Source organism: Zophobas morio, unplaced genomic scaffold (assembly GCF_036711695.1).
Source record: "Zophobas morio isolate AGI-343-1 ecotype UQ-CSIRO unplaced genomic scaffold, CSIRO_AGI_Zmor_V1 ptg000087l, whole genome shotgun sequence".
In the NCBI taxonomy this organism is placed as follows: Eukaryota; Metazoa; Arthropoda; class Insecta; order Coleoptera; family Tenebrionidae; genus Zophobas; species Zophobas morio.
In genome coordinates this window covers 117,369-178,316 of record NW_026972192.1, presented here as the reverse complement: position 1 = coordinate 178,316, position 60,948 = coordinate 117,369, and the positions used below count along the sequence as shown (strand labels likewise).

General features: G+C 35.1%; 2 protein-coding genes across 5 annotated transcripts; one reads left to right on the top strand and one right to left on the bottom strand.

Moving 5' to 3' along the window:
• Positions 1-2,128: 2,128 nt before the first annotated feature.
• LOC135144250 (uncharacterized) lies at positions 2,129-27,513 on the bottom strand. 4 transcript variants are annotated; one of them, XM_064076231.1, is made up of 10 exons: positions 27,365-27,513; positions 9,488-9,820; positions 8,589-8,777; positions 7,669-7,950; positions 4,968-5,240; positions 3,042-4,694; positions 2,904-2,981; positions 2,671-2,860; positions 2,427-2,611; positions 2,129-2,369 (listed from the first exon to the last, which is right to left on the bottom strand). In XM_064076231.1, the coding sequence occupies exons 2-10, from the start codon at positions 9,498-9,500 to the stop codon at positions 2,173-2,175; spliced, it is 3,060 nt and encodes a 1,019-aa protein (XP_063932301.1). In that variant the 5' UTR covers positions 9,501-9,820; positions 27,365-27,513; the 3' UTR covers positions 2,129-2,172. The 4 variants fall into 4 exon arrangements, with proteins under 4 accessions (XP_063932301.1, XP_063932298.1, XP_063932299.1 ...); XM_064076228.1 differs by lacking the exon at positions 9,488-9,820; XM_064076229.1 differs by lacking the exon at positions 9,488-9,820 and having other exon boundaries at positions 2,427-2,627; positions 2,702-2,860.
• A 19,637-nt stretch (positions 27,514-47,150) lies between these two features.
• On the top strand, positions 47,151-50,200 carry LOC135144233 (uncharacterized). The gene is made up of 4 exons (XM_064076214.1): positions 47,151-48,593; positions 48,654-49,732; positions 49,782-49,839; positions 49,891-50,200. Exons 1-4 carry the CDS (start codon positions 48,491-48,493, stop codon positions 50,145-50,147), a joined length of 1,497 nt encoding a protein of 498 aa, XP_063932284.1. The 5' UTR covers positions 47,151-48,490; the 3' UTR covers positions 50,148-50,200.
• Positions 50,201-60,948: the final 10,748 nt, after the last annotated feature.

Sequence of the window (60,948 nt, the reverse complement as noted above, 5' to 3'; positions counted from 1 at the left end):
CCATTAATGCAGGATGGCCGACTGTTAGAGTTCTTGTCGAATTGCTCTAATTGACGCCCACATTCATCTATCCCCTGGCGACGATCTGCGAAATATGATCCATGTGTCGAAGGCCAAGTTGGCGGATATGCGCGATATATGCATAATGAGTCAGTCTTATGTTTGGTCTTTTCGGGTGTATGACACTGTCTTAAGTTGTTCCTTATATTAAAGTGTTTAGTTACTGAACTGTTTTTATTTGACTATTTACGAAATCTAACAGAGGTATGGTTCATATTTTCGTTTAAAATGGGCATGTAAGCTAATAAGCTGTTCTGTGCTAATAATAAAAACTTATTACAGGTTATGTGGATACGCATGGGATATGCATTGGTCGCTGCACTTCACGAAAACCGCTGTTGCCATGCAAGGTTGCGACGTTGCGAGATTACGAGCAAATTTAGTTAATAAATTATATTTATAAAAATAATAAACCGGATGTATTTCTAATAACTAATAAAAATGGTTAACAAAGCATATAGAATTACTACTAAACCGAAAAACAATTTATTACCTTGTTAAATGTAATTGTGGAGGTAGATAATACTAATATGACAACACCGCATTTACTTCTATGCTTAGACATGGAAAACGAATTTCTATGCCGATTTTTGAACATAGAAACAGCACATTATTGTGCGATTTCGAAAAAAAAAACTACTATTTTATAGCAGCTTTTAACCTCTCTTTTTATATTTCTCCAAGAAACGCGTACATGTCAAATTTGAAATACCAGTTTAAGTTGGAGTAATAAATGTATTTTTATGGTTGCGTGTACACACTTCTACAATTAGCAGTACAAGATTTTGTTAATCTCTTAAATTATTTTTCTGCTTATGAAGACAATCTGGATATTTGCTTGAGGGTGTGCTTTAAATTTTAGGAATTAATATCGTGGAACGTCATGCATCGTTTCCATACAATTTTGAGCTTCTGTTTTATCTTCTAATCACTTGGAATTTCATTTCCAAAAACAAAAATTGTACTTGAAATGATAGATATGAAAGTCATTATTCCGAAACATGTAATAAGGTCAAATGTTACTATGCATGTATTATTTGATATAAAGTAGCTTTTGACATCAGATTCTTTAGATTTTTTTCATGGGTACTTTACAGTTAATAGCATAATCATGAAAATAATTACTTATACCCTTATATAATAATTAATTACATTTATAGCATATCCAAAAAACAAGCGAAAGTTGAAAAACCAGTGTAAAATTTTAATAATAATTATGAGCCCAAATGTTGCTATGAAAATTATTATTTGACTTAAAGTAACTTTTGGCATCACAGTCTTTAGATTTTTTTCATAGGTACTTCACAGAAAATGACAATGATAAATATGTTTTCTTAATTTCTTATATTATTTTTCTACTTATGAAGACGATTTGAATGTGTGCCTTAAATTTTACGAATCCATATCGTGAAATAATACACCACATGAATTTCAGGGGCTTGTTTTCACTAAATTTTGTGTTTCCAGTTTTAATGATAGATTAATTACGTGTTTTCAGATATACGAATCGCACGAGTCCGAAAGTTATCCAACATGCAATCATGAGGCCAAATGTTGCTATGGATGAAAACTATTATTTGATTTAAAATAACTTTTGGCATTAGTCTTTAAATTTTTATCCTAGGTGGTTCATACGTAACATCATTATGAATTTATCTTAGATTTATTTCTCAATCCGACGATATTTGAATCACGATTTGGTATTCTTATTAAAACGAAGGCTACAAATGTAATTATTTCTTGGACTGTGAGCCTGAAAGTTGTTTTGTATGAATCCATATGAGGCCAAAGTGTACTAAAGATGAAAATAATTACTTCATTTGTAGTAACTTTCAGTCCCCTGTATTTTATTCTGTAAGTAGCAAGTACTTTAAATTAATTTGAATTAAATTATCGCTTTAACTGCGACTAATAAATTTATTTTAGTGAATGCGTGTACAGATTTTTTTAATATCATAGAAAATTTTTCTAAATACAGAGAAAACCTGATTCTTTGCTTTGGAATGTATCCAAATTTTAGACATTCATAAAGTTATTACTCTGGTAAGTAAAAAGTAAAAAACAAATACTGACAATTATTCGATTTATTGAAGCAAGAGAATAACACTGAAATTAATGTTTGGTAGCTGCATGCTGTAAAAAACTTTTTATCTGAGGTACTGTTCTGCCTTGTAATTCTGGATTTAGTTCTAAGACTCTTCTACACTCTTCACTCGAAGGATAAGTTTTCTGGTTGATGTAATTTGAAAAAACATTTCTTACAATGGCTTTCTCCGGCGTAGTCCATCGCTTTCGTTGTTGGGGTCCCTCTAAAAAAATTTATGAGAATACATTACAACTATATTGTACCCTGAAAGGTGACTTACTTCGATAGTAAACGTTTTTAATTTGATTGTAGGCCCATGCTTTTAACTGTAGTGGCGTTCGATTCTTGAGACAGGGTTCTTGAAGTAGAATATTTCGACATTCTTCTTCTGAAGGAGCTGTGTGGTTTTTAATGAAATTACCTAATACACGTCTAGCTGTTTGACGTTCCGGGGTTGACCACATCCTTTTACGTTTGTAAGCTTCGCAATAAATAAATATTAATAATTTCGTGTTATCGCTTACCTATAGTTCATTCCAATGTACATATACCTACATGCTTTAATTCTATTTCTTCGTTGCTTATTTCCCTTTCTTATTTGTTCAGAATCATTTGAAATTTCGCTAGCAATCTTGTAACTACTACTGCTGTCTAGATCAGATTCCGGTTGGGAATTATTACTTTCATTTATAATATTTAAATTCGCATTTGTCACTAAAACATCCTATGAGGTTTGTCAAAAAAATATATAATTTACCTTTTGTGCTACTGACGTGTTTTAATGTCTGTGACATTTCCGATGAACAGGATTTTTCATGTGAAACCCCCGGTTGTTCTGTGGATGATGAACAAAATCAATGTTTATGAATTTTGTTAGTATAAAAAAAATACATACTGTTTTCATCAACAGCAATTTTTGTAGTCAAATTCTCATGCAACATTAAGTCTTGTGTTACAATTTCTTGACGATAATACTTTTTATGAGTCTGTTCTTGATCATCCATGAAGTCCATCACTGTTTTTTGTTTCGCATCTTCTAAATTCATAGCTGACACTTGCGTCGCTAAATGTTTTCGTAAGAGTGTAGTTCTAATAGTTTCTGGATGTTGAAGGTGTGCAAGTTTTGTGTATTTTCGCATCAACGTACAAGTTTCTAATATTTTGAATCTTTCTCCAGACATCATTCCGGGAATTCCAAACAAGTACGGATTATCATTTGAAACACCTGCATCTTCTCTATGGTCATGAACGTAATCTAAATACAACTTAACTTTGTTTGGTATCAGTGCAGTTACAACAGAATCCAGTTTGCCTCTGAGTGTTAATTTATAGATGTCATTTTTCAAACTTTTTTCTTCTGGGCTTAAGTTCTCGTAGGTCTCAGGCAAAGAAGTGTTACTTAGTTTTATCATGCTTAAAAAGTCGTCCACCAATACTTTGTGAGTCTCCCTACTTTGCTTTCTGTTGAAAACAGCTATGTATAACACTAACACTTCGGCCAAACTTTTCCAATTGTCAAAATTAAATCCGTTAAAAATTAGTGATTTATAAAATTTGTCTGCTTCCTCTATCAAATATTCTTTGAATTTAGTTACGTCTTCTGTTAATGGAATTTTTGTTTGACGTAAGTTTATTTGTTTTCGTTTATTTTCTAATTCTCGTTTCAGAGCAGGTTTGTTAATCCTTGTCGGGGCTTCAGTATTTAAAAGTTTTAAAAATTCTTTTACACGCTTTTGAAATTCAACTTTATCTTCTTTTATGTATCGACAGTGTAGTACATTGCAACAAACTTTCAGCATATGCACTAACTGTAGCGCTGATTTTGGACTTCTATATACTCCATCGGAAGATGCTAATAATTTTAGAATGGCGTCAATGGCAATATCAAAATATGTTGGTCTGAATAATGTAGAGAAGTACAGTATTTTGGGACATAACGATTTAACTGTTGTGAAATATTTTGTAATAAATCTTAAATGATTTCTAACCCTGTATTCTTGATGCCCTGTATATTTTGATGACAAATAATTGCCGTATAAAATTATTAATTTGTCTTTAATTAACGTATTAAAAATAGTATCTCTTCTCATTGGTGGAAGTATCTTTTTCTTAAGAACGTGATTCGTGAGATGGTGCACCTTAGTAATAGTCATTCTCGAATTTCTTTTTATAGATCTAGTTCCTTGATTTTTCCGTACACTACATTTTCGATGATGTCTTGCCAACGCTTGGTGTGAAAAAAAACCAAAGCAGGTGGAGCATGGCAAATAGTACTCACTTGGATTTTGTACTGGCTGTAATGCGTGTCTTTTCCTAATTAAAATAGGTTGTTCAGTATTTTCAATATTATACTCAAAATTGCCTTTCTTCCGTAAGGCTGAAATCAATCCTAGTCTTGTTGAGGATTGTTTTGGCAGTTGTAGAAATTGTTGTACTTCCTCTCTATCTTCATGAACTAATTCAAAATGTCGGGCAATATTCGTTTTCAAGGTTTTACAAAAAATACAAAAATTCCTTTTTTTGGGATACTTGTTACATGTTTTCTTACCTTAAAAGAACATGTACAGGGTCAATTATCAATAAAATTATTGAAAATAGAAAAAAAGGTCAAGGACTAAAGTTGAGCGGTTCTTTTACATTAAAATTATGTTCAACCATATAGAATATGCGGTTTTGAGACATAACACACAACTTAGTTTATAACCTTGGACGAATTTTTTTCTATTGTGAATGAAATGGCGTACCGCGTGCTTGGTGACTCACCTGTATATACATACACTCGACTTTATTTTTTGTTTAGTGTCAGTATAAAAAAACTTACCGTCAGTTTCATATTTCTCTATAACTTCGTATTTTATCGTTATTTCATCATCATCGTGTTCATAATCTTGTTTAATTTCAGCACTGTTATTAGTTTCACTTCCAACTTCAGAATTTTCGTTAACAACATTTGGGTTGTTTATTATATCGGTGATATTATCTCGTATGTGGTTTTCCACCACAATTTCGTATTCATCCTCTCCAACTTTATCCAAAGAAACGTCATCGATATGAACATCATTACTGTCAAGTGAGTTTTCAAAATTTTGTGTTTCTAAAAGTAGAAATATGAGATATATACATTACATAAGTTTATGTTTATACATAGACTACTCAAACAACCTTGATTTTGGTAAATAACTTTCATTATGCTACTTATTTTAAAATTTTGTTTGTTTCATTTTTATATTATTGCACTTGTTCCTATTATAAGAACTGTAAAAAATGACCTAATGAATGCTTCTAGCAATCAACCTAGCAACCAAACTACGGCTCCACCGTCACTGTCAAGTTTCTTAAAAGATTTTAGTGTAATAGAGCAGTCGGATGTATTTCGATTTAGTATTTTATCAAAAAAACTGCCACGACTCTGTTAATGTCCGTTGTGTGTTTTTCGTAGATGTAAACAAGTAAAAATAAAAAAAATAACGTGGGTTGAGCTGCCTGTGGGTTGAGCTACCTAGGAGGCGCGTCCCCAGGGTTGCGGATAGGAGGAGACCGGCATTGTCTGGGGAAGGGAGGTCTGGGGAGCCTGGTACGACGCCTCAATGATCTTGGCTACCACACAATTGGATACGCAGACAATCTAGTCATTCTGCTAACAGGAAAAAACGCAGATACATTATGTGAAATAATGCAACCTGTTTACTAAGAAAAGGAAAATTGGCACACTACAGATGCCAAAAATATTTAACACAACGCTTCAACTTTCGGACGAAGTCAAATACCTGGGAGTTGTATTGGACTGGCGACTGAATTGGAAGAAGCATGTAGATGATAAAGTGGAAAAAGCACGCTCGGCTCTGTAGCAATGTCGTAGGGTGATGGGAAGGTCGTGAAGTTTAAACCCCAAGATCGCCCTCTGGATCCACACGGCAATAGTCAGACCGATGCTGTGCTATGGAGCTTTAGTTTGGTGACCCAGAGCCAGACAAAAAACACAGCCCTGCAACTTGAACACGTTCAGAGAATGGCGTGTCTCAGTGTTACAGAAGCAATGGGAACCACTCCCACAGCGACTCTGGAGACTCTTCTTTGCTTAGCACCTCTTAACCTTTACATAGAGGAAGCGGCAATGAGGACGGCTCTAAGACTTCACTCTCTGGGAGTATGGATCAAACAAGGCCGCATAACGAAGCACACTCGTATTTTAACGGAGGCGTTCAACAGAATACTCTTGTTAAGGATGGGTTGTGACCGAATGGGCACAAAATTAATATATAAAAAGACATATAGAATATCAATGAATAATAATTCAGAAGGAAGAGCCGACATCGATATCTATGTCGATGGTGCCAAAACAGGTAGTGGTTCAGGAGCCGGCATTTACTCCGAATAACTGAACGCACAAATCAGTGTACCTCTCGGCACCCACACGTCTGTCTTACAAACAGAACTGATGGGAATAATGCTGGGAGCTAGAATCGTTGCTGAACGTGAAATCAGCAACAAATCAATACGCATACTTACCGACAGTAAGTCTGCACTACTTACCCTGGACAGCTGTATGGTTCGATCCGGGCTAGTTTGGGAGTGCAGACAAACGCTTGGGTATGTAACGCAGAGGAATAGTGTAGAACTTTGTTGGATCAAAGGAACGAGCCGCGCGCATGCCCTTCTGGGGACCCGAACCGGCAATCACGCCTTCGGTCACCCTCTCGAACGAACTCGTAAAGCAATATACCCATGGACGCCATGAGCAAATATGGGCGACCTTAAGCAGCTGTCAGCAAAGTAGAGCTTGTATGGCGACACGAGACCGTAAGTTGACGAAATTTTATCTCTCACTTTCAAGGGACAAATTGCGTAAACCGGTAGGATGCCTTAAGGACATTACCAGTTTAACAAACATCTACATACGATAGGGGTGGTAACAGACCCAATCTGTCGTAGATGCAATGAAGAAGAGGGAACAGCTGAGCACATTCTTCGTGAATGTCCAGCCCTAGCCTCCTACAGGGAATCCATACTTGGGGACATCTGGCCTAGTATGGCAAAAATCAGGGAGTTTCCACCCTCTGCATTACTCAAGTAGATTCAAGTAGTTGGGTAGCTTGACGAGTAGAGGAGCGGGAAAACACCCTGAGATGAACTTGGGGAAGGTAAAATGGGCCCAAAGGCGAGAACTAAGTGCCGGCTGGCTACGGTCAGCCCCCATAAATTAAGAATCCAGAATCCAGAATCCATGTACAGGATCAGTTATCAAGCGCGCGTTCCGCGTTGTCAATAAAATTATTGAAAATAGAAAAAAAGGTCAAGGACTAAAGTTGAGCAGTTCTTTAAGTATAATACATTAAAATTATTTTCAACCATACAGAATATGCTGTTTTGAGACATAACACACAACTTAGTTTATAACCTTCGACGAATTTTTTTCTAGTATGAATGAAATGGTGTACCGCGCGCTTGGTGACTCACCTGTATATTACATATGTATATACTCGACTTTATTTTTTGTTTAGTGTCAGTATAAAAAAACTTACCGTCAGTTTCATATTTCTCTATAACTTCGTATTTTATCGTTATTTCATCATCATCGTGTTCATAATCTTGTTTAATTTCAGCACTGTTATTAGTTTCACTTCCACATCCAGAATTTTCGTTAACAACATTTACGTTGTTTATTATATCGGTGATATTATCTCGTATGTGGTTTTCAACCACAATTTCGTATTCATCCTCTCCAAATTTATCCAAAGAAACGTCATCGATATGCACATCATTACTGTCATTGGCAATAAGTGAGTTTTCAAAATTTTGTGTTTCTGAAAGTAGAAATATGAGATATATACATTAAATAAATTTATGTTTATGCATAGACTACTCAAAAAACCTTGATTTTGCTAAATAACTTTCATTATGCTACTAAAATTTTGTTTGTTTCATTTTTATATTATTGCACTTGTTCCTATTTTAAGAACTGTAAAAAATGACCTAATGAATGCTTCTAGCAATCAAACCCCGGCTCCACCGTCACTGTCAAGTTTCTTAAAACATTTTAGTGTAATAGAGCAGTCGGATGTATTTTGATTTAGTATTTTATCAAAAAAACTGCCACTACTCTGTTAATGTATGTTGTGTGTTTTTTCGTAGATGTAAACAAGTAAAAATAATAAAAAAATAATTATTACATAAGTAAAATGAAGACATTTTATCTCTTTTCATTCAATGTTATATTTTTTCAAAACGATTTTACGTTAAGATTTGCAAATGTATTATCTCTGTAAAAAACACAGACTGAAAAACAACCAAACCGACTATTGGACCCTTACATATCCAATACTCTATTGTGACTAAAATATGGAAAGCAAAATTTTTACACAATAGTTTATTTTTCAAACTTTTTCAGTAAGTTTGCGTTACGCAGCAAAATTGGTTTGGAAGTTTGAAATTATATACATACTTTTGTGTTGTGCCATGACAACGTCGATTTTATCCAGCTGCACGTTGCAGTCTTTAAACCGTTGTCGGCGGACCGGAAATGATGATGCAGCCAAAACATCAAATGAGCTACTGCTTCCGGCATCGCTGCAATGAGTTTCTGAAATCACACTGGCACTTGCACTTTTCACCTTTTTCTTTGTTTTTCTTTCTGAAAACAACAATAAAAAAAAAATGATAACATCTGCAACTGCATCGCTGATGGAAAAAACAATTTGAAATTGAAAATGCAGTTGCATAGTTCGTCAATAAACAAAGTTGTAACTTAAAAAGATCTATTACTTATCTACTGTAAAGAGGCTGCGTTAATTTAGCGAAAAATAATTATATATCTATTTTTGACACTGGTGAAATTATTTATTGGTTATGCTTTTCTAAAATCTTCTTTATCCTTCGGTTAGCTGTGGTGTTATAACGTTTTTTCCCCAACACCGAAAAGCGGAAAAAATATTTTTGCTGGCAATTTTCTCCGATCACGTCAGCATTATCTATTAGACAAAGCTAAACTGATTTCAAGTTTCTAGTACTGTAACAAAACAATATTTTCAAACCGATGGATTTTAACTGCTGCTTTGAGTCATGTTTAAATTGAAATAAAGTGCCAAACTTACACAAAAAAATGAAATATAGCCCAGAATATTACGTTATAACCTTATACTGCCTTTGCCATTTCTATTGAAACACCACTTGTTGATTTTGCTTAAAATTTAGCGATTGGTAACAGCTTTCGGTTGATTGACAACGGCTTTTAGTTAGAAAATTACCTGAACATGATCGTTGCCAAATTTACAATTAACAAGTGGTGTTTCAATAGAAATGGCAAAGACTTTAACATATATTATTAAATGTTGTATTACTTACTTGCGTTCCTCATTTTACTTTCACAAACACGATCACATATTTGGTGGTGAGGGTGTGTTAACACACAGCCTTATGCAGCGCCGACTACTGAGACTGACACAGCGAGACTCAACCGCTCAATCCCGATTCCACTGTATTTGTGACTTTGAGAACATGAAGAGTAAAGATACATCTCACAGATAGAGATCCGACGCAGGCGACTGTGATCCTTAATTCAAGAAACGGAAAGGGCTAATATTCGATTCGGTTGACAGTGCACCCACCAAAATGATGACGGTTGAAATGGTTGAATGGTTTAAAAATTTAACAAGATACCATCGTGACCATGTTCAACTGAAATCAAATAATCGTGCAATTTCAAATAATAAAACATGCGTATCCTTACAAATATGTTTTAATAATTAATTTTTTTTTCAGCCGTTTCGACCACGACCACGTATTATTTTTTAAGATTATAGTGAAAGCACCCCTACCCAACCCCAACACATACTCTCGTTTCATTTAGGATATACCTCATCAAATTATACAGACTCCATGTTACAAGCTGCTAATCCTGGATTAACAACCAGGTAGATTAAAGCGACACTGTCATCAGAAGTTCAATATAATCATAAAATTTTATGAGGTATATTCTAAACGAAACAAGTATACAAACACAAATAGGCTAAACGAAATTCGAACTGGTGGCTCAAGCGCGAATCCTCACGTCTGTACTGGGGTCTTCGAATCGAATGAGTGCTAAATGCCTAAAATAACTTTTAGCATCACATTCTTTGCATTTTTTCACTTAACAAATATCAACATAATTATGAATTTCTATCTGAAATTTATTTTTATTTGTCTCCAAAAGACAGGTTTTACAAAATATAAATGATCACTTTAACTTAAACTAACAGATGAATTTAGTTTTGTAGTTGCGTGTATAGATACTTCTACAATTAACAGTACAATTTTTTCTTAATCTTGTAAATTATTTTTTTTATTTTATGAATGTAAAGTTCGAAGATGCGAATATGAGGCCAAATGTTACTACATGGATGAAAGCTATTATGTGGTTTAAAGTAACTTTTCGCATCACATGCTTTAGATTTTTTTCACAGTTACTTCACAGTTAATAACATAATAATGACTTTGTCTTTTAGGTTTATTTCTCTCATCTGCCCACATTTGTATAACAATTTGATGTTATTAATTTGATAATCTTAAAATAACGGCTATTAATATGCAAACAAACATATGAAAATAATTAGCTCATTTATAACAACTTTTAACCTGTCGTATTTTATATTTGTCTAAGTGGCAAATACTTAAAAAATTTACATTATCACTTTAACTTTGAATAAAAAAATATTTTTATGAATGCGTCTACAGATACTTCTACTATTCACAGTTTAATTTTGTCTTAACCTCATACAAAAAGTGTCGTCTTATGGAAAAAATCTGAATCTTTACACTTGGGGGTGTGCCTGAATCTATAGCGCCAAATATTGCTCCACATGCATTTTACTGCCTCGATTTGACCGAATTTTGAGTTTTCGATTTTAGGTTTATCCATGAAGTACTTACTTTCAGATATGTGAAGCGCATGAGTCCGAAAGTTATTCATCATGTAATTATGAGGCCAAAAGTTTCTATGGATGAAAGCTATTCTTTTATTTAAAGTTACTTTTGGTATCATATTGTTTAGATTTTTTCATAGGTACCTCACAGTTAATAATATAATTATGGATTTCTGTCTTATATTTTTTTCTCTATTTGCCAATATCTTTTCTCAAACCAAAATTGTTAAAATTACTGTTAAAAGATGTCACTAGATGCGTGTGAGTCTGAATATTACGTTGAATGTGTGTCATTTCGGCCTCATAAGTCACGGCGAGGCCGAAACTTCCAATTTGAGCCCAAAAGTATATGTATATATATATATATCATTGTTGCACTGGTTTATCACTATGTGTTTCTCATACCTACAGTGATTTTTAGTTACCATAAATTAGTTAATGAATTTTAGAAGAATAAGCTTCCCCTCCTTTCATTTCATCAACTGTAAACCCTGATTAGAATTTCATTATTTCGCTCCTGCAATTCCCAATTCCACACTTTTCCTATCATTACCTTATCCTGCAGATTTCGCCCCGTACTGGAAGACAAAAAAAACAGATTGGACATCTCTGAAAGCGAAAAGGAAGGCATGGGATCAAGCAGTCGAAGAGTTCAACACCATGTCGTCATCTGGACCCAGAACCACCCAGCAGGTCAAATTTTTAGGGTCAAACATGAAAAGAGTGGGCAAGAAGACAGTTGATGCCGTGAATGTATGTATGAGTATGTATGAATGAAAGCTGGCATTACGTTCACACTTTAATGATATGTTCAGAAAAGGAGATAATTAGATGAAGAATGCGACGAGGAAGTAGATGTGCAACAATTAATGAAAAAAAGAAGAGAGGAGAAGGTGTATTTCACAAAATTGTTTTAAATATAAATTTGTTTTTATTATTTTAGAAGCACATAACAAAAACAGATGGAGGAAAATATCAGCCATCCGAGTTTTTGATAAAAACGGTAAAGAGCATCAGTTAAGGGCAGTGCTTGATAGCGCATCAACTTCGCACTTTATTAGCGAAAACGCAGCGCGAAAGTTAGGTCTACAAACAAACAACATTACGTTACCTGTGGTCAGAATTGGAAAAAATTCGACAAATATTAGGAAATCTACTTCTCTTAAAATACATTCATATTATTATAACTGATTCAGTGACACTTTATCGTGTCTAATAATTTCACGAATAACATCAGACTTGCCTGCCATTACATTCGATAAAACTGCTCTCAGTGTTCCAAAAAATATTAAATTAGGGGATCCTCAGTTCAATGTTTCATGTGAAATTGATATATTAATCGGTGCATCTCTATTCTGGAAATTATTATCCATAGGGCAAATCCAAAATTCTGACAATGGGCCAGTTTTTCAGAAAACTTACTTGGGGTGGGTAATCTCGGGAAATATTCCAGTAATCCAACCACCCACAACCGTTTTCAATTTCTCAGTCGCTGCTTTTGACGAATTTGATAACAGGGAGAATAAATGTTTATTGCAGGAGCATGTTGAATGTGAACGGTTATTTAAACAATCAGTAACTAGAAATTCAAGTGATTTGTTTGTCGTAAAATTAACATTTAAAAGTGATCCACCTTCAGTGGGTTTCACAAAACACGCTGCAATAAGCCGTTTAAAAAGTATAGAGCGCAAATTCTTCAGAGATCCCCAACTTAAATCCGATTACACTGCATTTATGCGGGAATATTTAGAAATGGGTCACATGCAAAAATTAGAGGAAGATGATGATGGAACACAGGTTTGTTGTTACCACACCATCATGTTGTGAAGCCAGACTCTGACACCTCGAAAATACGAATTATATTTGACGCATCAGTCAAATCCTCAAACGGGAAATCGCTAAATGACAACTTATATGTGGGAGAATCATTACAGCAAATGTTATTTTCAATTTTAGTTAGGTTTAGAGTTCATCAATTTATCTTGAGTGCAGATTGCGCTAAAATCTGGAACACTGCAAAAGATTTCAAGAGATTTCATTCAACAGAAAAAAATTAAACCTATCAGCTTAATACTCTTACTTACGCGTTTGCATCTTCACCATTTTTAGCTACACGATGTTTGCAAGAATTAGCTAAAACGGAAGCCGTTAATTTTCCAGATTCGTATAAAATCATTTTAAGAGACTTTTATGTTGACGATTTATTAACTGGTTGTGACTCTATGGAGAGTGCATACAAAATTCGCGACGAAGTAACTGAAATTCTCAGAAAAGGTGAATGATGAAGATGAAGCAGATGATGATATAGTTGGATTAGCTGAGATCAACGATACCCTTGGTGAAATGGAATTACAATATACAACTATTACAAACAACACACTCAATGAAGTAATTCCAGATGAACCCTCAACTTCACGTGGTCCTAATAGAAGTAATGTTACTAAAAAGAGAAAACTGTCAGATATTGGTAGTACATGGCAAAAAACTCAACCAACTCAGTTATTATTTTTTGATTCGATACCAATGGTGAAATATTGTGCCTAAAGTGGATTGACAATAAATGTGTAAATGAGACAACAAACCACGACACAATTGAACCATTATCTCAAGCTTCAAGTTGGGATAGAAAAACCAAACAAAAAAAGCAGATTCCACAACCACTTGTAGTGAAAAATTACAACACAACATGGGTGTGGTAGACCAACATGACTGGGATGTGGAAAAATATCCCATCAAGATTAGAGGCAAAAAGTGGTATTGGCCACTGTTTATTCGGATGGTCGACATGGCACTTGTTAATGCTTGGATTGTATACCGAACTGTAAACAAATCTGACATGCCATTGTTGACAATTCGAAGAGCTGTAACAGTTATTTACCTAAAGTTGGGTGCCAGAACTGCCATTGGACGACCAATTACATCAAAGACCAAGACGTTTGACGATGTGAGGTATGATAAGTATGGTCACTTTATGGAAACTCGTACGAAGATATCAACAGCAACAATGCGAAGCAAAACCATTGACCTATTATACAAAATGTAATGTGACCCTAACTGAAATTCTCAGAAAAGGTGAATGATGAAGATGAAGCAGATGATGATATAGTTGGATTAGCTGAGATCAACGATACCCTTGGTGAAATGGAATTACAATATACAACTATTACAAACAACACACTCAATGAAGTAATTCCAGATGAACCCTCAACTTCACGTGGTCCTAATAGAAGTAATGTTACTAAAAAGAGAAAACTGTTTTACATAGAGGAAGCGGCAATGACGACGTCTCTAAGACTTCACTCTCTGGGAGTATGGAACAAGCAAGGCCGCACAACGAAGCACACTCGGATCTTAACGGAGGCGTTCAACAGAATACCCTTGTTGAGGATGGGTTGTGACCGAATGGGCACAAAATTAATATATGAGAAGACATATAGAATATCAATGAGTGATAATTCAGAAGGACGAGCCGACATAGATATCTATGTCGATGGTGCCAAAACAGATAGTGGTTCAGGAGCCGGCATCTACTCCGAACAACTGAACGCACAAATCAGTGTACCTCTCGGCACCCACACGTCTGTCTTACAAACAGAATTGATGGGAATAATGCTGGGAGCTAGAATCATTGCTGAACGTGAAATCGGCAACAAATCAATACGCATACTTACTGACAGCAAGTCTGCACTACTAGCCCTGGACAGCTGTATGGTTCGATCCGGGCTGGTTTGGGAGTGCAGACAAACGCTAAAGTATGTAACGCAGAGGAATAGAGTGGTACTTTGTTGGATCAAAGGACACAGTGGCAACGAAGGAAACGAGAGGGCAGATGAGATGGCGAAGCGAGCCGCGCGTATGCCCTTCTGGGGACCCGAACCGGCAATCACGCCTTCGGTCGCCCTCTCGAACGAACTCGTAAAGCAATATACCCATAGACGCCATGAGCAGATATGGGCGACGTTGAGCAGCTGTCGGCATAGTAGAGCTTGTATGGCGACACCAGACCGTAAGTTGACAAAATTTTATCTCTCACTTTCAAGGGACAAACTGCGTAAACTGGTAGGATTCCTTACGGGACATTACCAGTTTAACAAACATCTACATACGATAGGGGTAGCAACAGACCCAATCTGTCGTGGATGCAATGAAGAAGAGGAAACAGCTGAGCACATTCTTCGTGAGTGTCCAGCCCTAGCCTCCTACAGGGAATCCATACTAGGGGACATCTGGCCTAGTATGGCAAATATCAGGGAGTTTCCACCCTCTGCATTACTCAAGTACATTCAAGCAGTTGGATGGCTTGACGAGTAGAGGAGCGGGAAAACACCCTGATATGGACTTGGGGAAGGTACAATGGGCCCAAAGGCGAGGCCTAAGTGCCGGCTGGCTACGGTCAGCCCCCATAAATTAAGAATCCAGAATCCAGAAGAGAAAACTGTCAGATATTGGTAGTACATGGCAAAAAACTCAACCAACTCAGTTATTATTTTTTGATTCGATACCAATGGTGAAATATTGTGCCTAAAGTGGATTGACAATAAATGTGTAAATGAGACAACAAACCACGACACAATTGAACCATTATCTCAAGCTTCAAGTTGGGATAGAAAAACCAAACAAAAAAAGCAGATTCCACAACCACTTGTAGTGAAAAATTACAACACAACATGGGTGTGGTAGACCAACATGACTGGGATGTGGAAAAATATCCCATCAAGATTAGAGGCAAAAAGTGGTATTGGCCACTGTTTATTCGGATGGTCGACATGGCACTTGTTAATGCTTGGATTGTATACCGAACTGTAAACAAATCTGACATGCCATTGTTGACAATTCGAAGAGCTGTAACAGTTATTTACCTAAAGTTGGGTGCCAGAACTGCCATTGGACGACCAATTACATCAAAGACCAAGACGTTTGACGATGTGAGGTATGATAAGTATGGTCACTTTATGGAAACTCGTACGAAGATATCAACAGCAACAATGCGAAGCAAAACCATTGACCTATTATACAAAATGTAATGTGACCCTACGCAAAAAATGTTTTGTACCATATCATTCAAAATAAGTTTACAGTTTGTTTACTAGATAATTGTATTAGATTGAAAATAGAACTTACATTGTGATCTATTGAACTTCAATTACATTTCTTAAAAATGATCTCAGTAAGTACCAGCGTTCTATTTCTATAAGAAAAAAATTACAAAAACGTGCTTTTTGCATTAACACACGCACATTTGAAAGGTTTATTAAAAAAATGATCACATTTTTAAATTTAAAAAAGTTGGTACTTAACCCTCCTACTACCAGGTATTTTCGTACCCCATGCTCTGTTTTTTGTTTCTAACTTTTTTTGTTTTCAACCCTCAAGTTTGTCAATTTTATTTATTGTTCCTAACACTATACGCTATGTTTTCCACCAGTAACACCTTTTCCAAAATTTATAGTTAGAGAATTAAAAATTACTAAACTCGGTTGGGGCAGTTTTCTACCCCATACGGTAGGATATGTCACAATTTCTGTGCAGTGTAAGAACGTATTATAACCTCAAATTTCGTGACAGTTAGTTGACAGTTCTCTCGTAACACATTTCCAACATGAATAAAACATTTAGAGATCCAAACAATTTAACGTATGAGGAGATGAAAAGAGAGTTGTATAATGACGATGAAGAAGAAATAGCAAACGCGGTATGTTCGCTTCAATGTGACGATGAATTAAGTGATGCAGAATCTGAAATTGTCGAAAGGGTCGATGACGTAATTGAAGCTATTGATTCTAATCATGAAAACATGTAAGTACATTTAAATTTACTAAAGATAATAATAATAATAAGAATGAATTATAAATAATCTGATCAGAATACAAGAAGATTTGCCCAATCTGACTGCATCAACTTCCACTCCGTCTGACTGTTATATGTCAAAGTCGGGATTGTTGTGGGACAAACGTCCTATACGTAAGTCACGAAGAAAGCTCCATAACATCATAAAGACAAAAGCTGGTCCTAACAGGAATGTCAGTTCCGAAGAAGAAGCTTTTCGCTTGTTCATTACAGATGACATCATAAATATCGTTGTGACGGAAACAAATCGTAAAGCAAAAGAATTTTTCCGTATCTGGAACGTTAATCATCCGGACAAATTGAAAGCTTGGTTACCTACCAATTTTGATGAAATTAGAGCATACATAGGCCTGCTTCTAATATTTGGTGCAATGAAAGCTTCAAAAGAGCCAGTCGAACTTTTATGGACTTCTGATGCAGCTTTTCAATTGCCAATAACTGCTGCCACAATGAGTAGAACGCGCTTCCAGCTTTTGACGTCTTTTCTTCGATTTGACAATTTTTTGACTAGAGCAGAGCGTAAAGCTACTGAAAAATTGGCGCCCATTAGAGAGGTTTTTGATATATTTGTAAAACAATGTAAAACCTGTTATACACCTGGAACACATGTGACAATAGACGAACAATTGGTTGGATATCGTGGTCGCTGTTCCTTCCGCGTTTACATGAAGAGTAAACCAGACAGATATGGCATAAAAATCTGGGCTATGGCAGATGCTTCTAATGCCTACACGCTAAATATGCAAGTCTATCTTGGCAAAGTAGGCAATGTTTCGGAAAAAAACCAAGGCGAGCGAGTTGTTCTTGATTTGGTGCAAGACTTACAACCGGGTCGAGGAGTGACTTGTGACAACTTTTTTACTAGTGTATCATTAGTGGAAAAATTGTTACAAAAAAATGTTTCATTCTGCGGAACACTCAGAAAAAATAAACCCTGCATTCCATCAGAATTATTACCAAAAAACTATAAACCTGTGAATTCAAGCATGTTTTGTTTTCGACCTGATTACACCTTAGTGTCATACGTCCCAAAAAAAAAAAAAACAAGCTGTGGTACTTTTGTCTTCGGAACATTTTGAAGATGATGTTGCAGGAGAAGCAGAGAACTATAAGCCTGACATAATCCTTCATTATAATCACACCAAAGGTGGTGTCGATTGCACAGATAAAATGGCTAAAGAATATTCAACAATTCGTGGAACCAATCGATGGCCTATGGTCTTGTTTGGACATTTGCTGGATATAGCAGGAATCAACGCCTTTAGAATATGGGAAGATAAAAAAGGCACTGTATCAAACAAAGTTCTCGATGCCAGAAGATAATTTCTACTGTCACTAGGAAAGAAGATGGTTCGAGAAAACATTATTCAACGATATAGAAACAGCACAAGAATTGCGACAGAGATAAGATTCACAATGGCCAAATTGGTGCCAGAGCTTATGGCAAATGAGAACAACGCACCAGAACAATTGCAGGCATCTAGATGCTCATTTTGCCCAAGAAAACGAGACAGGAAGACAACACGAGCAAAGACCACTCAGCTAAAATCTTTTTGTGTCACATTTGCAAACAATACTTTTTTTTTCTAATTGTCAAATCTTATTTTTATATTCTTAGCACTTTAAATAAAAAAAAATAAATAACGCACAAAACACCAGCCAAAACTTGATGGGGTAATTTTTTACCCCAATGGTAGGATTTGATTGTAAAATGACCCGGTAGTAGGAGGGTTAATGGGTTAAGACACGGTTGCGTATATCTGGTCTGCATGTGGTGAAAATTCTAAGCATTACCTGCAGCAAAATTAGGGAAGGCAAACAAGTTAATATTTTCAATTCTCGATCAGATTTAATCAGATCACGAACTGTTATTAAATCCCCAGTATCTACTTGGATACCAACATCTTTAAACGGAAATTCAACATGTGTTGCGCAGTCATAGAAGCTTTTTGATTTAACAGCAATAAACCTTCAGCAGCTTCATATTCTATTATACTACTTGATCTTTGCACTGCTTTCAGTGCTGTCGTTGTTTCAAAAGTGCTTTCTTGTTTTTTTAATCGTCTTTCACAAAGTTTATCAAATCTTATTTGTAAAATTCGGTTGTTAATTGTTCACCAGTTAGTCGCTGACCATCATAGAGTTCGGACGCTTGTCGGTACATCAAAGGCTTTACCTACTTCCGGCTAGCCGTTTGTGTTTAGCCACCGGACAATAATTATAAGAAAAAGTTAAGAATAAGAGAAGAGTTATGATGGCGGATGCGAACGGTGGTACTGATAAAGTGCTCTGCTGAGTATGCAATAATCCAGCTGTAAGAAAGAAAATCTATTGTGGTGATTCTGGGGTTTGGTCGCACTTAAGTTGTGCGGAAAAGAAAAAATGTTGTGATTTTGGTAGTGCCGCCCAAACTTCAGATATTGAAGATGTAAATTCAGTGAAAAACCTAGTCGCTACAATCAATTCGTTGACCATGATGCTACCGGACGTTAAAAAAGTGGTTGGTGACCTCGTCGAAGAGAACAAGAAATTGAGACAAGAAATCGAACTGTTGAAAGATGAAAAATCCCATGAGCCCTGCGTCCTTTCGGATGGAAAAATTCTCGAAGAAGTTGAAGAAAGGCAGTTTCGGTCTCACAACATCATAATTAGTAATTTACCGGAGTCTCAAGAAGAATCCAATGAAATAAAGGCTGCTGACGATCGCAACAAAGTAGTCAACTTAATTTCAGCTACAGGCATTGGTGAAACTGAGATATTGAAGACTGTAAGAATAGGAAAGATCTCTAATAAACCGCGACTGATAAAAGTGACACTCTCTTCATCGGTTATTGTCCGAGAAATTGAACGGCATCTATGTTAACCGGGATTTGACGAAAATGCAACAAGATGTGGCGTATAAGACACGTAAAGAGTTTAAAGAGAGGGTCAACAAGGGGGAAAAAAACATTTCACTTAAATATTATAATGGTGTTCCTAAAATCGTGACAAAAAACAACCACTAATCCTACAGACAAACACAAACAGTCAATTTTTCAAAACTCTTAAAGGTATATATCAAAATGTCCGTGGACTTAACACAAAAACTACTGATTTTTATTTAAATGTATGTTTAAATCGTCGACGATCTGACAAACAAACGTAAGCGCCAAAATTTAAAAATTGAGTTTTTACCGTCATTTTATTCCTTAACGTAAGCGTCAACGATCTGTGCGTCTAACGTACCCCCAAAAATTCTCGTTTTAATGTTATTTCGATTTAAAATATCCGTAAGCGAAAAATTTCAACTGCGCAGGCTTAAAGAGCGATCAGCTGGTCGGTTACGGTAACGTAAGCGCCAGTTTTCACGAGTGAGTTTGCTCCACTCTTAAAAGGTTTTCTTGTGTGTTGTTGTGTAAGGTAAATGCTCTCAACTACTATTTACAATCATTTTATATGCTAAAGTTTAGTAAAATATTCTGGATGCGTGTTTATTTTAAAGTATCCATTATAAAATTGCATGCTTCTTTTTTGGGGGGATACGTTTGTTGGCAAATATAATGTACCAGCAACGTAACCAGCATTCTCTTATGGACGGCTAATGTAAATTTAAAATTCATTTCTTATCGTTTATACGAGATTATCTAATTTGTTTTTTTTGGTTGGGATGACTGATGTACAAGAGAGAAATGGAATTACATTATAGTTATTCACATATAATTATTATAGAAGTCGATTTTGCAGTAATAATTTCCATTCAGATTGTCGCTTACGCTTTATATAATTTTGTTACAGATTATAATTATAATTATGAACTCCAGAACCGCTAAAATTCTACAATTAGCAGAAAAAAACGTTTTAGAAGAGGCAATGCAACATGATATTTTGCTTCTTCCTGAAAGAATATCAACAGAAATTGAGACAGAGTGTAGCCTTGAAACTAATTTGCTTCTGCTGCCACAGTTATTGGATTTGGACAATGTAGAACCCATGGAAACTGTCACTGATCATGATCAAAGTGACGAAAAGTCTAGACAAGAACAAATAGTAAATGATAAGAAATCTGAACAAAATGCAGAAATAGAAGAGGAAGGATATAGCGAGGACGAAGAAGTAGAACCTGTAAGAGAAGACGAGGATGAAGAAATAGAAGCAGCAAGAGAAGACGAGGATGAAGAAATAGAAGCAGCAAGAGAAGACGAGGATGAGGGAATAGAAGCAGCAGGAGAAAACAAGGACGATGAGATAAAAGCAGCAGGAGAAGACGATAATGATGATGAAGGAAGAGTACGCAGTTTAATAGTATCCAAAAGGTCCAGAAGAGTACAAAAACGAAACTCACGTGAACGAAAATTACTGCCAAATCCGTGCAAAAAGAAAACATGTAAAAACGGGTGCAACAATTTAGAGAAGAAGGGAGACAAAACCTTTTCAAAAATTTTTGGATGCTAGATAGTGCTGCGAAACAAAGAGCCTTCATAAATGGATTGGTCAATGTAGGAGCAGTTAAACGAAAGCGAACGAACAATGAAATTTCAAGAAGATCTCTAACTTATGAACATTTTCTAATGAAAGATGGGATTCAAGTCAGAGTGTGTCAGCAGTTTTTTGTATCCATTCTGGGTATCTCGCAAATGACAATACGCACTGCCATAAGAGGCAAAACAGAGGAATTGCAAGAACTAAGGGGCAAACATAAACCTGCTCACAAAGTGAAAGCTGATCAAAAGCAAAAACTAACTGATTTTGTAAAAGCTTTACCCTTGGTTCCTTCGCACTACTGTAGATCATCAACTAAAAAGCTCTACGTGCCAGCAGATATTATAACTATAACAAATCTCTTCAGGTTGTACCGGAATTCATCGGCAAGGATAATCCTCCTCTCAGCATTGCGACATTCAAACGAATACTAAAAGAAGATTACAATATAGGGATTCATCTACCCCGAAAAGATAAATGCTTCAAATGTACCAGATATGAAAATTTACCTGGAGATCTTAAAACTGAGGAAGAAGAACTAAGTTACCAAAACCATTTTAGAGAAAGAAGCAACTAAAAAATATTTTTTGAAAAAGCAGGGTGAGTCGCAAAAAAATGGATGTCTTATAATAGCCTCATTCGACTTAGAAAAAGTTCTAACAAGTCCTCACGGAAATTCCATGCTCATTGGATTTTCAAGAAAGTACGCTACTTACAACTTTACGGTCTACGAGAGTGGTTTTCAGAATGGTTACTGTTATGTGTGGGCTGAGAAAGATGCTAAACGAGGAGCAAATGAAATCTGTTCGAATTTATATTTATATCTGAAGGAAGTAGATAGACGAGAACGTGCAGAAGATTTGTACTTATTCTGTGCCAATTGCCCTGGCCAAAATAAGAATAACCACATGATTGCCATGTTAAAGTATTTTATTAATGAATCAACGCATATTAAAACAGTAACTTTAACGTATTTGGTAGCAGGGCATACCTACATGCCTGTGGATAGCATGCACTCTGCAATTGAGAAAAAAAGTAAGAACACGGAAATTCAAGCTCCATTAGAATGGATAACCGTGATCAGAAATGCTCGTCTTAAACCAAAACCATACGAAGTAACTCAAGTGGATTTCTCATATTTCTATGACTGGAAAGAACTTGTACAAGTGCGAAATTTCCGTACTGAGGACAATGTAGAAGTTAAATTGACTGATATAAAAACAATTCACTTTGAAAAAAATACTCAAAACATTAAGGTAAAAACCAATTATGACGAAAATGCAGATTACATGAAAGTTTGTTTCAAAATCAAAATTCCCAAAAACGGTTTGAACAAAATATATAAGTCCGAACAACCAATAAATAAAAGAAAACTCGAAAATTTGATGGATTTATGTAACAAATTAGTGATTAAACCCCAATACCATCATGAATACAAATATTTAAAATCTAGTGCTAACGTGGCAGACGTTCTAGAAGAAAGTGACATAGATGATGCCTTGTAAAGCAATGTTGTTTTCCTTTTGACTTACATAATTAAAAAAATAAATCCTTAGTTAATTTTGCATGAAAAATAATTTTGTCCGTTTTTGATAACCACCTTCCTTTTTATTCACACAATTAAAATAGGAAAACGTAACTGCCATCTTAACCGACAATTTGCAGAGATGTGACCTGTTTCAAATAACGTAAGTACAAATAAACAAAAACGTAAGTTACATAAGGTTTTTCACGATCAACGTAAGCGACAAATTTTAAGAAAAAACCCAATTACAATGCTTGAATATCAACAATTACGATTCGAAAAAATCGACAAAAATATATTGTCATTATAGCGACACGTACTTTTAATAAATTTGGAGACATAATGGAAATAAACAGTTTTTCGAAGTTCCTGTAAAATTATGCAAACGGCGCTTACGTTTGTTTGTCAGATCGTCGACGAAATGATACTGACATAATTCTACTAACAGAAACCTGGTTGCACAACGGAGTAGCAGACAGTGAGTTATTTCCTCCTGGTTATCAAGTATTTCGCAGTGATAGGCCAACTAGAGGTGGAGGTGTTCTAATTGCCGTGAAAGATACATACTCATGTACTTCTATAAATTTAGTGTCACCTATACCTGAATGTGAGCTGGTCGCCCCAAGTATTTCATTTGGTAAACAAAAAATTACTTTGCTTTCTGTACACCTTCCACCTGGATTAACATGTAATAGTTATCTCCAATTATTTGAACACCTAGAACTGAATTTAAATTTTTCACACCCGGTGATTATTGCTGGTGATTTTAATATCCCGGAATATGTAAACTGTCTTGATGGTAGTAAATCATCATATGTGTTTGACAACATTTGCCACTTTATGTCGATTGCTAACCTGTCTCAACAAAATGCAGTGCTTAATCATAATTTGCGACTTTTGGATCTCATTCTATCAAACGATCACATTCCAGTTAAAGTGTCAAGACATGAATCTGCACTAGTTTCTGAAGACCCACATCATCCATGCTTAGAGCTCGATATACTAGTTAAAGGTATGGAATTTCGCTTTGTAGAGAACCCCAATTCGGTAAGCCTCAACTTTCGGAAAGCGAACTTAGAAGAGCTATATTTGTTACTGGCAAATACTGATTGGTCAAAAATCGAAGAATTTAGTGATCCAGATTCCGCTTGTAACTACTTTTATAACACATTGCATGAAAAGTTTGTTCAGACAGTTCCACTAAGGAAAGGTAATTCCAAAAGGAGTGACTATCCGATTTGGTTTACTAAACTTATAATTAACATGATAAAACAAAAAAGGTATCACTGGAGTAGATACAGAAAATCCGGACTATTGTATCATCTCGATAAATTTAAAGAACTTAAAAAAAAAATTAAAAGTGAAATACAAAGAGCATATCACGGATTTATACTGACAGCAGAAAATTCCATCAAACGAAATCCAAATAATTTTTGGTCATTTATAAACGCAAAGAGGGGTCAAAGCAGGATACCTGCATCTATGACATGTAACACCAACACTTTGAATTCTCCACAGGAAATTGTAAACGGCTTTGCTCGTCAATTTGCTTCCGTGTTCAGTCATGATGAAAACCATATATGTGATCAGTTCTGTGATAGTGTAAACTCTATTTGTAAATTCTGTGATAATAGGTGCTGCCCATCTTTACGTATTAAACCTGGCTGTGAATATTTCCCTGTTTTACATATGTTCAAGATTGATCACTGTGATATATTAAAAGCAGTGAAAAAAATTAAGTGCAATGGTGTCTACGGTCCTGATGATGTTCCTGCGTACATTGTGGTTGATTGTATTAATTGTTTTCTGTTTCCCATCTGTCATATTTTTAATTTAATTTTAAAAACTACATCGTATCCTACTGTCTGGAAAAACTCAAAAATTTGTCCTATCTTTAAATCTGGCGATAAAAGTGACATAAAAAATTATAGACCTGTTGCACTGATATGCAATTTTGCTAAGCTTTTTGAGTGCATATTATCAGAAGTTTTATATTCGCATGTAGTCAATTTTATAAACAAAGAACAGCATGGTTTTGTAAAGGGAAAGTCAACGGCAACCAATCTATTTGAATTTACACATTTCGCTTCGCAGGCTCTTGATGAAAGAAAACAAGTTGACGTTGTATACACAGACCTGACTAAGGCTTTCGATAAAGTGCATCATTGTATTTTACTTAACAAATTACAAAACTGTGGTCTCTCTTGTAGTTTAGTTCAACTATTAAAATCCGTTATAATGTGCAGGCGCCAATATGTGGAATATAGCAGTTATCAATCAGAAGAATTTTCTTGTAATAGTGGAGTCGTCCAAGGTTCCAATCTTGGACCACTTCTTTTTATTATATTTTTTAATGACGTTTGTGAATACATAAATTGTAAGTTTTGTGTATACGCCGATGATCTAAAAATTGTCAATATTATAAACTCATACTCTGACTGTTTGCATCTTCAACACAGTATTGATTTGTTTGCAGAATATTGTAGCAGGAACTTTCTTCGCATTAACACAGCAAAATGTAAAGTAATGTCAATAAGTAGGAAAAATGTTAATGTGGGTTTCTTTTACAATATTCAGGGTAAGGTACTTGAGCGTTGTAAGCAATTCTTAGATCTTGGAGTTATAATTATTAAACTTTCTTTCGTACCACACATTAACTACATTATACAGAAGGGACTGAAGTTGCTAGGGTTCATTATTAGGAACACCTCTGACATGAGGAATAATTTTACAATTAAATTGTTATTTTATACTTTGGTTAGGTCCAGACTGGAATATTGTTGCTGTGTATGGTGTCCTTGGCAAGTAACATATCGATTACTTAGAGAATGTTTTACGAAAATTTTGTAAATATTTATTTTATAAGACGTACGGACACTATCCAACACCACACTATGAACAGAAAGCATTGTTACATCTAATAAATGAAAACTCTCTTTCAAGCAGAAGATATGTAGCGTGTCTAACGTTTCTACAGAAAATAATATTTGGTACAATTAAAAGTGCTGAACTTCTTGGTGAAATAAAAATAAATGTAAAAAGAATTATTAGTAGACACGCAATCACATTTTCTTATAAAATTCCTAACACATTTCGTCATTACAACTCGCCTTTTCTAAATTGTTTCAGATTGTATAACTGTGTTAGTGATAAATTTGATATTTTTTTTTGATGTCTGTAAACGTAAATTTAAAAATATTCTTCTTATGCACTACAATCAGTAATAGCAATTACCTCAGCTGTCAGTATTTGATTATGTGGATCTTTATTGTTTATTTATTTTTTTTTCTTTTTCCTGTTCTAATTGTAACAGCATACCTTTTTATTTTTTTTTTTTCTTTATTATTACTATTATTACTAAGTTCGCATGTATTTGAATTTTTGTTCCCATAAGGACGTTAAATGTCTGTGGGAAAATAAACTACCATTATTATTATTATTATACACTACCAGTTCTCAAACTCCTTGTTCGCTTTTTTATGTGTTTTCTTTGATTTCTCGGGCAATAGCCACAGAATACTGATGCAACTTCATCTTCCAACATTTTTACCTCAAGAAACACCCAAAACACTTCCAACGTTGAAAAATTGCAAAATATTGCATTGTTTGTTTGTACTTTCCATGACAACAAATTTATTGCATTGAAAGGGACTCGATACTTCATTATTCAATAAAATTTATAATGAAGTTTTTTTACCTAATTTTATAAAATCTTGTATGCAATTTCATATGAAAAGTGTTTTTCCACATTCACGACATGTTTTTGACCTCGACTTCGTCGATCAAATATCTCATGTCTAGAATATGGAAAAAAGTAACTTTTCCTATCTTATTGCACAAATAGCTATTGTCGTTCATTTTCTTTTCCAGAGTCAACAGATGCAGAACATTTTGGTAAATTTTGAGTAGCCACAGCGGTTTTTTTTTTAAACTTAATGAGTGGCAAGGTAAAAATATAACGTTTAGTTTGCTCAATAAAGTTTATTACCTATATGATTTACCTGGGCTCCAATAATCATCCTCTAGAAAATGCAAAGAACAGACCCTCATGTTTTGAAACTTTTTTTCCCATTTTAAGACGTATTTCCCACAATTTTCGCCTATCACAAGACACTTTATTATCAAAGTCATCAATCACTGTAACTTTTTCCTTTCTTGGTTGGGAAAAGATATGAAATCTAAGATGGAGATTTTTATACGTAATTTACCAAAAATTACCGTAAGTGTACATGACAGGCTATGCTGGGGTGTCGTGTGTCTTAGCACAATAGTTTTTAAGCAGCAAAATAAAAAAATTAAGACGTTGAATTTGAGTGTCGTCTGGGAATTTGGGAATGTTTTCTTAGTTCAGTAGTGCAAAACTCATGACTGACAAGCCCCTCCTTTAAGCCCACAAATGAAAAATTATGGCAATAAACTAGGTATTAGATAAAAGCCGTTTACATGTGAAAAACATAACCTTCAAATTTAAAACGTAAGCAAACTCACCTAATAACTGATGTTGGAACGAAAGCATCGCAATGTTCGTAACACAGTCACAACAACACAATTTAATTAATTAAATAAACCGAAGTCGAACGTTTAGGAAAACAACAAACTTCTATAAACAATACTTGTAAGTCCGAAACACGCTTTAACTATTGACCATCCATGGACGTTTTATTACTAGACTGCTCGTATCTGCTCTCAACTGTTGTCAACATGATTAGGCAACACACAATACCCATTCGGAGCAAAAATATCATTGGTGTAAATTGGCGCGAAGCCCATTATAGCAAAAACTCCGTGTACTTCGTTCATTTTGGACTGTTTTCTATAAAATATTAAAATTTTAGTTAAATGGTTATATGTTATATGTATATAATATTTTGTCCACTGTAAAGCAGAATGGTGAAGTCTTGTGTGGCATTTAATTGCCAAAGATACGGACTAGATACCATGGTTTCATTTCCCAGGTTAGTACCTAATTAGAATTACTAATTATTATAATTAATTAGATTATTTTTAGTACCTTAGCAAGGCTAAGGGAAGTGTTGGAATGGGACAGTTTTGCTATTATGACATGTAAATTTTTTTCTATTTCTTATCATAAAATATACTCATCCTAATCGCTACCTACGGCCAAGAATAACCGATATGGTTTAATTCATGATACATAAAAGTAAATTCAAATTCAAATATTCCGCAATCATTTTAAAAAGAGTGATTTTATCATTCTTAAGCGCAAAAGGTGACTAAAAGTATCAGATGCTGTACCTTCCTTATTTAATTTTCCTAAACATCTAAACAAAGCAGTTGTGGAGAGGGGAGCTTCTTTTTCCAAAGAGAAAATTTGAATATAAAAAATAGGTATGAACATATACAAAAGTCAATTCATGTTTGTTTTTTTTTTAATTTTATTTATTTAATTGTGCTTCTGGAGAATCCGTAATTCAGTCTGTGTTTAAAAAATCAGCAACCCGAATCCATACATGCAATTCCAGGAACGAGTCAAGAACGTTGCGAAAAAATGTATCTGAAAATAGGTAAAAAAAAATTCAAATCAGTTTTTCTAAAGTTTCGTTGAAGCACTGTTTTCAGCTCAAAACAATGTTTTAATCGACTCTCTTAAAGCACTGTTTTGTAAGTTGGTAATGACCATCGTGGCAATTTAAAAAAAAAACCGTCGGCAGCTTGTGAGGTTTGGTCGAAGTTTAGCAGACTTTTTATAAAATTTACCCAAAGCTCCTCTGCAATAGGGATAATTTTAGTGTATTTGTTTTAGTTTGACTGTGTTATCCCAAGTGAGTATTACTGGTTGCCTAATCATTTTAGTAACATTACTTTGAAACAGCAATGTGCAGTCCAAGTACATATATATAATAAGTCAATGCCAAGTAAATGCATTTTAACAATTAACGACAAATTAACGGACATCCTGAGGTGCAAAACGTGAAAATTTCTAATTTTGTGCTTTCCTAAACTCTGAACACAAAATTCCTTAGATTATATTTTATGTAGGTAGTAACATAAAAATAACAATTTGTTGATTTAATAGCTATTTATGGTATAAGTGAATAAAAGTGAATTTTATCCAACGAAAAAACAGTTTAGCACACGAGGCGAAGCTGAGTGTGATAATGTTTTTAAGTGGATAAAATTCGGTTATTCACGTGCATCATACAAGATTTTTTCCAATTTCGCAAACTTTTTCAAAAAATTTATTGTTTAGGTAATCCATATTCATAAATATTAATTGTATTATTACTAATATGATGAACATTTGAAGAAGGTAAATTGCCTAAGCTGCCTGTACTTTCGTCACGGTCAAATTCAAACGATGCTCCTGGACTTTCATTAGGATTGTTTTACAGGAGGCGGACGCGTTGCAAATTTTAGTTGAATATCCAACATCCATAGCAACGAAAATTTCAGTAGTACTGCGAATTTTTAGTTTTTTTTTTACTTTATTCGTGTTGTCAATGACAGTGTGAATAAAGTGTTGCTATAAACATTTTATTCATCCTTTCGATTAAACTATCGTTTTAATAGCGAGATTTCACATACAATATGAGCTTTTTATTAGTAGAAATTGGAAAAAAGTTATTTACACAGATCTAAGTTATTGATTTTGTTTTATACAATTGGGATCCCTGTGTAGTTAGAAAGGTCAACGTAATTTGTGACAAGCAGAAATTAATAAAAAAAAATTAGAACTTTTGTAGAACATACAAATGTTGAACCAAAAAAAAAACGGAAAATAGGTGGAAGAAAATATTGGTAGGGTAGGATAGGCTGGAAATATAAATACATTCATCTAATATTATCACTTTCTGCCTTATTATTGGCTTCATATACAGGGTGTTATTGAAAGGTACGTACAACAAAATGGACAGTTCTTTGCGAAGTCTAAGAAGTCGGAAAAACTTATTTTGTGTTATCAAAATTATAAGGGGAAAATTAACCCTTAGCCAGCCTTTTTAGACGCTACTGAAGGATAAGTAGGTAAAATTAATTTATTTTAGTAAATCCTAGCAACTGTAACAATAAAACTTTTGTCAAGACTAAAGGTTGCTATACAAACGAAAGATGATATTTTTATCAGAGGCGTACAACGAATTTGGACATAAATTTTAATAATTTTTATCTCTAAAAGGAGAACAGTTTTACCTGAACTTTTTTTAACTTTTAGCACCTATACTTCGAAACCAATTGCCCATTTTATTTTGTACGTACCTTTCAATAACAGGCTGTATATACAAAATCTTCTTTTTTTATAAAATTTAAAATCAAAAGTTTTGCCCATAATAGCCACCTGGTACACTTCAAACACTAATCTTTTTGATCACTCGGGACACTATATTATTATAAAGTGTATTCCCTAAACACTCACACCGCATAAAGTATTTCAACGTGTTTCAACAACCACTTTGGCATTAGTAAGGATGTAATTTTATTGTAAATCATTATATTGGTTAAATAATTTTTCAGTAGGTACTTACAGAAACTCAAGAAGCCATCTGGTTTGGAATGAAAATTTTGTGATGTTTCACGTGACAAATTCTGAATTCTGTCTGGCGTTTTATGCCATACGAAAAGTATGTGTGAATGTCACCTGAAAAAATTTCAGTTACAGCAATTTTTCACACTCCTAGTTCACACTTAAACTAAATGATTGATATAGGTACGCATATCCATGTGTTTCGTGGACTTGATACAAACTTTCTACCAGAATGAGACGTATTAACGTGTTAAATGTGCTGATAATATATTTTTTCCAGAGTAAGATCAGACTATTTCAATTTCATTACGCTACAACGGGTTTTTTTTCCTCCTTGCAGGACTCTTTTTCTTATTCTTATTCTTATGCTTATTCTCATTCTCATTTTCATTCTCACTTTCATTCTTATTCTTATTCTTATTCTCATTCTCATTACGCGATTTTCTCCTACGTATCTGATCCCTGTTGACCACTTGGTTCTTCGGACGCTGTGAATCAGAGATTGCTTGCAGTTCGACATTTTTGCGCCTCCCGGGGCTGCATGGGTCTGCATTTACCGCTGGAACCGTCGTTTGAGCCTGTCGTCAGACCTCGCTGACGTCTTGAGTGGACAAAGTCAGGAACAAGGAACAAGGTCAGATCGTATCACTTAGTTGACGTAGTTGACATCGTCGTGGTGAACTAGCCTAGTAATTCGATTCGTAGTTTAATAAAGCAAGTTTTTCTTTTTCCTCTCTGTAATGTGATCGGGTGCGTACGTATTACCGTAGCAGCGTAGTAGTTGTAGTCGTACCGATTACAGTGACGGCGATTCGGGATAAGGTTTTGCAATTAGGTACTTAATTTAGGTTTCACTCTGGCAGACGCTGTGCTGGCGTTTAACTGTATCCATTTACTTCTATTTATTTAATTAGAATGAATTAATTATTATTTTTTATATACCTACACAACTCAGATCTACATTTCTTTTTCTATCCGTACATCCGATAGTTCAGGTCGGCTCGCGAAGTGCTCTAGGTCCAAGCACATCCCTCACCGTTTTGTCGAAGGACTTTGGCGCCGAATTTAAAATTAAGTTGCGTTTTGTTTTCCGCTGGTTCAGGCCAAATCTATCCGACACTCGGCCCCTGAGCGCAACAATAGCCGGCACCATTTGCCACCAGCTGGCTCTGAACCGGATTTGTTCGTCTGTGTAAAAATCGCATGGCATGATGTAAGTTTATATGTGTTAGTTTAGACTCATCAGAGTCATGAGTGTGTTTTTGAGATACATTAGAGTTCAATATGTTCTGCAGGAAGGAATTATTCTCTCTTCTTCGCGAAAAACGCGAACAAAATCACTCAGTCCAGAGGGAGCATTTAATTGCTCATCTAATAAAGTTTTACTATATTGAATATAAAGAAACTTTAATTCTTGAATTGCAGAAAAATGATAGACGGCTGTGTTCTAAATTTTCCTCAAGACTTGACAAGTGAAGAAGACATGAAGAGCGATTTTTTATGCAAAATGCCTTAGGGTTGGCAGGACAGGAGGAGAGCAGAAACTCCTACGTCTGTACCTTCGACATCTAAACCTTCAATATCTTCTCTAGTGAGCCGACCTAGAGTATCATTTGAAGTTTAGACATAAAAAAAATGGCAAGTAAGAACCGCTGACAAGGCAAGTGTTGAAGTACAAAAAAAATTCAAGAAGAATTTCGTAGCAAACTTGGGTTGATTGGGGACCAACCGCGGGCAGGAGGGAGCGGAACATCTAACAATGGGAACACTGCAAGGCGATTTTTTGATACTCCTAAAATTTCAGTAGAGATCACTGAAGTATAGGAGAATTTAATCTACAGCTTTTCTGTGATTTTTAAACAAATAGTTGTGGAGAAAAAATACAATTAAAAGCATACAACGAAACAAAGAAAATGTTTGTCGACGAATATGGATGGTTCAACATGCCTATGACGGTACATAAAGTTCTAAGTCATGGGACAATTATTATATCATTAACTTTGCTTCCTATTGGGCAGTTAACCGAGATTGCACAGGAGTCTAGAAATAAAAATATACGAAAATACCGGCAACATCATACGCGGAGATCTTCCAGAATAAACAGCAATCAGGATTTTTTAAATAGGCTTCTTCTGGAATCTGATCTCTTAATAACTTCTTTAAGGTAGGTCCACAGAAAGAAAATTAAAAAAATTCTACCAGAAGTTCATCAACTTTTAAAAAACGAATTAGAAGAAAGTGATACCGAGGAAACACAAGCGACAGTTTCATCCGATGAAACAAATAGTGAAATCAGTTTCGAATATGATGAAATTTAATAATTATGTATATAAGTATTTCTTTTAAGCAGACTGGTTATTTTTATGTTTTGATTGTTTCTTAATCCTTATTAAGGTATATTAATAATATTTATTAAACACTAACAACTTTTAAATATGAAAATTTTTGTCTTTTATTTTAATTATTTATTTTATTACCATATTTCAATAAATTTTCGATCAGAAAATTAGTAAACCATGTTCTAAAATAAAATGAATGCAATTCGACAAAGATCATAAAGTTTTTTAATGAATTTAGGTTGTTTCAGAATTTTGGCCACGTTTTTTTTTATTTGTTTTTAGAAGAAGCTATAATTGTTCGTATGTACTTCAGTTTGCTCTTGTTTTTCTTATTCCTACTTTACGTGAAAACCGTACCCTTACTCATTTAGAGAAAGACAAGATTTTTAAATACAATTATGATCTCATTGATTTAGTGTCACTCAACATTTTTGCAAAACGCGCTGTGACTAAAACAACTCTTTTTACAAACTGTAACCTCTTTTTCTTTGTTTATTATTGCCTTAAAAAGCTATATATTTTTCGTCGGATTTTGAAATTTTCTATTGTGTGTATTTGTTTATAACTTTAAATTTATTGGTACAATTAAAAGGTCTTTGGCCGAATAGCTGTTGAATCTGCTTCGATGAATGTTTTGCCCTCAAATATTGTATTGTAACGTTTCAATTTTGTTGAAGAGATAAACGTTCCAATTGTTTTGTTTCATCCCTCCTTAAAAAAAAAAAGGGTTGTTTTATTGGGGATGCAATATTTTACGTGCCGACATCTAAGACATCATGGTTGCCTGTGGGGACTGTCAAACGACGTCGTGGCACTGCTAATGCGCTGGTACTCCCACCCCGCGAAAAAGAATATTCGAGAGAGTATCGAGCTGATAGGGGAAGAGAGAGGTTCTCGAGAGGCGTTTTGGCGAAGATCCTGGAAGAAGGAAGTGCTAGGACGTAGCCGAAGAGGAGGAAAGAAGTTTTCGAGAAGGTTTTGGCGAAGATCCTAGAAGAAGGAAGTGCTAAGACGTAGCCGAAGAGGAGGAAAGAAGTTTTCAAGACGATTTTGGTGGAGTTTCTGAAGGAAGGAAGTGGAAGGACGAAGAGGAAGTACTCAAGATAGAGATTTTTATCGTTTTGTTCGAAGCAAGAGGTTTAGTTGAGCCGTTTTCGTATCGTCCACCACAGAAAAGAGGAATTTTATCGTTCGTTTTTTTATCACCGCACCCAAGTGAAGAGTTCCTGGAAGAACCAAGCTTATCGTGATGCCGTTGCAGTGAGTAGCTTATTGTCGTCCCTGTTGTTCCCTTGAAGAGACCATATCGAACCGACGACTTTGATTTTCGCTGTTGTTCCTGCGGAGCCGCCGCTAACCTTGAAGTTTTTCTTCGGATCCAGAGGTCTGTGACGCCGCTGTTTCTTTATCAATCCCAATCCAGACGAAGAGGAGCTGCTGATAACTACGGTTACGAGCTAAGTCTACTCTAACGCCTTATAGTTCTAATTTTCCATTTAGTCGCCCGGTCACAGCTATCTTTATCGAAATTCTTGGAAGTTTTTTTGTTTTTTAATTTATCATATCGCAAGATAGTTTGTACGAGGACGCATGAATACATTTCATTTTCTGCTATATTACTTTAATATATTTCAGTGATAGTCCCTTCTGGACGTTAAGGGTAATTTTTTTAATATTAGATGAATTTCATTTAATCAACACTTGTCAATTTTATTATCCGTTGAATATATTTTTAGTTTTTTTTCTGTGTTTTCTTGTGGCTTGATTCTTCTCGACTGTTTACTCGACGTAGCGGAGTAAACTACCCCAACAGGAAGCTACGTGGCGCCCAATACAAAAAAATAATAAGAACTCTCCGAACCGCGACCCGCCCCGGCTAAAGAGCTGCCGTTCGCTGTAAAACCCTCCGAAAGAGGGTTATACAAAATTGACGCACGAACGTGGGGCCAGACTGAGTTTTTTTGAGTTTCGGTGGGCAAGCTTAAGTCACCTAGAGAAGAACCAAACCACAAGGAATTTTATCGAGATATTTTTATCATTGGGTATTTACAATTTCGATTGCGCATAATAGGAAATAGGAGTGGCCGATATTTTCTGATATTTTTTTGTTTTCTTATACTTGTTTCATCGAGTTGTTTCCTTTGTTTCGACTTTTTGAATTATTTTCTTTGAATCATGGAGGGTGTGATGAAACCCATCCACCTATTAAAGGAGGAACTTAATTATGAATTAAGGATCCGTGGCATTGTATCGGAGAGGAAAGAGGCTAGTCAAAAGCGTAAAATTTTGCACCGCATGATGACGCAAGACGCGGATAGAGCCCTTACATTTATCGACCCTTTATATGCGTTCGAAACAGAAAGAATTGCGATCGACAGAACTCTCGAGTCAATTAAAAATAATGTAGATGAGTTTGAGGGCCCGAAATCGGATTCAGCTTTCTTACGTATTGTTTCTCGTCTCATTCATATAACTAATCGAGTACGGCGCATGCCTATTCCGGAAGAAAACCCGGAAGAAGTAGCAACTTTTAAAAATGAGTCCTTAGCCACGTGCGTAGAATTAGAAGCCATAGTATATGATAAGGTCGAAGGTCAGACCACTAATGAATTTGAATCGTCTTTCCTACGCCAAAGTAGTAATCCGCATGATCTCTTAGTTTCGGTCGCGAAGAGTGCGATCGCCCAAGCCCAATCTAGGAAGATAGACATACATAAATGGGGATTAAAATTCGATGGCACCCCGAGCCAGTTAAATGCATTTTTAGAACGAGTAAAAGAATTAGCCGCCGCTCGAGGGGTCAGCGAAGAAAATGTATTTCTTTCCGCGGTAGATTTATTTAGCGGGCATGCTCTCCTATGGTATCGGTCGATAAAAAATACAGTAAAGTCGTGGGAGGATGTAGTCACTGCACTTCGACGAGATTTCTTACCAAGTAATTATGACGACAAGTTATGGGAGGAAATTAAAAGCCGTACACAAGGTCGAGGTGAGCCGATACATATCTACATTGCTATTATGGAGTCGCTTTTCGGTAGACTCTCGCGCCCGGCACTTGAAAAAACCAAAATTAAGATTGTTAAGCACAACCTATTGCCCCATTACGCGAGTCATCTCGCTTTAATAGAATTTGACTCTGTAGCAAACTTAGCTATCGTGTGTAGGAAGTTAGATGAAGCTTCGGCCCAACAAAAAAAATACCAACCACCACCTGGTCCATCTAAATTTTTAGAATCTGATCTCGCGTATATTGACACAGCGTCCAGTTCTTCTCCATCCGTGAGGGAAATATCTTCGTCTGTTCCAAAAACCCGGTCAAAATCAAATTTAGTTTGCTGGAACTGTCAGAAACCAAACCACACCTTTTCTGAGTGCAGATTAACGCGAAAACGATTTTGTTTCCGTTGTGGAAAACCTGGCTGCACCGTGAAATCTTGTACGGTCTGTTCAAAAAACTAACTCACGAGGCGTGCGGAGCTGGTCGCCATGCGTCTCCTTTCACACCAATCAAGACCTATAACGTATCCATTTTATCTAATGAACTTAAAGCACAACCGTTAAAATACACTTCTTCCACAGAATGGGATTCATGGCTGCGTAAAGTCCATAATTTTGTACGTCTCGTTCTGTTCCTCGCTCTCTTACGTGTAGTTCCGAGTCATTGCCAAAAATAACGCCCGTTTTCGTCGAGAAACCTTGTGATAACAGACCTTATCTCGAAGTATTAATCTTTGATTTTCCCGTAGTAGCCCTTCTAGATAGTGGTGCTAATTCTTCAGTCTTGGGTAGTGAAGGCATTCATCTGTTGCACACCTTTAATGTTAATATTAGTCCAACTTCGCAAGCTGAAGTGACTGTCGCAGATGGTACAAAACAAAAAATAATTGGTAAAGTTGAGTTGACTATCAAATTAAATGGGCAATGTCGGTCTCTCCCTATATTGGTAGTACCTACCTTATGTCATTCATTAATATTAGGCAGTGATTTCTGTAAAGAATTTGGCTTGGTTGTCAATTTTTCTAATAATTCTTGGTGTATTAGTAATCAGAGTGTCCAGAAGATCAATACACAAACTATCTCTTCTCCTACCGGTAGTTCTAAGGGTTGGCGACATGGTTTGGAATCATTATCAAATCTGTCTAGTGACGAAAAGTTGCAAGTTGAACGAGTCCTTGAACAATATAAAAAATTATCGCCAGAAGGATGTCTTGGAAGAACCAACAAGATCACACACCATATTGATACCGGTGACGCGAAACCTTTCCGCCAGAGACAATACCAAATGTTCCCGTTTATGTTGAAACATCTGAATCGCCTCCTTGACAACATGCTATCGCTTGGAGTAGTTGAACCATCCACCAGTAGTTGGTGCTCACCAGTGCTTCTCGTGAAAAAGAAATCAACCGGAGAATACCGATTTTGTTTCGATGGTCGTAAGTTAAATTCCGTCACTAAGTTCGATTCTTACCAACTCCCTAGAGTCGACCATATTTTGAATATGTTGCGTGACACCAAATATTTGTCATCCATTGATCTAAAACATGCATTCTGGCAAATCCCCCTAACTCCCGAATCCAAAGAAAAAACAGCATTTTCAGTACCTGGTCGTGGCCTCTTTCAATTTACTGTTTTACCTTTTGGACTTTCGAACTCTGCGCAGTGCCAACAAAGGCTAATGGATTATATTTTAGGTCCAGAACTTGAGCCGAAAGTCTTTGTTTATCTTGACGACGTGATAATAACAGCTTCATCTTTTGAGGAACACCTTGAACTTTTACAAGTAGTTCATGATCGTTTGCATTCCGCAGGACTCACGATTAACATAGAAAAATGCCAGTTTTTTCGCGCTTCTCTAAATTATCTTGGATTTATGATAGACGCTCAAGGACTCAGAACTAGTCCAGAAAAAATAGAAGCAATCGTTAACTATCCTAGACCACGAAATACAACAGAAATTAAACGTTTCATGGGTATGTGTTCATGGTATCGACGGTTTGTTCCTTTATTTTCGTCTCTCATGGCACCCCTTAGCGATTTGATAAAACGCAAAGGCAAGAAGCAAGCCATTGAGTGGAATGACGCCGCAGAAGAAGCATTCCATAATATGAAAAATGCCCTCATTTCAGCACCCATTCTCACATCTCCAGATTTTTCTCGCCCTTTTGTGATACAGACAGATGCTAGTGAAACAGGTTTAGGTGGTGTGCTCACTCAAATTCAAGACGGCGACGAAAAAGTAATAGCGTTCGCCAGTAGGAGTCTGTCTCGCGCGGAACGAAACTACAGTGTAACAGAAAGAGAATGTCTTGCCGTGATATTCGCCATTGACAAATTCAGGCCTTACATAGAGGGAACCCGTTTCAAGGTTATAACAGATCATTACTCTCTCCTTTGGTTGAACCGCATGAAAGAACCATCCGGCAAACTAGCTAGATGGGCAGTTAAATTGGCGCAGCACAACTTCGAATTGCTCCACCGGAAAGGGAAGCTTAACGTGGTTCCTGATGCTCTCTCGCGCGCCCATATCGTCCCTCCACCATTAGTACTGAATGTAGATCTTTTAGGTGTAGATCTGAAGGACCTAGATCCTTGGTACGTAGAGCTACGTCAGAAGGTACAAAGCGATCCTGATAATTTTCCCAGTTATGCCATTAAGGATAATTACCTTTATCATTATCGTCCCTTAGACTTACGAGTTCCACAAACCAATATATCGCCTTGGAAACTTGTTGTACCGTCATCATGCCGAAAAAAAATTCTCGAGGCCAGCCATAACGTCCCTACTTCCGGTCATCTTGGTTTCTATAAGACCGTCCACAAAGTTTCTGAGTCTTACTATTGGCCAAAAATGAGGCGCGACGTTTATCTTCATATTAAAAAGTGTCCAGTGTGTCCTTCGCAAAAGATGCCAAATTACCTTAGGTTGGGTTTGATGGGTGCCCAGAGAAAAATCAAATTTCCTTGGCAATGCGTTTCTATTGACATAATGGGCCCTTATACACGTTCTCGTAAAGGAAACTCCTATCTAATTGTTGCCACCGACTATTTCAGTAAATTTGTTTTGATAAGGCCAGCACGTCAAGTAACCGCGAAAACCGTGGTGGACTTTTTGGAAAACGAAATCTTTTTGATGTTTGGTGTCCCCCAATATTTGATTTGCGATAACGGTACACAATTTACTAGTAAACTTTTTAAAGATCTAGCCGCACAGTACAAAATTCAAAATATCTGGTACAACGCCCGGTACCATCCGCAAGCAAATCCGGTAGAGCGCGTAAACAGAACTATCGGAACGGCAATAAGATGTTTTATTAAAGATTCTCAAAAAGATTGGGATCTGCAAATACCTCGTATCGGTCATGCTTTAAGAACAGCAATCCACGAAGTCACGGGTTACAGTCCTAATTTTCTCAACTTCGGTAGAAAAGTGCCTGTTTCTGGAGAATATTACGGTCATAAAGAAAATCCTAACGCAAATTTCGATCTCGACGTTGATGACGTAAAAACTTTTGCAGCTGAGCTTAACAAGTTACCGGACTTGTACCGAAAAGTCCAGGATAAACTGACGGCTAACTATACAAAAAATGCTAGGATCTATAATTTGAGAAGGCGTCATCACCAATTTAAAGTCGGAGAGAAAGTTTGGAAGAGAAATTTTGTTCTTTCAAACGCCGCAAAAGATTTTACCGCTCATCTCGCTCCTAGGTACCTTCTATGTACGGTTCATAAGGTCCGGTCACCTTTAGTTTATGACCTAAAATATGAAAACGGCACCGACGCTGGCGCCTGGCATGTCAGTCAGTTGAAACCTTATTTCCAGTCGGGTTCTGATATTTCGAACATGTAAATCTTTATAGGTGGAAAGGTTTAAGCAACCCAATAGATTTTCCGCCATTCTTACTATTTTTCGATATTTATTTCTTTCTTTGTTCATTTTTCATTTTTTTGTTATTCCCCCAACGTTCTCATACACAATGACGCATATCAATATTAGCCCGGTAGTAACAACATGAGACTTAAAATGAATTTGACCCTATCTGATTTTGACTTTCACTCGAATTTGACCCACACCGATTATGTCCCTTTTTAGTAAGGCGTCTGGTACGCGCAGATACCGTCCTTGTTACTGCCATAGCGTCATTATGCTAATAAAAATTGACACCTCGCGTTATCAATTTTTTTGTTGGCGAGGGGTAGTGTAACGTTTCAATTTTGTTGAAGAGATAAACGTTCCAATTGTTTTGTTTCATCCCTCCTTAAAAAAAAAGGGTTGTTTTATTGGGGATGCAATATTTTACGTGCCGACATCTAAGACATCATGGTTGCCTATGGGGAGTGTCAAACGACGTCGTGGCACTGCTAATGCGCTGGTACTCCCACCCCGCGAAAAAGAATATTCGAGAGAGTATCGAGCTGATAGGGGAAGAGAGAGGTTCTCGAGAGGCGTTTTGGCGAAGATCCTGGAAGAAGGAAGTGCTAGGACGTAGCCGAAGAGGAGGAAAGAAGTTTTCGAGAAGGTTTTGGCGAAGATCCTGGAAGAAGGAAGTGCTAAGACGTAGCCGAAGAGGAGGAAAGAAGTTTTCAAGACGATTTTGGTGGAGTTTCTGAAGGAAGGAAGTGGAAGGACGAAGAGGAAGTACTCAAGATAGAGATTTTTATCGTTTTGTTCGAAGCAAGAGGTTTAGTTGAGCCGTTTTCGTATCGTCCACCACAGAAAAGAGGAATTTTATCGTTCGTTTTTTTATCACCGCACCCAAGTGAAGAGTTCCTGGAAGAACCAAGCTTATCGTGATGCCGTTGCAGTGAGTAGCTTATTGTCGTCCCTGTTGTTCCCTTGAAGAGACCATATCGAACCGACGACTTTGATTTTCGCTGTTGTTCCTGCGGAGCCGCCGCTAACCTTGAAGTTTTTCTTCGGATCCAGAGGTCTGTGACGCCGCTGTTTCTTTATCAATCCCAATCCAGACGAAGAGGAGCTGCTGATAACTACGGTTACGAGCTAAGTCTACTCTAACGCCTTATAGTTCTAATTTTCCATTTAGTCGCCCGGTCACAGCTATCTTTATCGAAATTCTTGGAAGTTTTTTTGTTTTTTAATTTATCATATCGCAAGATAGTTTGTACGAGGACGCATGAATACATTTCATTTTCTGCTATATTACTTTAATATATTTCAGTGATAGTCCCTTCTGGACGTTAAGGGTAATTTTTTTAATATTAGATGAATTTCATTTAATCAACACTTGTCAATTTTATTATCCGTTGAATATATTTTTAGTTTTTTTTCTGTGTTTTCTTGTGGCTTGATTCTTCTCGACTGTTTACTCGACGTAGCGGAGTAAACTACCCCAACAGGAAGCTACGTGGCGCCCAATACAAAAAAATAATAAGAACTCTCCGAACCGCGACCCGCCCCGGCTAAAGAGCTGCCGTTCGCTGTAAAACCCTCCGAAAGAGGGTTATAGTATAACCAAATTTTTTAAGTAATTCTGTTTTATTTTCTGGTCCGAATTTTCGCTGTGAAGTGGTGTTTTTCTTTGCGATTTTCTAACATCAGAATGACAAGATAAAATCAACCCTTTTTCCCTTACATTTAACGATATTTTCAATAATTTGTCTTTTTACTTTGGCTCTGTGTAAGCCGTACTGGCCTATGGGGTGGTATGTTAGGATCACTCCTCTTCCAATGACAGCGTTTTTGTTGCATAGAAGAGAATAGTTAGATCCCTTTTTAATCTAAATCTTATCGCGAATACTGTAAGAAGTTTGGCATTTCGATCATTGACTGCGGTAATGCCTTGGAAAGTATCTATTGTGTAAAAAATTTTCCGATGGTTTCCGATATCAATAAATATAACACCAGAAATAAAAATGATTTATGTATGTAACCCTAGATTTAGGACTCAACAAGTTGGAAACGGACAACAGAGTTTTCCACTGAAACTGTACAATAAACTTTCAAAAAGTATCAAGAATATAAATAATCCAAGTTCTTTCAAAAGATCACATTTTCTAAAGAAGCACGCCATCTACACGATCTAGCAGTTCCCTTGCTTGGGATATTTGTGTTTAATACTGCTATTTGCCTTGTTGTTTTATGTGTATGGTTCTGTTGTAATATACATATTTACCGATATGTCACGTTTCCGATACTATATTTATATAGTAGGTACTGTTATTATAACTGCATGTTCTAACTCTACGGACATCTCTGACAGATTCATTATAGGGTGCTTAAAAATTTTTGATAATTTTAACCTGTTCTTCTGCGCGTGTTAAAAATTGGTCTAAAGAGTTTAGACAGTACTTCCCTCGCTGTAGGAAAGGTGACGACTGCATGCCTATTACGTTTGAGACACCCTGTATATGCAAATCCAAAAAATATGAATGGAGTAATAGATGACAAGTTCAGACTTGGGCAAACTTTTGAGCCGACGTCATCAAGTTTTTAGAGAGGACAACCAAATATATTTTTACTAAAGATTTATGATGTTCTTTATAGCTTTGAAACTTCTGCAACATTACAAAGCATTCGGGTTAGCAGATTGAAAATTAAATTGCAAAATGTTGTTTTATAATTTTGATTTTTTTTCCAAAAATCTGGACGTTTCGGGTAAAAACTCAATTCGGAGTTGTAAACTACATGTGTGGAACTTTGTTATTTTATACAATTTAAAACCCATTTACTATGTACAATGTTGAAGTGACGTCATCGCATTAGTGTTGGGGATGATTAGAGACATTTTCGTTAGCGTTTTACCATCTACATTATATTCCTAAAATAAATACAAAAATTGACAACAATCGGCCCAGTACTTTCGGAGATTATCTGTCTAATAAAAATTCGTGACGGCAGACAGACGGACAGACGGACCGACGGACAGACAGACAGACGGAAACGGGGGACCTATTTCTTCATCCTGTAGGGTTAATGAACGGTCGAGAAAACGTAAAAGTAGCGAGTCGGCCGATGGACTCGATAACAATATTCCTTCGCTTACGCTCGGGAAGTAAAAATTAAGTAGAATTTTTGTAAATTTAATTTTTTTGGGTTTTTTTTGTTCTCTGTCTCTGGATTTTGGTTGATGTATTGGATTATTAAGTTTCCGATGAATATCTGAGCCTGATATTGCATTGTTGTGTAATGACCAGAAATTTTATATTAAGATATTTCGTGTATTGACAAATATACAGACATGTACATATTAGAAGAATACAAATACAGTTTACAATGTCTGGTGGTTGTAATCTTGTGCTTAGTAACAGAACAAATAAATATCTCATACAGATCTAATTGTGATTATGCTACTATTGCAGTGAAACCTAAGTGCTTAGCAATATGAAAAAAAACTATTTTTACTAGACGCTTAACTGACTGGTTGATTATAATTTTTAACTACTAATTGCCAACCAACGAGTTTTCAGATTCAGCAACATGGAACTTGTACCATAAATTTGCATTCCAAGCTAAAAAGACAAACACTGTAAAAAATATAGGTAAATTTACCTAAGGCTTCTGTAAACTTTACACCTTGAATAGGAGTGAAATTACCGTATTTTTGATGTAAATGCAAATTTCCATGTTATTTTAGGGAATTTTTTGCTTTTAAAAAAAATTTACCCTTATAGAGTTTAATTTCATTCTTTATGGTTAAATTTTCCTTTAATAAGTGGTAAAATTATATCTTAGTTTTAGATTTCCACAACGGCAAAAAAATTTACACTCAATAATGTATTATGTCAATTAGCATCTGAAAAATTATATATTGTATGGAGTGTAATATTCCCAGATTAATGTGAATTTTTGTATTTAGAGGCAAAATCGGACGTTTGTGGACACACCTACTATTCAATCAATAATTATTTATTATTATTAATTAGTAAGTATACTGATCACTGATCAGAATCATAATGAACGTATAAACTGTTGTGTGCGCTATAATGTAAATTTCTATTCGTAGTATTATTGGTATTTAAAATTTTGCCCACGGCCCAGCTTGTAAACTACATACTCCCTCGGTGATTGCATAATGTGCCCTTCTTCGCGTGCAGACAATAAGTCTTTTTTTGATAATTATTCGGAGTATTATTTTAATTTGATATGATCTACGAGTGTTTTAAGTTTTCTGCAGTTGGGGGTTAAACGGAAACCACTATAAGTCACTATAAGTAACTTTGAGAAAACCTTGAGAAAACGTAGGCACAATTAACACGTGTTGTCTGATTAACACAGGGCAAGCGCAAGAGAGCCAATAAGCGAATAGCCGATACCCCATGTAAGCAGCTTTGGTTGAACGGAAACGGTTTTGGTGTTTTTTAACCGTTGTTTATTTATGTGATGTGATTTGGATCATTTGGGACCTTCAAGCAATAAAGGTAAGTGTCTGATTAGCAAGTGGAGTGATCAGTGATCATTCATTGATAGTAATCTTCTCAAAAGCAGTTGTTGCTTGCCTCGTGAATTCTAACCTTACTTTTAAGCGTGCAAAAAGTATTTTATTGTTATTTAAACGCATATTACTATTATTACTTGAAACTGCAGTTTAGGAGATATGCCCTTTTATTACTTAGATACAGATTAGTACAAATATATGTATAAATTTACCATTATCCATTATAAATGCATTTATCACGTAGGCAACACATTTAATGCCCACGTGACGATTGTAAAAGTACAATTTTATACAGCTTCAGCTATTAAAGTTTTATTTTACACTTCTGTAGCTTATCATTAATTTTGTTATGCCTGAAGAAAATATAACAGATAATAAATAAACCACATATAGCTTGTATTTGTCTAGTAGTGAACAGCAATGTCAACAATCGATTGTTCCTAATTAAAATCTTTTTTGATTTTCAGACAGAGAAATGTATGAATGCACTATCTGCAAAGTGAAATTACGTGACCTTACAGCATACAATTCTCATCAATACAGCCATAGAAATTTTAGAAATATTCGATTTTACTGCAAATACCCAAACTGTCTCCATGAATATACCAAATATAAAAGTTTTAAAATGCATTTACATCTTAAACACTCAAATCCGAAAAAAAATCGTACCGATAAGACACATTTCTGCAATGTTAATAACTGTAATTACATAACGAACATCATCATCTGGTTTCTCATATGTATAAACACATTAAAATAGAACAAAGCATAACTTGCCCTTTTGAACAATGTACTACCAGTTGTGCCTTCCAGTCTGTAGCGAGTTTTAAATCACACTTCTATCGGCATCATTACAAGAAACTTAAAAATGAAACTTCTATTAGTGATCATGTACAGAACATACAACCTGATCCACAGTACAATTTTGAGAGTCTTCGTGATAATCTTTCGGGTAACGATAGTCAAGTATTAGATTTTATCTCTTCCAATAACTCAATAAATTTACACTCTATGTACTTGAAATCTTTGGCTTCGACATATTTGATATTGCAAGCTAAATTTTTCCTATCAGATGCTGCACTACAGGCAATTATTGACGGAATTTCTGATTTAAACCAAATTAGTTTGAATAATATTGATCACATACTGCAACAAAATGGTCAGTCAAATATTGCAAAGATTATGCGTGACCAAAATTTGTTTGAAATAGCTCATCGACCTTCCAATGGGATATTGAGATCACCGTTCATATGAAAACAATACTACCGAAATAATTTTAACTTTGTTGCGCCCATGGACGTTTATTTTAAAGAACCGTGTAATGATAAAAAGTTATTTTTTTCGTATGTATCTATCATAGATACCATTAAAGTTCTAATCGGCAATCGTGATTTGTATGAACAGTGCTTCACACAGACTAGATCAAAGGGAGGACTGTTTACGGATTTTTGTAGTGGGGAATGTTACAAAACGAACTCTTTTTTTATTAACAATCCTAATGGTTTACAAATCATACTGTATCAAGATTCTTTTGAGGTGTGTAATCCGTTAGGATCTTCACGAAAAATACATAAAATCGTTGGCATATACATGACTTTAGGCAACATTCCCCCCTATAACAGATCTAAAGTTGATCAGATCCAATTAGTAGCCCTGTGTCTAGATTCACATGTAAAAAAATTTGGTTTTGAAAAAATTTTTAACACCATTATGCATGACATAATTCACTTAGAAACTAAAGGTGTTCAAATTAATGACGAAGTTGTAAAGGGTACATTAGTAGCTGTTGCTGGGGATAATTTAGGGAGCCACCAAATTGGTGGGTTTACTGAAAATTTCAGTACAAGCAATCATCTTTGTCGTTACTGTTATGCAAACAAAAATCAGTTAAACAAAAGAGACTCTATTACATATCGAACTATTTCGTCATATGAAGATGATGTTACAATTAGTACAATGTTAGGAGAGATTACTAATGGAGTTAAATGTAACTCAGTATTAAACCAGTCTGAATATTTTCACGTATGTTCACCGGGTTTGCCACCATGTTTAGCTCACGATAGGGTAAATGTGTACAAGAGTGCGAATATGTATAAGAGTACGCACTGATGATTTCTGCTTATTAGTGCCATCTGGGTAAGATGAAGTTATACCATTCAGAATTTAATGCTAAACCTGAGATAAAGGTGCAAAAGTGACCTGAATATAGTTTATAGTTTGGTCGTACTGACGATTTTATGTTCACACGTTGTGTGGATGTAATTTTTACCGTTCATAGTTTTAGTTTTTTGTAAGGTACGTACCAGTTCTTTTATTTTACAGTAATAATTGTCATTAGTTGTAACTTTTAAGGTGTCGTTATACACTAACAGTTTTACACTTTCTGTCAATCAAAAGCTTTTAACTTTGAAAACATTAGGTTATGTACAAATGTACAAGAGTGCGCAGCGAGGTATTGTATAAGAGTGCGCATTGCTTGCAATACGTAGTCTAATAGTCTTGGAGATACATATCATACGATACTGCATTATTTAACTCTACTACTTTGTACTGCTTCTCAAGTTGTGTGGTGGTGGTTATGGTGATTTTTTTTTTATTTTTACTTCCTGAGCGTGTTGTAATCGAGTCCGTCGACCGACTCTTTATTTTTACGTTTTCTCGTCTTTTCAAGACCCCTAGAGTACGAAGAAATAGGTCCCCCGTTTTATGTGTAGTCTGTAGTCACTTATTCCTATTTATTTTCACCTTAGAAACAAATATTTTTTCATAAAATGTAATGCGTACTCATAAGCGTTGAAATGCGCACTCTTGTGCAATGAACTGTCTAAGAGCGCGCATTTACACATCTTGACAAAAATTGAAATTACTCTTAAAATATAGTGGTGTTGGGACGTACAATTAAATATATCTGATCTCTAAACATGTATATAACGAACCTATATCATAAAATTTGTCTATCCAAAAAAATTAAAAAGTTGTTGACAGTTTTCCACTAAGTGCGTACTCTTGTACACATTTACCCTATTTATGAAGGCATCCTACAGTACGATTTCATGCTTTGCATTAATGAACTGATTGCAAAAAAATATTTCACTCTTGACATGTTGAACGAAAAAATCCAGACAGTACGTTTCAATAGTGAAGTTCAATATGAGAACGTTCCTTTAATTAAAAAAGGAGAAAAATTAGTTGGCAGTGCTAGCGAGAATTTAAGATTATTGTTGGTTATACCTTTTGCACTTTATGATATGGAAATCGATAATCCATGTTGGGAAATGCTTTTGTTGTTACGAGAAATAAACAGCATTTTACTTTCTGTAAACATATCTATTGGTCAAGTTGCTTATTTAAAAATTCTAATCAGTGAATATATTGATGCTAGAGTCAATTTATTTCCGCAAATCCCATTAAGACCAAAACATCATTACTTTTCTCATTATTCATATCTAATAAAAAAATTTGGTCCTTTGAAGCATCTTTGGACACTTCGCTTCGAAAGTAAACACCGCTATTTTAAAAGTATCTTGAAGCATTCTCCAAACTTTAAAAACATACTTCATACTTTATCAGAAAAGCATCAGTTTCTTCAAGCTCTTCACGCTTCTTCTAGTGTTCTATTTTTGGATAAAGTTTCTTGTAACGATGCAATTGAGTTTTCTTGTCAAAGTTCCGACCAAGACATGTTGTCGTATGTAGCTAGTCATTGTACGTTTCAGGGAAAAAAATTCATTAGTAAAAAATCTGTTTTTAGAGGAATAACTTATTCAGCTGGAATGTATGTATGTTGTGAAAAAAATCGTTATGATGATTTCGTTTAATGTTTGGTAAGATATGTGGTAGTCAATGAATGTTATGATGACTTATTTTTTGTTGGAAATATGGTCGAAATTTTCCAAAATAAACCCAAAGGTCTTTTTGAAAGTGGCGTAGAAACACCTACGAAGTTGATTGGCTGTCATTTTAACAATTTATTAACACATGAACCAATGATGGTAAAAGTTAGAAACGATAAGATTATATTTTCTTTTAAATCTGCTCCTTTTGAGGAGCTGTAAGGCGACACTACCTATGCTACCAAATATTAGAACACATGCAACACTAATATTTTCGTCTTACGTTGTTGAAACTTGTTTTACGGCTGCTTGATTGTATTGCAAAAATCATATATTTTTCGTTGGTCATGAATTGATAAAATATTTAAGTTTTTTTTAATATGTAATAATTTGTAAAGTGTATAAAATAAATTCATGTTTACCAACCTACTATGATATAACCATATAATCTTTTCTCACACCCGGAGGAATACAAAATCAGGTACCCACTGTACAACATGTAATTAGTGAGTGGTTACCAATCTTAGTGTCATGGCTACGTAAATTTTTTATATTTCAGGTTCTTCACGATGGTTTTACGTTTCAAGATTTGGAATTTGACTCGAACTTTAAAATTGTTTGTTGCAGTAGAAGAGACAAAGGGGAACATACGTGATGCATTAATTGCCAAAGGTTAACCTTTAAACCTAAATAAAATGTATGTTATCTAAAAATGTATTTGTGTATATATAGCTTCCGAGAAGATGAAAATCCATGGTACGTCTCTTGTCCTAGAATCTGATGGTACAGAGATTGAAGACGACGACACATTAATGGATATTAAAAAAGAAACATTAATGTTATTACAAGATAATGAAATCTGGTATGATGGACCTTCCGTATCATTAGAGCCAGTTCACTCCTTTGCAAGCGCTGACACCTTGTCCGTTAATGACTCATCTTTGAGTAGTATTTCAAGAGCATCAACTCCCGATACCGAAAGATTATCTGAAAACACATGGGAAGAGTTTGAAATACCATGGTCCAGAATGAGTTCGTTTGTCATAAAAGATTGTGAAGCGGGGCTAAGGCATAAATCTACTATTACTGAGGTCATTCATTGTATTACTAATGCCTTAAAAGAGATCAGTTCAAATGTTCCGTCAAAAGGTCTTAAAAATACAGCGAAAAAGGTGGTTTTAAAGTATCCCAAAACCTTTCAAGATATTGACGAAGATGGTCATGTTTACGGCGATGGATCTCACTCGATTTTTTCCAAATTAAGAGAACATTTTAAATATGTAAACAGACGCAGCTCTGCTGAGAGGTCTGATGCACCCTCTCCAATTTCACTTAAGAAAAGAAAGAAAATGTTGGCTTCTAAAGCAGGTTGTTCTAATTGGCAACCACATGTTGAAGAACACCCAGTGGACGTTACGGAAAATATTAAAGAGCAGTTAAAAACAATTGATATTAAGTATGTGGCATTAGAGCCAGAGATTCTGGACTTACTCGAAAAGAGCTACCTAGCTCAAAGACTTTTTTTAAATTCGGCTGAACCACCTGCTTTGAAAACTATAAGACAAGAATGGCCAGTTCTTTTGTGTCCTGCTGGGATTTTCTGGCATTACGAAAAATTAATGTCTCAAAATATCAATGTGCTTTATGAGGCTTTAATTACTAAGTCAGAAAAAATTTTAAAATTCGGCAGGAAGAAAAATTACATAAATGATGAATCCCTCACTGATGAAAATGACAAATTCATTAAAGTCATGGTTGTACTTTGTATGTTCTTTTCTGAACCTCCAAATGCCTTATACTGCATAGTACACGTGAGTATTTTTTTAAAGTCTAGTCCGCTCTTATAATAATTTTCTTTAGGACGAGTCTGACATAGGAAAAGGCATGAACGCTCCCAGTATTATAGGCTTTCATAAAGGTTTGGTTTTTTGTATTTTTGTTGTTTAATATTTTGAAATTTATTTCTTAGAAGGAAGCACTGTTTACCATGTCGTGATGGAAAATGAAGTTCTTAATGGGGGTTCTTGTTGTTTTAAAGACGCATTGTTGCAGTTGTTTGCTATATATTATAACTTTAATTTAGAATACCCAAAACAAACTTCAAATACACTAGAATTTATTCAACGATACATGATGAAAATCCATCCCGACGTTGGAACCAAGAATAAGAAGACTGCTTCTAAAATGAAGATCATTTCGTTGATTAACAAGTTGCGCGATGAATAAAAAAAGCCGTAGTAATATGGCAAGAGTTTTTTTTTTTTGTAATTTTTCGAAGTTATTACTATTTTTCATTTATAAGAGAGTTTATATTATTTTTTTAATAAAAATAAAAAATATGTTAAAAAATGTAGTGTGTACTCTTCCTAACTGCACTCCACCAAAATATGGATAACTTCTAAGGTTAAAAAAAAAACTTTGACTTACGCTCTTTAAGTCAAATATATCTTGTTTTTTTACTATCTTTGCAGTGCCTAGTGTTCAAAGTGTAGACCACTTATTATTTGCAACTCATTTTAATTCATACACTCAAACTTTTGCAGTTTTTTAAAGCCACGCTCAAGAGGTACCTGAAGAGATCCAATTATTAACCTGCAGTACTAACAAGAAAAACTGTTATGGTAAATATATAAAAAAGAATATTAATGAAATGAGTTTATGAAAATGCGCGTAAGTATACCTACTTGTAAACCTCTATGTTGAAAAACTATTCACAAAACTAATAGTTTTAAGGTAATGAATACTCTCCTCGCGACACAAAACAATTTTAGATGCGAGCTGTCGAGGTCCTACCAAATCAATGGTTATAAAGTTATAGGAACAGGTATTTTTTCAGTGATGGCGTAAGTTTAATGAAAAAAGAAATACAAATGGAAAAAAATAGGAGGCAACTTTTCTTTTTCTATTATTTGTGTAACTTTACTTACTGTGAAAATTTTACCTAGCGATGTAGAAAATGGGCACAATCGATCGGTAAAAGTCACTAATGCAATTACAAATGAATTTCAATTTTAACTCTTCGTGATGTAACATTGCATTTGTAGGGTAAAATTCACCAACGCATTTACATGCAGCGATGTAATAATACAATGGTTGGGTAAAATTCACCATCGTAATTACATAAAAAATGTAATTACTGTGGTGAATTTTACCCAACCATTGTATTATTACATCTCTGCATGTAAATGCGTTGGTGAATTTTACCCATGTGAATTTAATATTACCTTCCAAAAAAGTAATATTCACGCAATAGGTAAAATTACAACAGTAGTGTAAGTTTACATTAACAATAGGAGTAGAAAAGTTGCCTCCTATTTTTGATGTAATTTTCCCCAAAAATTTTTTACAGTGAATAGCTGAACCCAAACCACCACTCTATAAGTCAATAAAATCATGTACATCTTACTGTTGTCCAGGTTTTCGTGAGAAGAACACCTGACGCACAGGCGATTATAATAAAATAACATGGAACTTGTACCATAAATTTGCATTCCAAGCTAAAAAGACAAATAGCTGAACCCAAACCACCACTCTATAAGTCAATAAAATCATGTACATCTTACTGTTGTCCAGGTTTTCGTGAGAAGAACACCTGACGCACAGGCGATTATAATAAAATAACAATGAAATAACTAAAATAAACATTTTTTGGCGATTTACTTACCATAACTGCTAGTGCCAATTTTGACTTGAATTTCAGCTTCTTCCAATCTAAAGTCACTATTAACTTGTGTTCATAGTCTTCCACACCCCGGCAGAGCGGATTTTTAAAATCTTATAAAGAACTAGTTACTATTAATGTGCTCTGTGCCCTAAGACTACTCGTAGCATTTTATGCTATATATGATATTTCTTTAAATTACTTTCTTTCCGCATTTGCAAGACGTAAAACTACAGATAACATCGAGTAAATGACTTTCGCAATCTAGGAAGACAATTACAATTACAGATAATTATATTTCTAATGATAAATAGTTACAACATACTCTAATTCCAAGTTCATAATTTAGCGAAATCGTTTCGGTAAATCGAATTTTAAAAGGTCTCGTCATCATTATCGTCAAAAATGTTAAATAAAGTCGTCTGTTTTCTTCATTCAGTATGTACCAAGCATTCGAAGACCATTTAAAACAGGTGTTCTCGAGCTAAAGTAGTTACATTAGGTTATAGCCAAATCTTCTTTTGGTCTATAGCTTACCAGCTCTTCTGATTTTTGACCGGAAATAATTACGGCTGTAAAAGTGGACAAACCTGCCAACACAACCGAGCTTATCTGAAGATACTCATTTATTCCGAAATCGAAATTCAGTATCATGAGAAAAAGCAGTAGCTGGCTCATACCTAGAAATCCTCCACACACAGCGAATAGAAGTACATATGTGCTCATTTTTTTGTTAAGATCTGTAGCTATTCTGAAACAGTGAAACAGCTTAAGGTAAAGCTTATACAAAACTGAAGTAGCTACTCATGAAGTCTGCTGGTTCTTTTAATAACAGAAATCATTCCCCGTTTCACGTCTTCTTGAAATTCTTCACAATGTCGGAGTTTATACTCTTTTTTCGAGTTTAAGTTGTCGACATGCAGTAGTAGCTTTTTCATACTTACAATATAAATCTGTATTCTCATGTGACAAGTTGTGTAAACAACTTGATTACAGCCGGCTGTCATTGCTAAAGCCACTAATGGATAACTCAATTTATATATGAAGAAAAGTTCCTTCTTCCTGTTTGGCGCATAATCCTGCATAATATTTAGGGGAAAACATACTTGTTGGATGTTTTCCACGGGAAACATGTACATCACGGCAGCGAACAGTGCGCATATTATATTGACGACAGTGTAAGTGTTCACAGCTTTAATTTCACATTTAATGAATCTGTCAGTTTTTTCGTCTACATTGTGATGTTTCCAAAGTTGAACAGCGTTTAAAGCATCAACATTTAAGTGAGTGGCAAAAATAGTTTGCGCTAGTGTTAATATTACCTAAGAATTCAAAATTTAAATTTCAATTTTAAACGTTTCTTGGGTATGTTTACGTAAAACGCTGCAGAGTAGTAGGGTGCGTATCGAATAAAATATTTTGCTTCAAATACGGTAAGAAAGAGATATGTTTGAATTAATATCAGCACTACATGTATCACGAGCACCAACAGATTTAGTATCCTTACAGACTTTAGTTGAAAAAAATCTATACAGATCAGTCGTAGTAGCCAAAGTTTATCATCTGGAAAAAGATATTTAATACAAAGTGGTTATAATTTTTTTTTTTTTTTTTAGAAAAAAATGGTAAACATTTATCGTTAATATACGATGACATTACCTTTCGGATAGGATAGTGGTTCAAACTCCATTACGTGCAAAAGAGGTAATTTTTAAAAATTAAATTTTATTTCAACGACTTACAGCTTACTAAACCGAATTTAATCTGTCTATAGCTTTCTAATATTAGGTATATTATTTTTCAAAATGGGCGCGAAGGTCAAGGACACGCAAAACCCAAAAATTTACTCTTAAATGTGTAGTTTAGTATTTTTTACACCTCCTTATTTTACTTTATCGACAATGCAATAGTGACTGATCTGTCACTTGAGACGCCAAGAACCGCATTAATTTTGAATCGTTTCTATGAGCGCGTTCTATCGCAATATTTATGATAGATTATGTTCTTACGGAGTGGGGAAGTTAGAAGAACAATTTAAAAGCACCCAGCAGAGATCCTAAAGGAACAGATTTATAAATATGCCCAGGATAAATGGTATGGCAGTGACGAGAGCAAGAGGAATTATCCACCTCAATATTCCTATCACTGTCAGTATAATCCAATTGAACTGGCGTGGGGACAGTGTAAACTATATTACAATAAACATATTCGGGAACACGGTGGTGCTATTGGTGTTGTACAGTCCTTATGGCGGGAGGCTCTTGCTACAGTAGGTGCAGACAAATGGCAAAATTTTATTAGACATTGTGAACGGCTGATCAGGGATGATTGGAAGCGTTTAATGGGTAATGCACCATATGAAGACATACCCCCAATCATAATTTCTCTCGATTCTGATTCTGGATCAGAATGTTTTTCTAATAACTTGTCAGCTTGTCACTTTTTCATTTGGCATTTAATGTCAACAACAATCAGCATTAAGCCCTCAATGCAAACGGCTCTAAAGTCCTTGCTATGTACAGCAGCAGTGTTGAAACATGAGAGTGAAAGCAATGTAAATTCTGTGTTTTCTGTTATATAACATACTATTTAGTTACATTTTCTTTTGTTTACAACATTATAGACGAGTACAACACATATGTACAACAAAACGTGTTGTTTACTGTAACGTCCGCGACCCTACAGTTTTGCGAGGGTTGTGATCTCCGCTAACTACACTGGTAAGTTGTCGACCTTGAAATTTGCTTAAATTTTGAAAAATAATATATAATATGCGTTATTATAGACGAATCAAGACGAATATAAATTATGTATTTTAATTTGTCGAACTTGTTATCGAAGGTCAGTCGTAAGCGAAGTTTAATGAAACAAGTTACTGAGATAATTATGTCAAAATTAGTAAGGTTACGAGTTTTATATTAAAAGACGATTATTTCGACGGAGAAACAAAAAAAAAGGTTTCTCTCCATAAAACATCTTCTATACAGAAATTCACGTGATGAAACATTTAAGAATAGTATATTTCATACCGGGTGTTAAAAGTAAGTGCAGTTAGACGAATGAGACGAAGCCGAGTTCGGATAAGAAGCACGAGCATGATCCTCACTTTCACTACGAGTTGTGAACACTGTTTTTCCTAGGATTATAAACTTTTTCTGTAACAGTTTATTGCAATTTGTCACCATGCCATTAACTGTCATATTTATTATCAAATTGGACGTTCTCCGTAAACGATGATTTCATGTCTTTGATTTGGTGTTAGTCTATGAGTTGATAATTTTGGGTCTGTGCTACTTCCACAATACTTGCAGGGGTACACTGCAACAATGAATGCCGATATCCATGTTATTTCGCATTTTCTAACACTGAAACAAAAAAATGTGCTGCGTCTGATGACAACCCTTGAAAGTTTTAAAAGCTAGCCTACTATTCTTATGAGCGCGTATGTTATAACCAGACTTCGGCATCGCGGAAGTGGTACTCATTGCCGTCTAATCGCTAGCGCTATTGCAGTCGTGGCCTACAACTTCGGGAGTTCTTCATAACAATTACTACTTTTTCTAGGTTTTCCTCAGTTGTACGAGTTCTCCTAAATGTTAAAATGCTTTAAAAATAAAAAAAAACGTCACAATTTTCGTGATGAGCTTGATCAGATAAACCTTGAATTATATCAAACGCCACTGAGGTTGAGACTGCACATAGGCGAGCCAAATTTATCGCCTGACGTCGAACCGTCGTTTTTAACATTTGTGTGATTGATTCCCCATCACTTCGGCTTTGCCTAACTCTGCTAATACTAGAATCTCGAAACTAAAAACGATTAAAAGATTCCGGCGAATATCGAAGAGAAATTCCCCAGAGGAAAAAAGCAAAAACGAACCACGTTAAAACATACAACTAAACCTACCCCAATTATTCACTATAAAATTAAAACATTCAACAAGTTTTTCAACTAGGCTAGAAGTTGACAAAATAGTACCATCAAACTATAGTAAAATAATCAGAGAACGAGAACATCATGAAACACTAATCGACTCAAAGCAAGTTATTTTTTTGCAAAGGAATCGGATTTCATAAAACGCTCGGTAGTTTATCGGAAGAGGTTTCCCAGCAACTTAAAAGCTGACACAAAGCCCAGAATACCGCCATGAGAACGTCTAAAAATTCTTTCAACTCTTTGTGTTACCTGTTCACACTAAACTCAGGGAAGATCGTCGACAAAAGATGTATAAATTAGATACTTGATACAGCCGAAATCGAGAACTGTTACGGTTTTCGGGTCTTAAATAGGGTACAACTGAATAATTTATTTCTTAGTAATACAAATTTACAGGACTAACTATACTACGAAAACGAAAGAGCGAATAATTCCAAATCAACTTAATTCTACTTATTAATCGATTGAAATGGATCGGACGAAACTCTAATTCTCCCTGTTCGTTCCCGACAGTGGTCTCTATTTAAACCGCCATGCGTTCTTTTAGAGGGTTGCCGCTCGCCGCCTTAGGGATTGTTCTGGAGTCTGGCATCGAGACTTGCGGTACCGCATCCAGGCTTTTCTCTAATCGAACGTCACCGTCACCGATGATAATTGATGGGTCACCACCGTTCATTGCCGTACGTACTAGAAAAGAGGTAGACTTACACAGACACAACATGAAAAATTTTCTAAGTGCAGCTTTCTTCGAAATTCAGCAGAAACAGCAGTGATTCAAGGTGGAAGAATTCGGCAGCGTTAGAGCAGTAGCACAACAGGTGGTAATCTAACTCCCGGTGTTTCCGTTTTAATGGTGTTCACTGCTCCACTAGTGCCATGTCGCTCTTGATTTGTCACTCGTATTGGGTGGTTCTTACTGGTTTAGCTTGTAAATTGTTCTAATTTAAGGGTGCTTTTAGGGTGCGTCACAGTTCAGTTCTCATAGTGTCACACTTTTCGTTGCGGCAGTCCGAATAATTTTGGAACCTTTTTTTTTCTATTTTTTTTTGAAGATTTATGTGTCTGGGTTTCGTTTGTTACTGTTTTAGGTGGATATGGATTTTAATGAATTTAGTTAGAATGTGTGATTTTTATGGATGTGGGATTCTGCGCATGTTAAACAAAATATCTGACAAGCGCAATGATATTTGATATTTGCAAATTTGCGAATTTCGTTATTACCTAATTGTGATTTTCCCGAGAACTGACTTTATGATTGCCTGTCACATTATTAATCAATCTACAGGATGAAAACTTTAACTGAAAACTATAATAATAAATATATTGATCACCTGTTTTGTAAAAATCCATAACAAAGTTCTCTAATGTATTGTAAAAGCGTTCATCGGGCGACTGGCTACTTACATATTTTCAAGGCGGTTCATGACCGTTCCAGTACGAAAAAGTAGATCTCCATTTTCGTCTCTCTGTCTATCTATCTGTCAGTTGTTTGTCATCCGTGGCGTTTTTTACTAGATAAATAATTTTCAAAACTACCAGATTTTAGATTTAAATTATTTTGTTTATTGAAACACACTGGAAGAATATATATAATTTAAAATCTTTGATAGTTGTAAAATCTAAATTAATAACAAAACTGACAAATATGCGCTACAAATCTAAGTGTTGTGAATGTGCTGCTATTTTAGTAAAACCTAAGTACTTAACAATATGAAAATGCACAATTGTTTGAACTAGATGCTTAACGGACTGGTTGATTCTTATTTTTTGCTACTAATTGCTAACAAACGAGTTTCAAATACAATAGCACCAAATTTCTACCATAAGTTTGCATTCCAACTTGAAAAAAATTGGTCGAAGTTTATTTTGACAGAACTTCGCTCGCCCCTGAAGTACAAAAACATATCCAGCTTTTTCGAAAATTTATAAAAGAGGATTTTGCGAAATTTTTTAATTTTTTTTTGACAATACCTACAAGTTAAAATAAAGATATGTATGTTAAAGTCAATGTAAGGAAGCGTGTTGCGCAAATGTTTCAAATGAATTTTACAAAAATTTGGATTTCTAGAAAAATCTGTATGCCTAGAATAAAAATTCAACATGAATTCATAAATTATAAGTGGAGGAGTATACTTTTTATAAAATTTACTAGCGTAAAAGTTTTAGATGACGTCATATTATTGTTGATGGGGGTGATCACACAAATTTTGGTTAGCGTTTTACCATCTACACGATGTTCCTAATATACATACAAAATTTTACAACAATCCTTCCTTAGCTTACGTTCTGAAAGTAAAAATCGATTATGTTGATCGAAAAGAAGTCTTTACAGAGAGTCCCAGCTGTAAAATAATGTTCTTATTCAAAACTCAAACCAGTACATTTTCATTTCAGATTTCAATAAAAACTAACCCTTTTTGGATGTGCTTACATAGAATGCTCCAAAGTAGTAGGGTGCGTATCGAATAAAATATTTAGCTTCAAATACGGTAAGAAAGAGATATGTTTGAATTAGTATCAGCACTACATGTATCACTAGTACCAACAGATTTAGTACCCTTACAGATTTTAGTTGAAAAAAATCTATGCACGTCAGTCGTAACAGCCAAAGTTCATCATCTGTAAAAGAGATTTTTAAAACAAGGTGGTTACAAAAGATCATAAATTAAGTTGGTTTTGAATATTCGTGAATTTTGCTGCTTTGTTGGAAGGGTTTTCGATATGTTTGTGAACAACCACTTTAATAGAAAAAATTACTTTGTCGTCGGGACTGGATTCTGGATTTTAATTATTTGGGGGCTGGTCGTAGTCAGCCGGCACTTAGGCCTCTCCTTTGGGCTCATCAGTACAGTTGCTATTTGGAAGGCGAATCAAAGACAAAATACTAGTAATCTAACAAAGAGTTTTAGGGAAACTAGAATAAGATGAAAGTGGAGAAACAACGTGAAACGTGTTACAACGATCAAATATGTACATCACACCAGTAACAACGAAGAATTGAAATTAGGTGACCTGGTATAGGTATAGGAATAGTGCATCCACGAGATGAAACATCATTAGGTCTTACTGAATCCAAATGTATCAAGGCCACCTAAGGAGAAATCGGCAACACTTACACAAATTACTAAATTGCGAGAAAACAGCGTTGTAGAAGATGTTCTTGAGGAAGCTGAACAAGCCTTACCAACAAATCAGAACCTCTCGAAGTCATCAACGTCCTCTACCGTGATTGGAAATCCAGAACAATCCAACTTTCTCATGTGCTTATTATGTTATCAGTTAATATAGTTAAATCAATGTGGAGGTCAAAAGAGCAAAAACGATCAAGATGGAAGCCTCAAATTGGGTTCTTTTAACTAATAACAAGAAACAAGTGATCATCGGCGACCTAAAAGTTCGTACAGTATTTAGACAAATTTGTGTTTTTTTTTTTATAATTAAAGTAAAACTCATTAAACGTACTTATTTGTTAGTGCTATTGCAATTAGACAAATGTGACACACAAAACTTACTTTTCGAAAAATATGAAAATTCTAATAATAAAAGTAATAATGACATTACCTTTGGGATAGGTTACTGGTTCAAACTCCATTAGGTGTAAATGAAACATATATGAAAATTATTCGATTTTTCTGATGATATTTTCATATAGTATATCTCCTTAAGCGGTTATTCTTATTTGAACGATTTGCTAGTTATTACTAAACTGTATTTGTATGTTGCCCGCGATCTAACATTATACTATATAGCTACCTATATTTTTACATATAGATCAAAAGAAATATAATTAATGTTTTATTGAAGACTAGCCTTAAACGAAACTTAATGAAACAAGCTACTAAGATATTTATGACAAAATTACCAAATTAGTAAGGTTAAGAGTTGTCAAATTAACGACGATAATTCCGACGCAAAAATAGAAAAAATAGATTATGTTGTATTATTTATTTCAAAATGATTGTCGACGTAGATGGCTGTCAAAATTCGAAATAAAGTTGCCAGTACATCAACTATAGTACCTCATTTTGAAATTATGACATTCTTTGATGACATTTCAATTTTCAATTGTCTTGTTAGAAACACATGTGTCAGTCCGTGGTGTAATCTTTGTCATTTTGAATTTCCTTATTGTACAAATTTTTATAATAAAAGTAATGTGGCTTTTAAATGAAAGGATACCTGAGGCAGTTTGCAGTTATCAGAAACTTCTTTCTTTGCATTTTGTTAAAATCATAACCTCAATTAGTAGGCTGTGAAAAGTAATGTTGATTGCATCAAAAATATTTTCAGGGTCATTATTTGTCGTGAATCACCCTGTATATTTAAACTTCATCTTAAAAAAAAACACGAAATTCTGAAGAAATATAAAAAATAAAACTTGTTTTACTGCTCGTTTAAGAAATATTTGTAGCTTTATTTTAGTTCCTAATGTTCCCTGTAAATGAGGATCTTTTTGATGGGATATAGACATTTACCATCCGATGACACAAGTTTAGTTTCTAAAATTCGTTTCAACATCTCGAAGCGTTAATTAACATAAAATAATTCTGTGAAGGCAAAACTGCATAAGCTGCATATAAGTAACCTTTTTATAGTAATTGTCAAAAAATTCCTCACCTATTTTTACATGAAGAAGCTGATTGTTTTACCTATTGAATAATCTATATGAATATTCAGTGATATCTGTTTTTTATCTTTAAAGGGTTGTGTCACGTTTTTAGTTTATGTCAACATGGTTTTAATGTTACTTAATTGTTAAATCGTCATTTGTTCAATAGTGACCAACCTATTTGCCACAAGTGCTTTAAGGCGTTAAACCAAGTCAGTTGTGGTCGCTTGTGTCTTACAGATACTTAAAAAAACGTTGCTTAATTAAAACCTTCACAACAGAGAATTTTGGAAGAGGGTGTAACATGTGCACAAATTTGAATAAAATGCAAACAGAAAAAAAGAAATTTAATTACAAATTTTAAACTATTTATTTTTGGTTGTGGGTACTCTTTCTATTAATTTATTCTAATAATGCGGAAGTTTTTTTTTAAACAGTTTACCATCATGATTTTTTTTTAAGTTTTTGTGAATTTTTTTAAATTTAATACATATATCAATTATTTATGGAAATTTCAGAAAGCGGTTTTCACCACTATTTGTACCTTACAGAACTATATACGTCACCCGGGAAATATTCTCGTTTGCTTTTGTCGAAATTGAGATACACCAAAAGTAGCTTCTTCGATATAAATTTCTTTTCAGAGTATTCCAATTGAACAAAAAAATCGACAATGTTTCCCAGGTTACGTTTAGTGTTCTGTAAGCTGAAAACAGTGGTGAAAATTGCGTTACATTTTCATAGATAATAGACATATTGATTTTTAAATATGCGTGATCAAAAATTTCCCCAAAACGATGCAAAGAAGATGACGACAAAC

What these genes read in the sequence shown, in the direction of transcription:
- LOC135144250 (XM_064076228.1), bottom strand. Translation starts at nt 27,392, where the DNA reads ATGCTTTCGTTCCAACATCAGTTATTAG. An exon ending in TGTCATGGCACAACACAAAA is followed by an intron (nt 7,951 to 8,588) that starts GTATGTATATAA and finishes TTCTACTTTCAG; the next exon opens with AAACACAAAATTTTGAAAAC. An exon ending in TACATTGGAATGAACTATAG is followed by an intron (nt 2,612 to 2,670) that starts GTAAGCGATAAC and finishes CAAACGTAAAAG; the next exon opens with GATGTGGTCAACCCCGGAAC.
- LOC135144233 (XM_064076214.1), top strand. Translation starts at nt 48,491, where the DNA reads ATGGTTTTACGTTTCAAGATTTGGAATTTGACTCGAACTTTAAAATTG. An exon ending in CCTTATACTGCATAGTACAC is followed by an intron (nt 49,733 to 49,781) that starts GTGAGTATTTTT and finishes AATTTTCTTTAG; the next exon opens with GACGAGTCTGACATAGGAAA. An exon ending in TATTATAGGCTTTCATAAAG is followed by an intron (nt 49,840 to 49,890) that starts GTTTGGTTTTTT and finishes TTTATTTCTTAG; the next exon opens with AAGGAAGCACTGTTTACCAT.